Source organism: Carettochelys insculpta, chromosome 2, assembly GCF_033958435.1.
Source record: "Carettochelys insculpta isolate YL-2023 chromosome 2, ASM3395843v1, whole genome shotgun sequence".
Classification (NCBI taxonomy): domain Eukaryota; kingdom Metazoa; phylum Chordata; order Testudines; family Carettochelyidae; genus Carettochelys; species Carettochelys insculpta.
In genome coordinates, this window is record NC_134138.1 from 131,561,340 (window position 1) to 131,633,236 (window position 71,897).

Below are 71,897 nucleotides of genomic sequence, written 5' to 3' on the forward strand. Positions count from 1 at the left end.
CTGGTCTGTGACAGGCTGCAGGATCAGTCACATAACCTGACAGGCTCCAGAGGGCAGCAGGCTGGCACATAAGCCAGAAGGAGCAGCTTAACATTCATGCCCATAGCCATGCCTGCTCCTTTGTTACCTTGTTCCTGCTGCTCCTGCCTCGCATCCAGCCTTGCCGCTGCCCTGCATTGAGCTCCTCCTTGGCTGCTGCCCTGTGCGCGCCAACTCCTGACTTCTAGCTTGACTCTCAGCAATGGCTCCTGACTCCAGCTTACCTCCTGGCTCCGACACCCCGTCCTGCCTTCCAGTTTTACCCTTGGCTTTGGCTCCCAATGACTGGCTGTGGGTCTGAAATCAGCCACTGGGCTAGCCCAGCTTCATCTGAGTCAGCTGACCAGTTCTCCTGCCGAGGCAGTCTTTTTCCTTTGTATATTTGTACAACTGATTAGTCCATATGACATGGCAACTGTTTTAGGACTGAGGAAATGGAATAGATTAGTGAAGATGAGGGATGGGTAGCAGGAGGTGATAGACTGTCATGGAGGATGGAGGAAGCTGGTACAAATTTGTGAAAAATCCCTAATATGAGACCTGTTTTCTCAGGCTTCCTTGTATCTCTTTCTCCTCTCCATTTAAAACTTCTGCCCTTTCCACTATTCCTCAACATATGGTTTATCTTTCTACGGGTGCCATCACCATTTATACTCTGGCCCTGATGGAAGAGGGAACAGAAGTGAAGGGGAATCCTGAAGTGAGCCTGAAAGAAGGATACCCACAGGCAGAAAGCTGAGGAGTTGAGGATCTAAACAGGCCCAGACTGAAGGGCATGGTAGTCTTCCAGAGTGAGCACTCTGCAGAAGAATGGAGAGCTGAAGTGTAGGGATAGGGTGCTGGACATAGGCTGGATTAAAAGTTCAAGCCCTTTGTTGCTTTCCTTGAAATTTATGTTTTGCTTTTGGATTGGGTTAGCAGACTCCATGGAGAAGCCTGATAGGACAGTAGTGTGTAAGAAGAATCTGGCAGGGCTGGAAGCTGGCAGATGGATGACCAGTATTGTACATGACATTGTCCATGTAGCACACTGTAACCTAAAGCAGGGTGGGCAATAATTTTTGGATGAAGGTGGCACTCCAAGAATTCAGTAAGTGGTCGAGGGCTGCACTCTTCTGTAATATTAATGGTGGAGGTGCGGGGGGTGGGATTGAGGTTGGGGGTGACAAGGAGCTTGAGGTAAGGGATTGGGGAGCAGGAGGGAGTGTGAGGTCTGGAAGGGAGTTCAGATGAAGGAGGGGATTGTGACCTAAGCATTCACTTGCCCACTTAAGAACGCTTAGCAGCAGGTGTACGACTGGGCCCCCAGGAGGGCATCTGTATTCTGACAGCACTTAAATGCGTTCTTAGCCCAGGCTTGGCTCCTATTGCAGTCAGTGGTACATCAGTGAACGGCCAAACACTGACTGGAATGGGGATCTATATGCTGTCTATCCCCATGTGACCACTCGCAATATGTTAGACTCTAGTTTCTTCTGTCTTCTGTGAATGCATATTGGTACATCTTCAACTTCTGCTTGGCTTATTTCCCTGCCACTATCGAAAATGACAAAATATGTAACCTCTCACCACCACGTGCTCCTAACAAAAAGAAATCATGTTTGTTCCTGCTCTGGATCAGCTATGGGAAACCACCAGCCTCTGGCAATACAAGCACTGCTCTTCAGGTTCCTTCAGGCATTTGTTCTCTCTGCACAAATAGTGATAGACTCAAATTAACCTCGCGTGCCCAGAGTGATCCCTGATGTATCTGGTCCCTCATTCACTGAAATACCTGGCCTTGCCATTGGCAGTCAAACAGCCCACGCCAGCCTGTAAGATTCATTCAGGATCATCACTTTACTTAGCAGCACAGCACTTAGATGTGTTGATAGTGAAAACAAGAATACATTTATTATCAAAGACGACAGAGTCAAATAATAGCAAGCAAAAATATTGGAATCATATGGTTACATATGAAGCAAAATAATGCTCTTTCTACAGACTAGTTAAATTTAGCTAACAGGTTGACCTCCTGGTAAAGAAACTTATTTCACCCAAAGTTCTTTCCATCGTTTTCAGACAAGCGTGGCTGAGATATACTTTCAAGAAGCAACCCTGCTATCCATTTGCTTCCTAGGTGAGGGATGTGTGGGTGTCTTCTTTGCCCCTCCCACCCCCCACAATATAGTGGAATAAATCTTTGAAGAGCACCTCAGCATAAGGTTCTCCCTCCCTACTTTTTTCTTCCTATGAGTTTCTTTCTGGACATCTAACAATCTTCATTTGCATTCACTTCAGACTGTTGAAAGGCGACCTATTGTGAATGGCAACGCTCAGTTTGCATGTAATGAAATAGATGGCTTAACATCTCTTGTCTGACGAAAAGTCCCCATTTCTTTTCTTTGTTGGTGACATGCCATTCTTTTGATGAGCAAGACTCAGTAAGAAGTTCTGGGTCACAGCAGCATTATTGTTACTTTTACATGCAGGTGTCAGGAAGTACAAAGTTCCCACAGCGACCCTAGCTAGGAGTTGGTATCAGCGTAAAGTGTTAACTTTATATCCGAGTATTAATGGATCAGAGTCTCTTTCCTCCCTTCTCCACATCCTGCTGAGAGGCGCCTTCTTCATGGTATTCCTACTTGTTTCAGCAGGATTACTTATTAAGTCAGCACCACTTTCTGTGTGTACAGGGGGCAGAAGGGAAATAACAACAACTGAGAACACTGAGCCTGATTCTTTGCTGTTGCACTGTTGCAACTTTGAGCCAACTTCTCCAGAGCAAGACTTTGTTCCGTGTTTGTGACAATACCGTTCAGTATGGAATGATTAAAAAAAAGTCCATAGCTCTTCATTTCACTGCTTATGATCAAAGCTTTGATTCAAGGTGATTTCTAGTGAGCTGAACCTTAACAATGGTGCCTTTCCTCAGATGCTCAGAGAATGGGACACTCTTTAAGCAGGAACCAGAAGCTAGCTTGTGTGGGAGAGAAACAGCAGACATTGTAAGAGTTGGTCATCAAAAGAATGTCATGTGAGTCCTGAGTATGGTATGCATTTTCATCCAGAACTACCGAGTCACTAGCATAAGACAGTAGAAGGAAAAGAGAGAGAGAGAAAAAAAAGAAAATATACATTTCCATTGTGTTTTCCATATCATGCTTCTATGGTCCAGGATTTCATGTTAATTAGAGATTTTCAGGAGAAGAGACTCTACCATAGAAGAGAATGCACTTGGTTTTTTGATGTCTGATAAAGAAGAGGAATGGGTGATCAGCCACAAACTGAGATCCCAATGAAGTCACATCAACGGTGATTCCAGTTGCAGCTGTTGCCTCAGTGCCCTCTTCATTGACCTCTATATAAGCTTTATGGACAGCTTCACTGACAAACAAGTCACCTTGTTCTGCTATTCCAGACAAATCTGAATATGAGCTAAATAAATCAGTCATTCCCAAATCCTTTAAATATTGGGTGAGTTGAGCAGTGGTCTCAATTTTGAACCGAGGAAGAAACACGTCCAATTTATCTGTTTCCATATAGTCAGGACTGATCCAAGTTGTTAGTTTATCATTGGTAAGTTCCTTTTCCAACTGCAAAGATACATAGGCATCAGAATCGTGTAGTTATGCATCAAAATCAACAAGACACTGAACTGCGTGAGAAGATAGGAAAAGTGACATTCACTCACATGGTGGTGACCATGACAGTCATGATTCTTACAAACCCATCGGAGTCAGTAGCATGAAATTCACTAAGAAAACATTTACAAAGGGATAAAACTCCACAGTTGGTCCCAGAGCGGCAAAACTGCTTTGTGGACATCTGGGCACAGGCTGGAACCTCAGCCTTAGGACCCTTCACCCTCACAGGCTCCTGGAGTTCAGGCTCCCCTGTAAGCCACAGTGCCTGCACAGCAGCTTTTAGCCCCTCAGCCTGGAGGGCTTTGATCTCCTTTTAGCTGCACCCTAATGATCTCCAAATAAAGGTTTGTCCAATGTGTGAAAAGAAGAGTTTATAGTCCATGTCAATGTAATCCCTACGAGGCTGGGTCTCCAGTGGGAGTCAAGGGTGAAATTTTATCTTCAGTGCCCAGGCCTCTACAATTAAAGTAAAGAACTTGATCCTGCACCAGTGAAGTCCATGGCACTTTTGCAACTGAATCGTATTAGAGAAGGGTCAGGGAGCTGGATCAGATGTTGTCTTGCAACAATATGTGGCAGACAGCCTCTGTGGATCTGCACATTTATTACATATAGTGATTGTGTTTATTATTTACTTTTTTTAGACTAGTCTGTGTCGGCTTTGACTGTTTAGAAAGGGCAGTGATATAAAAGTGTACCTATTATGCATTGATTACGCTACCACTGGCCCATATATTTAAAATAAAAAGATGGATACTAGTTTGTTTTCTGAAAATTCTGTAGACACAGGAACAACACAGCAGCCTGCCCTCAGGTTTACTATTTAATATATTGTATACTCTGCAACTAGGAGGAAGAAAGGTAATTTTGTTCTATGCTATCTTGCCAGATGATCAGAGATACACAAGACATTGCCATGTTCATATACTGGTTATAAGGTTCGCATGTCATCATAGGTAACTTTACCTGTGTTAGACCCGTATATTCTCTTGGTAGCACTATATACATACTCAGCTCGCAATTCTTGTATGGGAGTTCAAGCACCTGACAATCGTGCTCCTTTATTGAAGCTATGTTATACTTGCCCTTACGGTGCATCATTTGCACAGGCTTGCTTGTAGTCTGAAAGCAATGACAAAGAATAACAAGTAAGGCACCTACAACCTATACTATTTTATTGTATTCTGTCTTCACTTGGACCTAAATGCAGCAGTGGTTGTTCAGGGACAGATCAACTCCTTCCAAAGAAAAGTTTTTTTTTTCTCCAGATGCATATCAAGATAAAGGGGCCTGTGTGAACTACTGGGAGGAGATGCCACTAGGAAACCCCATAAAGCCCATCCCCAAGATTCAAAATTCCACCAGGACAGTTCTTTGGTGCCCCTCAAAAGCTGAGATACCATGGATCTTATACACCAGCATGTATATATTATATTCATTGAACACACAACACGTGGTAGAATATCACAGGGGCAGGATACAGAATGTAACCTTAAATAAAAAATCCCAGTATCAATATTTAACCCTAATGAGAAATAGGAGGAGGGAAATCAATCTAGTGACAGAATGCAAAAGCAGAACACAGGTGATATGGATCTGTTGGGGTCAGTCATGGTACACATGGCAGCAGAATAGCTCATTGTAGGTATGGATACAAAGCAAACAAGCTAAGGAGCTATGTAGAAAATGATCAGAGGACAGACCTGGGATTGATCCCAGTTAGATACAGAGTGGAGAAAGGTACAAGAAGCATCTTTATGCTAGGCCTTGGTTCAGGGCCCTGTCAGTATTTGATCACATGAGTGCAAAAATATACAAGTGAATCTAACTGCACTCGCAACCTCAGAGGAAAAGAGGAGAAAGTAGGGCTATGTCATGACCATTTCCACTCCTGCTGGCAGAGCTGACAGGCCGTGGAGGGGCAGATGCTGAAGCTTCTTATACACTGGTTTCCCCTGTGTGTGGCATTGCACCTGTGTCGGGCATGGTGCACTTTTCTAGCAGAAGCTTTGGGAAACAGCTCCCTCTCCACCCCAGAGCTGGTACCTAGGCCAGAATGGAGCTCTAGATTTAAAGACCAATATACCCCAGTAGTTCCTTGCAGTCTGCCAGGCATGTAAAGTAATAGGAGCAATGATGTGATATGTGTAGTTCTGTAATCTACCTCGTTAATCCAAAAAGGGCTTTCCGTGGTGCGCTCTTTCTCAAATTCCACTGCCCATTTTCCCTTGAAGTAGACAGCGTTCACAAGGACTAACACAGTATCAACAGAAAGTGTGTCTGGAGCAAAGAGGTTCTTGATTTTACCTTAAACAAATGGAGAGAAATTAGTTTGTTTTGACAGATTGTAATTCTTGTGCTGTATGTCCCTATGTGTAAGACTGTAACCCTGGTACTGGGCACACATGAAAAATGTAAGACTGAAAGCCCTGAAAGGCTGATAGCCTCTAGTTCTATGTAACTCAAGTAGTCAAATCCTGGACAGCTGCCACTGTAGTTCCATACTGGGCACACGCAAGCAGAAACATTTTTCTCCTCCAGGTTTTTAAGCACTTTGTCCATTTTTAAACTCCTCACTGGTTTTGATTAAATGCCAAGAAATACCAACCAGCAGCAAACTTGTCCTTACCATTTGTAAAGCTTTCAACCCACAAATTTATCTGCTCCCTGGTTTCCTCTCTTGCATTCTTAAAATCAGCTGATTTCAACTCAGCCTGGTATAACTTTTGTAGGCAGTACAGATATTGCTGTAAGAGATAATGACAGAACAATGCATTAGAAAACAGGTCTCTTTTTTAGCCTGTGTGCTGCTTAAAATAAAATATGCCTATTTCCAAATTCTGCAACACTGCACAGCTGTTTTTGTACACGCTACAAATAGGGTGGACGAGCAGAATGAACTGTACCAGTTGGGTAAAGCATAAGGAGAAAAGGCTTCCTAGGTTTGGAAATTAAGCACAAAGCAGACTGTGGTGAGGTGAACTCAGTCTGTGCTGCATGTGGAAGGTTTAGCACCTCCCTGTTGGCGAGGAAGCCATGCTAACACAAATCTGCTGAACACTCCAGATTCAACACTAGTAGAAAAGGGAGCACCCCAGCTTGGTCAGAGATGACTGCTAAGGAGGAAGGATGTTACTTGCCCTCTCCAGTCCAGAAGCAGATGGAACCCCGACTGTAGAAGCCAAAGTCACAGAGGTTCAGACCAGTGCCCAACTACATGTGGACATCCAAGAAGGATCAGAGCGACCAAGACCTGAGTGTGCTGAAACCCAGGAGAGCTCATGATCAGTTCTGGATTTCCCATTATGCCTGGTAGGCACATGCCTAGGCACACTGTAACTCTCTAAAACAGTGCAACATAAATGTCAGCCGTGGGAAAAGGGAGCGCTGAAGGTACTGAGCCTAGGAATAAATAAGGTGTAAATCTGGCCATGCCAACAATACCTTGACTACAGTTCCAGAAGATATGGCTGAGGCAGGGAGGCACTAGCAATAGTCCAGGGGGAAGCTGGTGTGTTTCTGTTGGAGTCCTGCTGACTCTCCATCAACACCAGCTGCCAAGCTGCACCAGCTTGTGAATCAGGGTAACTATATTGACTCTGGCCACTTAGAGGACTCATTGTCGTAGATCTCACCACCTCAAGGCAAAGGAGAGCTTGACAGGGAAAACTCACACCACAGGGGATAAGGAGACCCAGTCCATTGCACAGTCAAACACTGAAGCTTCTTCAGGTTCCACCAGCTGATAAACGTCACTGACACAGATTCATTGTGTGAACTCAGTAGCGTCATTTAATCTTTGTGCCTCAGTTCCCCGTCTGCAGACTAAGGATAGTGATACTGCTTTTCTCCTACCTCTGTGTCGCCTCTGTTTATATTGCAAGTTTGGGGGCAGAGTCTATTTTTTACTATATTTCTACAGCATTCTAGCTCAGCAGGGGCCTGTCCAGGGTTGGGCTCCTAGGTTTCACTATGGTACAAATAATTAATACTCACCAGATTTAAATAGTTTTGCTTTGACAAAGCTGGTATATGCATTCACATATGATCTTGTTATGTAAGACGGAGTTACTGACTTTTATTTAGATGCAATAGACATTTACAGAACATCAGGTTCTGGTTACACAAAGGAGGATGAACCTAGGTCACACTTGAATAAACAGAATATCTGATTTTCACAGGTCCTCTCATAATCATTAAATGCCCTAAAGGAGTGGGAGACCAATCTTATATAGGGCTTTTACTACTCTCGTTCTGTAGCAAGATATGAAAAAATCTGCCTCTTCTTGCAATTGCTAGTCCTCTCACTTTTACTTTCTGTTCTGGGTGGACTACTGTACAGAACAAGAACAGAACCCATTATAGGTCTTTCTGACAGTTCTACAGGTAGAAGCCTGAATTTATCCTAGAGGTAGAACCTCTTATGTCTGACTCTGACCACTTCTATCCCTGTCTAACATAGTGTATCAGTGACTGCATTTTTTTTGTGTAATTCATGAATGTCTATGGACCATGGCCCCTTAATGTATCTTCTTTTCTCACCAGCCAAGACAGACAAAGGTGTGTGCAATCTGCAAGAAATTTAAAACTAGATGTAAATTTTGAAAGCTGATTTGTGAACATTTTGGGTCCTGTGAAATTTCACGCAAAGCACTGTGTGAGGCTTTGTTAATAAAGTGAAATGAATTGGTTAAAATGTAGCATGAAACATTGTAAAGGAATAATTAATCCCAGGACATAGTAATTCTATTGAAGATGCATGAGACAGTAAATCTATATCACTTTCCTAACACTGTGTTGCTTCTAACGTGCTAACAATAATAGAATATATTAAATCTAAATTTTTTGAGTCAGATAAGCAGCTATAATTCTGAATATGTACCTACCGAGTAACCTGGTGCCGTGATTAAAGAGTTACACTCATCCCTCACTATACGAGCACAACTGGTTCCCAACTTTCTGCTCATAGGCGAAAACTCCTACTAAAGTCCCATTAAAATACATGTAAAAGCCTCTGATTGGTTCCTAGTGCTCCTAACTTGGTGAAGGAGTGGCAGCGTGTGGCGCTGCTTTTGAAAGGTAAGTGAACCTTCAGTTGAGGGTGGGAGGGCTGCGGAAGGTTAAAGGCTGGGAGCAATTTGGGGCCATGAGCGGGAGGGAGAGTAAAAATCTGGTGGCGGGTCTGTGGGGCTGGCGGGCAGGGGGATTAAGGCTGCTGCAGGTTGGGTGTGCGGGCTGGCAGGGGTGTTAAGGCTGTGGCGGTTTGGGTGTGCGGGGCCGGTGGGGGATTCAGACTGCGGTGGGTTAGGTATGCAGGGCTTGTGGGGTTTCAGGCTGAGGCTGTTTGGGGTCTGCGGGGCCGGTGGGAGGGTTAGGTTGTGGCGGTTTGGGTGTGTGGGGTTGGCGGGGGCGGGATTCAGGCTATGGTGGGTTGGGGCTGTAGGACCGGCAGGGGATTCAGACTACAGCAGGTTGGGGCTGCAGGGCCAGCAGGGTTTCAGGCTGAGGACATGGCCAGCAGCGGTCAAGCTGCAGCAGGTTGGAGCCGGGGGGAGGGGGTCAAGGCTCATATTAGCAGGGAGAGTTCACTCATGTAGTGAACAAAGGTAGGTATATGTGTCCCTCATTTAAGGGTATACTTGTAAATAAAGTACTCATCTAAAGAGGGATGAGTGTACTTTTTTTATCACAGCCACCCCTTGAATTTTATTTTGCTGTCGATATGCTGAAGCAATGTAATAGTTAAAAGCTAAAGAAAATCAGGTAACAATGTACTGTATGGAACAACATTTGAGGGACAGGCTTATGAAGCGGGTCTTTGCCGTCAAAAGCTTATGCTCCAAAATATCTGTTAGTCTATAAGGGGACACAGGACTTCTTATTGTTTTTGAAGATACAGACTAATTTGGCTACCTCTCTGATACTGTCTCTCTTATTGTTTTTGCAGTACAGACTAATTTGGCTACCTCTCTGATACTGTCTCTCTATGAATTTTGTACAGTCTCTAGACGACTGAGACCCTGGCCTGCAGTCACTGTCAAAATTCCAATAGTATGAGTAAACACTGAGAAATTATACTTCACTGCTCCACAACACATCTAATTGCAGTGCTCCTGTGACCAGATTTCAATGCTTGTGTGACCAAAGGGAAATTTGGAGACCCTGTAACTAAATTAACTAAATTAAATTAAATTTAGAATTAACTAAATATTCAACTCCAGAATAAGATGAATTTATTTTAAGATGATTGGCTGTTCTGGCCTATAATTCAGTACCTCCGTGGGATCAACTCCACCCATTGTGTGAGTGGACACAAGTACCAGCCGAGTCAGCAGGACTGGGATCTCAACTGAACTGACCATGTTCACCTCCCTCTCTGTCTTACGTCATAATCCATTAACGGAAACACCAGTGCACCTCACCTCAAGAAACTGGAAAGTCTTTTCTCCATATAGTCTGTTGGCAACAGCCAGCTCATAAGAAGCAGTGGGACTGTTGATTTCCAAGATGATGTCATGGAACTGGGAATGAATCCCTCCAGGAATATCACACTGCTCATCAGGCACCTTCAAATAAAACAAAACTGTTGTAGTTTCTGACTGAAGAAGGCTGAGTGTGACTGACTTTTTTCATAATTGTTCCCTGTTGAACCACTCAGATTCGATCATTTAATTAGCATTTCTTTCTCTGACTTCTTTTTTCTGATTGTCTAGAGATCTATGAAGCAAAAAGCCTTGTCATAAGGGCAACATAACTCCAGGCTTTTGGGTGATGTTCCACTTGTTATTTATATAGTATATGGAAATTTGTCAAACAGTGAAAAATGCTCACCGTAGTAAAATTACAAATGCTTTCTGTATGTCTGATTTATAGACGGAAATGTGCTCATGATAATCATGCAAGCTCACTGACATAGCAAGATGGAAACTGAACTAATCACATGTGACTGTAGTGGCAATTATTGCAGCCACAAATCAAAGATATGATTGTGCTATATTTTCAATATCTCCCAAGTTTACTCTTTGCTAATGTGCGTATGCTTTTAGCCTTCACCCTCTCCCTTCTAGCACCCACCATCACAGCATTTCCCCCTCTGCACGCACACATATTTCACATCCACCAATTTTGAATTTGGATTCAAATCCCCCAAAGTATCTCCAACTTCAACAGTTGTTCTGTCATACCACCAGCTGGTGAGGAGGAGATGGTCTGCTTCTTGTTGCTTCCAAAGAGCTTCCTGTTCCCGGGTTTTCATTTTCTGCAAATTCAGAGAGGTGAAGCACCTGAAATAGAAATGTGACATTGCAACCATCATTACACTATAAAGATTTATTTATGACAATGAGGGAAACTGAACTTGTCACAGAAACTTCAGTTCTCTGACTTATTGATTGTCATTTCTGCTGGGAATGAACTGCTGGCTTTTAAAAGGCAGCTGTTCTCAACTTTTATCATGGGTGCCCCAGTCCATCCATTCAAATCAGCAAACCATTTGATGAGTACGACTTAAAATCACTCAGACAGAGAGCTCTAAATCGATAATTGTGGAAATTGCTTCCTATTTCTGCTTGTATTATTCAGTTTGTTGAACCTCTTTCTTTTTTACAATGTGCAGCAATACAGCAATAAACACAGGTGTGCAGCAATCTGCAATGGTGAATCCTATCACATGACTGGGACTTGGATAAAAGCTTTGTATTTTTTTTTCAAAATCTTAACATGAGGGACAATGCAAAGACTCATGGAAATTCCTTCGGAGTTCTCTAGATTTAATTGAACAAATTCAGTGTTTTTATTTCAAATATAGAGTTAGCTCCTATATGTATTTAAGTGGACATGAGTTTTACCATTGACTTCACTGCTGGCAAGAGTGGAACCTGTATTTTTGTTTTGTTTCGTTTTGCTTCAATTCCATTCCTCTTATGTGCCAATCTCTTTACATCTGCTAATTGTACTGAGCCGCGTGTCTCACCTTCAGAACAAAATATCCATCCAAGAGTTCCTGTAATGACAGCTGACTTATTCAATTTATGTCCCATGGTTCTTGATTAGTACTATTTCCCCTGCAAGCCAAGCTGGAGCAATAGAAGTTGCCTTCCAACAAAAACACAAGACACATACCGGCTGATGGGATCTGAAATAGGTTAATACTTTTGCCAGGCTAGATGCTCAATTTACTTTTTCAAAACTGTGATTCCAAATTGTGCCACTCTGGCTTTATGGAAGATGACTTCTTCTGCTGTGTCTGTGCTATTGGCCGAGAGACTCAAGCTTTCATATGGGCTAAAAAAAGACCAGCCTCGGCGGAAGGAAAATGAAGCTGCAATATAGGTCCACAGTCTCACAACATTAACACACCCAAGTGCCATTGTGCACTGTTCATGTACCTGGTGACATTCATGTATGGAATTATAGAACACTAGTACTGAAAGGGATCTTGAGAGGTCACCATGTCTAGTCACCTGCACTCATGGCGGGACCAAGCACCATCTAGATCATCCATGACAGATACTTGTCTAACTTGCTCTTAAAAATCTCCAGTGATGGAGATTACACAGCCTCCCTAGGCAATGTACTCCAGTGCTTACCCACCCTGCCATCATGGATGTTTTGCCTAGGCTATGTCCAAACTGTAGGCTTTTGTCAGGAGACTGGAGATCTCTCAGCAGAAGTCTGCCATGTCGGAGCATTCTGCTGACATCCCTGTCTTCCTCATGGAACTAGGGAGAAGGGATGCCTCGGCAGAGGGGGTTTTCTCGACATTTGGCCCTGTGTGGACAAGCCAAATGTTGGGAAAGCCTTTCTCAACAGAACTCTTGTCAAGAGATATGCAAATGCAGTGTTCAATTTGCGTATCTTTTGCGGACAGTTCTCAGTAATATAGACATAGCTCTAATGTCCAACCTAAACCTCCCATGCTATAATTGAAGCCCATTGCTTCTTGTCCTATCCTCAGAGGGTAAGGAGAAAAATTTTCTCCTTCCTACTTGTAACAATCATTTAGGTACCTGAAAGCTGTTCTCATGTCTGATCTCAGTGTTCTCTTTCTGAGACTAAATACATTCTGTTTTTTCAGTCTTCCCTCACTACAGGTCGTGTTTTCTAGACCTCCAGTGTGTCCACATCTTTCCTGAAATGTTGTTCCCAGAACTGGATACAGTACTCTCTAGTTATGGTTTGCAAGATCAGGATCAGATGGGAAAATCTTCTTGCTCCTGGTCTGGAGATGTTATTTCGGGTTTACAATAAAGTTCCCAGTCTACATCTTCTGCAAGGCACCTTTTCAAATCCAGAAAGTTCACTTCTGTTCATTATAAAAGTGCCTTTGAGACCTTAACTAGGGCATTTGATATTTGTTCAACTATATTACCCCTGAAGAAAGAAAACACTTAGGGTTAAAAGAAAAGCCTTGAGGAGATTAGAAGACATTGCATGTGGGAATGGTCTGCCATTGTTGAACAAAATGAAGGAATAAAACATATAACTAATTGATGCCTACCTTTTTTATTTGGGTGGCAGTATTACCTCCGGCACCAAGTAGGACCATGCCCAGGGCAGTTGTGATACTCGGAGGAGAAAAGACAATATTTTGAGATGAAAAATCTTTGTCCACTACTTTGAAGAAGTCGAGGCAAAATTGGGTAGTTGCTTCACTGACAGAACTCATTGTGAAAAATGAAAAGCTGCCTAGGAAAAAATAAACCAAATCAATAGATTTCAACAGTCTCAGATCTCAACTTCTTACTGCATCAGAAATTCTCAATAGCTTTCTGACTAGGTATACACAAATAACTAGCCTCCCTGTGGGTCATCACCTGCTTAATATAGGTGGGGATAATTCTTGCTCATAAGATATGAGATAAATGGGATACAAATTTTTGGGAAAATAATTCCCATCAAGAAAGCAGACAAATCCCCAGCTCTCCACTCAGGAAAATAAGACAATCCTTCCCTTCCACATCTGTGTTTAATGTACAACACTGAAAGCAGTCAAATCTTCTACCAGCGCAGCTTCTTGGAGTACGGAAGCACGTGGATGCCTCTCCCCATCTGATTTCAGGGAAGTTACTCATGTTTTACAGCAGTGTGAGGTCAAAATTTGGTCTCCTGAGAGGATTATTGGGTGTTCTGATTTTTGTTTGTATGTGATCATTGAGCCGTCTTTTGTACCCAAATACATCAGGAATAATTTTGGAGGAGTTAATTAAGATACACACAGGTATAAATGAGAGGCTAATTTGATCCCTGGTGTCTATGTAGCAGCAAAGGCAATGGGTAGAAAATGACTGGATTAACATGTGATAAGGTATCACTGAATCAGTTTATTGTATTATAAAAGAAATAACACTTCGTAAGACATGCAGACATCTATTTTGCAATACATTTTGCAATTGGGATTGAATCAAGGGAAGAGTATATTCTAATCTAAACCATCTCTGAAAAGGAACACCCTTGATTTCTTCACAGATAGGTATTCTAATACTTCCCTAATTCAATACAAAACCCAGGACATAGTTTATCTGCTAAAAATGTAGTCTAGATTGACCTGAAACTACTTATGAATTTGACACAATTTTACCAAAGAGTTTGGGCGAACAAACATTTTCAGGTTAGATTTGTTACGGGGGCTGATAGTTTGCTCCTTGCCCTCCTCTATCTTTAGAGCAGTAATTCAGTGGTAGTGCTCTCCCTTACACCTTGTAACCAAATGGTATGGTATTTACCCGGCTGTGGGGAGCCCAGGTTCAATCCCCTCTTCTTTGTGCTTTGCAACAGTGAGTTGCATTTGAGTCTCTTACCACATAACGAATAGGCTATCAGGTAGTGAGCATCTCCTACTTGAAGCTGTCCCACATTTTGTGAATTAAATAGTAATTGGAACAGGGACTTGAATGTGTGTCTTCTGCATCTCTGGTGAGATTATTTGCTGTGCAAATAGATGATCTAGTGGCTCTCCCCTTCCACAGAGCATCTAGACTCTCAAGGCTTTCTGTTGACAGTAAGTCGACAGAACGCAGCACTGTTGTCAACAGCTATACCCTGCTCCCCACAGGGAATAATGCCTCTTTTGACAGAGACCTGTTGACAGAAAGCTGGTCTGGACATTCTGGGGGACCAGCTGTCAACAGTCAGGACTTCCGGGACACTGGGCAGCCCTGTCTGCTGTGCTTCTAGTTGGCCAGTAGGCTGATACAGCAGCCGAGCACTCCGTCCGCTCTCTGTCGACAGAGTGGATTGCTGTTTGACTGCGATCTGTAGCCAGAAGTTTTGTTGGAAGATATATTCTGACCAAAACTCTTGTTGACAAATCCCTGTAATCTAGACATAGTCTCCATGTCCCTTACATTCCTTCATTCCTAGGATTTTCTTACTTAAATATTTCATTTCTGTCTCAGACTCTTTCCAAAAATATGCACAGATTTACTGACCTCTGAGGTTGGGAAGAAAAGTTTGTGCATTATTGTTAGTGGAAAATGCTTAGTTATGGAAAAGTAAGAAAATTGCTGCAGATTTCTTTTCCTATTCATCGAAAGCTGGCTTGTCACACATTTCTCGGGAGCTGATGATTATATGTTGTAATGTGATATGCTCTGGGAAGCAGTGACACCTACAATATTTTACATAAACTCTGCAAGACAAATTTTGCTCCAGTGTTGATATAAATGCATCATAATTTATCATAAAAAAACAACTGTGCGGATCAGCCCTTCTGAAAATCAGGCTGTTCATTTAGGTACCTAAAGCTGGGTTGAAATGATTACGTTTAGTCACATGTGAAAATTTTGCCAAGGCTGTCCTTCCCACAGTCAGACAGGAACATAATGGCAGAGGCAGGAGCCCTGAGCTCCAGCATTGCATTTTAACCACACAATCCTCTATGGATGTAAAATTCTGGACAGCTGGACTAATCAATGCAATCCTAAAATGGCCTGGATATAGCCAAAGGAGTTTAAAAATTTCCCTTCACAAATCATAACAGTAAATAATAAACTTAAAGAGAAGAAATGCTTACCTGGTTGTAGAAAGGAAGGCTGAAGCTTGCTAGCTGTCTAATGTCACGTCTTCCAAGATGCTGGGATATAAAGTGTTTGCAATTCCCACTGGCATTATCATATGTTGAAATAATTGGATACATGATTGCTTAAAGGTAACTTGCATAACTAAATAAAATGTGAGCTGTAGAAAATGTGCCTTTCCCACCTTGCCCTGGGGCCTACAGCGGCTGTTGGCACTGCTGAGAGAGCTTTATGAATAGGCTATACAGTGCTATCTCAGGAGTCTCTGACTTTTAGCTTGTACAGGAGAAGCTCATGCACTTAACTCCATAGGTCCTGGGTTCAATCCCACTTGCTGACAAGTCAGTTGGTGTTATGCTATAAAACGAGACAATGGCAATGACAGTCACCACAGGCCCTGGTGCAAGATAGGAGGGGACCTGGCTCTTTGCCACAGAAGAGGAGGGCCAAAATGAAGGGGTGGAGCCAAAAGCAGTCAGGGCTTGGCACTGCCTGGACTGAGGCATTGTCCCCTTCCCTTACTCAAGGAGCAGGACTGCTTCATTGTTTTAAAGGGGCTTCTGGCCACCACTGCTGCTCTTTTGATGGTGGTGGCCAGACCATCAAGCCCCTATGAAAGGCTGGTCCTGGGGCCGCGGGCAATTTTCCCCTTTGCCCCCGACACCTCCCTGTCAGTGTTTACACCTGGGCCCTGATGAAGGAGTGAGTCTGAAGGGAGGACTCCCTGAGTAGAAAAGGGTTGCAGGAAGAAAGATTATAGGTTTCTTCCCTTTTCACTGGGTAGTAGAGAACAGTGGACATTCAAGAGGGTGTTTACACCTGGGCCCTGATGAAGGAGTGGGTCTGAGAGAAGCTACTACACAGGCAGAAAGCCTTGTAAGTGACTGGCGTTGAGGATACAAATAGAGCAAGACTTAAGGAGAGGTATAACTGGAGGAGGGGTATGGCCATAGGATAGCTTAAACATTCATGCCTTGAAAAAGGACTGCTGCTGCTTTTCTTGAAGTGTAGGTCTTGCTTTTGAGCTGGGTTAACAGACACCATGGAGAAGCCTGATGGATGAGTGGAATGAAAGAGGAATCTGGGACTTGGAAGAGGTGGAACTCAGCAGACTGATGACCAGTGTTGTGCAGGTCACTGTCCATGTGGCCAAGTAAAACCCTGGGAAGAGAGAGACTGTCTCTAAAGCAACCGGGAAAGAAGGCCCAGTCATAAGAATTAAGACCTCCCCAGATCCAGAATAGTGATCGGCAAAAGGTGCTAAATGATGTGCTGCTATACCGCTCCCAGTCACTAAGGGTGTGGCTGTGGTGAATGCAACTTTTACATGATGCTACAACTACAGCAATCTTTCCAGCCATGTGCGCACAGACTGACTTCCTAGTGCCAGCACCAAACTCTTTCCTCGAAATTCCATGCAAATTGCCACAAGTTCTAATTTATGAACAGAGGATTGCATCTTTGCTTCTCACTTTGTACATGAGGAGCCTTCAGCAGGATGCAGATTGCAGCTTCTTTCATTTGATCATTTCTCAGGCAACATAAATTACGCTAAAAATTGGTCTAGCTAGAGTATAGTGTTTTGTTAGAGAAAAGACGTTTTAAGACTCCCCATTTAGGGCAAGGAAACAGGAGTACAAAAATGCAAAATGAAACTGAGTGGCATTGCCAAAGTAGTATTAGTACTCAGCTGTCCGCTTAAGGATGATTAGAACTTGTATGCTATGGCCCTGAGGAGTGCATTCATACTCAGGACAGCACGTAAATAAATGGTAAACAGAGGCTTGACTCCCATTGCAACCAGTGAGACACCACTACATGGCCAAGCGTTGGCTGGACCAGGGGTCTATATGTCATCTATTACCATGTGACCATTTGCTCCTTCTGTCTTATGGAAATGCTCACAAATGTCTTCAAATTCTTTTTGTCTTATTTCTTGCCACTACAGAAAATGACAAAATATGAAGTGACTTATTGAATGTTTGACTTGATAGTTGCATAGATGCACTGCAGTTGCATGAATCAAAAGGTCAAAAGCAATATCCATCTATAATACTTAAGTAACTGTGATGCTCCCCAGAGCTACACAGGGTTGTAAGTCACCTCACCACACCTCTCCTTAGTGTGAACCAGTCTGCTGTGGGTCAGCTCTCTGAAACCACCAGCACAAATGCAGCTCCCCCAGGCCCTTTGTTCTCTCAGCAGAGATCTTGACATACACATCAGCTTGCCATTGCCAAACAAAGAGCACACACCAGCGCATAAGGTTCAGCTCAGGATCACCACTTCATTTAATACCACAGAACTTGGGTATGTTGATAGTGAAAAGAATATGTTTATCATCAAAGACAAGAGAGCAATCACATGAGTATTGGAATCAAATGGTTACATATGAAGTAAAATAATTCTCTTCCTGCAGACTAGCTAAATTTAAGCTCCTTTATCAAGAAGTTACCCAAAGTTCTCACCAGTATCTTCAGCCCAGCTGGGCTGAATTCCCACTTTCATAAAGGAAATCCACTGTCCATTTGCATCCTGGGTGAAGGATCCCTTAGCTCCACCAAATATAGTAGATCAAACCTTTGAAGGGCACCTCATCATAAGGGTCTCCCTACCTGCTCTTTTCTTCTAAGTAGGTCCTTTTTGAAGGTGTCACAATCCCTCATTTGGATTTATTTTGCAATACAAACTGACAAATCGAATAGGATCGAAGGAAGAGGGTGAGAGGTCGGGGGTGTTAATTGTCCTGTCTGAGATCATTAGGAGCATCAAAAGAAGGGAAGAAGTCCTTGTAATGCATGAGGTAGTTGATGACCCTGTTCATACCATGTGTTAGTGTGTCAAATTTGAATGTTCTCTAACTCACAAATCTCTCGCTCTAATCTGTTGTTAAATTCTCTGTGTTCCAGGACACAAATTCTCAGGTCTTTAACAGAATGGCCTACTTCAATCCTTGAGGGGGCCATTTAGGGATCCTGGAGTGGGCCATTTTTTTTCTTTTGGTCCTCTGTACTTATAAATGTCAGTCTATATTGGAAATGAAATTGATCTGATGAAGTGGGTCTGTCCCACGAAAGCTCATCACCAGATAAGTCACTTTGTTAGTCTTTAAAGTGCTACATTTCTGCTGCTTTGTCTTGTTGGAGTACAGACTAACAAGCCTACCTCTCTGTTACTATGTCAATAAATAGGTGCTTAAACATCTCTTATCTGACAAAAAATCTACTTTTCACTTCTGCACTTGACCAGACGCAAGTCGTTAGATAGCATATATACTGGGGGGCTCGATAATTTATCTCCTCTGTGCAATGACAATGATAAACACTGCATATGGCTGGCAACGCCTTATTAGCACCTGCCAAAGTGGCTCATTAGCATGTCCCGTCCAAAAGAGAGGGGGAGTATGGCCACTGCCGTAGAATCACAACAGTACTGATAACCAATGCAATGCCGACTCCTGTTTCAGAATTCATATGTGACATTCTCTTGATTAACCACAATCAGGAAAATCCTGTGAGCCTGTTGCACCCCTTCCCAGCTGGCCTCAAGTGTTTCTTGGGTTGCAGCAACAAATTTGTTAATTTTCATTGCAGTGGTCAGGAAGTGCAAAATTCCTGCCCCACACTCTGTAGGAGTTTATATCAGTGTATGGTGTTAACTTTATGTTCAGGTTCTAACAGGTCAGGCTCTGTCTTGCAACTCTCCTTCTCTCTTTGCTCAACAACATGATGAGTAGTGCCTTCCTCCAGAGTAATCTTGTTCGCTTCAGCAATCAATTCACTTGTGATTTAAGCACAACTCTCTGAGCCCAGGTGGCAGAGGGGCAATAACAGTAAATGTGAGAATACTGAGCCTGTCTCTTCACTGTTACACTGCGGCAACTCTGGGCCAGCTTCTCCACTGCAAGAGTTTAGTCAATGCTTGTGTTGATACTCATGCAGTTCAAGATGATGATAAAATCCATAGCTCTTTACTTCATGGCCAGTAATCAAAGTGTTGAGTCAAGGAGGCTCCTAGTGAACTGGGACTTAGCAAAGGTACCTTCCTCGGGCTGAGAGAGTGGGACATTTGTACCTAGTAATCATAAACCAGCTTGCAGGGAATGAAAATAGCAGAAAAGGTACAATTATAGTGCTAGTGTCACAGCCCTGCCACGAATACAGAGTGCCTTTTTACCCATAACTATGGAGCAACAAGCAGGATATAGTGAAAAGAAGAGAAAATATGAAGAGCATAAATCCTTCTGTTGTATTGTCTGTACTGTAGTTCCATGGACTGAGATATCATATTAGTTAAAAGGTTTTCTTTAAGGGGAAAAGACCCTCCCATAGAAGAGAATGCATTTTGCTGATTGGTGTCTGATAAAGAAGATAAAAGGGTGATCAACTACGAATGGTATAGGCAGTATGGCTGACTTCGGTTCTACCACATCTCCAACTGAAGCTTCTGCTTCAGTGCCCTTTTCATTGACCTCTACATATGTCTCATGTACAACCTGACTCACATACAAGCCATCTTGTTTTGAAATTCCAGATAAATCTGATGTAGTGTCACACGTGTCAGTTATTCCCAAGGCCTCTAAATATTGGTTGAGTTGAACATTTGTCTCTATTTTGAACTGAGGCAGAGACACACTCAGTGGCTACGTCTACACTAGCCCCAAACTTCGAAATGGCCATGCAAATGGCCATTTTGAAGTTTACTAATGAAGCACTGAAATGCATATTCAGCGCTTCATTAGCATGCGGGCGGCAGCGGCACTTCGAAATTGATGCGCCTCACTGCCGCGCGGCTCCTTTTCAAAAGGACCCCGCCTACTTCGAAGTCCCCTTATCCCCATGAGCCGATGGGAATAAAGGGACTTCAAAGTAGCCGGGGTCCTTTCGAAAAGGAGCCCTGTCTGGACGAGCTGCGCAGTGGCGAAGCGCGTCAATTTCGAAGTGCCGCGGCTGCCCGCATGCTAATGAAGCACTGAATATGCATTTCAGCGCTTCATTAGTAAGCTTTGAAATGGCCATTTGGGGCTAGTGTAGACACGGCCAGTTTGGGGCTAGTGTAGACTGTTAGCTGGTGGCCAGGTAATGTGCGGTGAGGTACTCCCCTGGGTCCTAAACAACCCAGTTTTTTACTGTTAGAGCAGGGAGCTCCTAGCACTCTCACCTACGGCCAGGCCGTGGTAACCAAACGGTTAAAGTTCTTTTGTTGTGTCGGCTGTGTTGTAGTGACAAAAGGATAACAGCAGTCAGGCTTGGATCTTAACTAGTTACAAGTTTATTAAGCTACAGTTATAAGCGTGTGGTTACAAAAGGCTATTGTCTACGTCTTATATGCTAGCAAAGTACAGGTGTTAACAAGTTATGTTACAATCCAATACAAAGATATCTGTTACCATCTAACACAATGATATCTTGATACAACGACATCTAGTTACAGAGCTCTGATTCTTTAGCTGTGCACAAAAAACATGGAGACCTAGCATGGGTATATCTTACGCTCTCTGCGTCTCTCGATGCCAGCGTAGCCAAGCTGGATCGGTCACTCAATTCCGCGGAAAGACGAATACGAGGTTGGGCGTCCCCAGTTGTGGACCTTGGGAAGCAATCACCTGACCCGACCAGCAGGTAGTTGGTGGAATGCACTCAAAGTTAGAGTTCTGCTCGGCCCACCTTTTATACCCCTTTTTGGGTTATGAATTCTCTTTCTTATCTATGGTGCCAGATCGTACTAGTCTGTCTTTGTGACGCCAGTTTGTTACAAGGGCAATTCTTACTTAATTTGAACTTGTAAGACAGGAGATAAGCAATTTAGGAGTACAGGACGTTCTTTTTGTGTGGGCGGGGACTTCCCCTTCTGGGATGGTATGTGTGTGTGCATCAAATTCATCAATGCCAGCTGGGGTGATTTCTTGAGGGTCCCCCCCACCTCCTTGTTGACAGTTTGGCCTGTTAGCCTTCTATCTGTACTTTCTGCTTCTCAGGGTCACGATGAGCTAGCACATCTGGGCCTCAATGAGAGCATCAAAGACTGTGCTGTCAGCAGCCGTTTCCGTGCCCTGTGTGCTTCTCAGTGGGGCGGGGGGGGGGGCAGCGAGCAAGCTGGCTTGTAAGGGGGAGACTTTGGCTGGCTACAGTAGACACGGCCAGTGAGTGAATATGGTCCATATAAGAGGGACTGATCCAAGTTCTTAAGTTCTCATAGGTGAGTTCCTCTTCCAGCTGCAAGTACAGAGATACATAGGAATCAGAATCTTGTGGTTATTCATGAAAATCAACAAGACACTGAATTGTGTAAGAAATGTGAAAAGCGACTTTCAGTCACATGGTGCTAGCCACGACAGGGATGATTCTTACAATGCCATTTGGGTCAGTAGAATGTAGTTCACTGAGAGCACATCTAAAAACGGATTAAAAACTTCACAGCTGGTCCCATCAGCTGACTCAGGATTGTGGGACTCACGCTCCAGGACTGAAAAATTTCTGTGGTGATACTTCAGCTCAAACTGAAGCTCAGGCTCTAGGACTCTCCAACCTGAGCCTCAGGGTCTGCGCAGCCATTTTTCGCCCCTCGGCCTTCAGGGCTTTTATCTACCTGTAACTGTACCCTAGCAATTCCAAATAAGGGCTTGTGCAGTGTGTGAAAGGAAAAAAAACAAGATTCTGTAATCATAGGAAATATAATGACCACAAGGCTGGGTCAGCAATGGGAGTCAATGGTGAAACTTCAGTTCTCAGACCTCTATCATTAAACTGAAGGGATCTATCCTGCATCAGTGAAGTCAGTGGGTGTTTTGTAACTGAATTGTATTGGGGAAGGGTCAGGAAGAACATAAGAATGGCCATACTGGGTCAGACCAAAGGTCCATCTAGCCCAGTATCCTGTCTGCCGACAGTAGCCAATGCCAGATGCCCCAGAGGAGGTGAACCGAAGACAATGATCAAGCGATTTGTCTCCTGCCACCCATCTCCCACCTTCGACAAAAGGCTAGGGGCACCATACCTTACCCCTTGCTAACAGCCATCTATGGACTTCACCTCCAAATATTTATCGAGCTCTTTTTTAAACTCTGTTAGAGTCCTGGCCTTCACAGCATCCTCTGGTAAGGAGTTCCACAGGTTGTCTGTGTGAAGAAAAACTTTCTTTTATTAGTTTTGAACCTGCTACCCATTAATTTCATTTGGTGTCTTCTAGTTCCTATATTATGGGAACAAGCAAATAACTTTTCTGTATTCACTTTCTCCACACCATTCTGGATCAGATAATAAGTCTGGCAGCAATATGTGGCAGACAGTCTCTGTGGATTTGCCAATGTGTTACCTATACTACTTGCATTTATTATGTATTCATTTTAGACTATTTTCTGCAGGTGTTAACTCTTGAGAAAGGATGATAATACAAACATGTAGCAATTAGGTATTAATTACATTGTCACAGTGCCCTATTTTTAGAATAAAAAGGGTGGATAATTGTTTCTCCTGAAAATTCAGTAGACACAGGAACAACATAAGCAACCTGCATTCAGATTTATTATTCAACATGCTGCATAATCTGCAACAAAAAGTGGTGGAAGGTTAACATCCTATGCTGTCTGCCCAGGTGATCTGAAATACACAAGACATGGCTATGTTCATATTCTAGTTATAGAATTGTCACCATAGGTGACTTTACCTGCGTTAGATCTGTATAGTAATTCGGCAGCAGTATATACATACTCAGCTCATTACCCTTGTATGGGAGTTCAAGCACTCGACAATCATGCTCCTGTACTGTAGCTATTTTATAGTTGCCCATGCGGTGCATCATTTGCACAGGTTTGCTTGTAGTCTGAAAGCAAAAGCACATAAAGACAACAAAAAATACATAGAACAAATCCGCCCATGTTGAAATGTAGTTCAAGTAAAGGTGTAATACAAACAAAAACAATGCTGCAGTAGTTCACCAGGACCAGAAAAGGGCATGAAGTTCTCTTGAACACTTTTTAACATCTCAGGACACTTTCTCTCTATATCTCAGTCTCAAGGACAAAGGGTGGATCAGGTCTGAGGGAAGGGAGCACAGGGAAACCCCAGAAACCCATCCTCCTAATCCAGGCACTACTGCTTCTCCCCTCTCTCTCAAAAGCTGACATGCCATTGGTTATCTCCCTGTAGCCACACTCAGGTATACTAAACTCACCATGAACAGGCAGTTCAGAAGATGAGTTAATGCTATGTCCTTGCACTAACACTCTTAGGGTTTGCCACTGATACTGTGGGCCTCACAGTTTGGTTGTCCAGCATGAGAGCCATGCCAAAGATAGTAAAACTACAAGCATTTTCACCTTTTGTTTGATTTAAATTTCAATCTCGATCCCCAAATTTTAAAAGCCTAAAAGCGCAAGGAAGATATTTCCAGACATTTTGTACAAATTCCACTAGAAACAATCTTCCTTTTGCTAAGCAAATCTTCTCCTGCAGTGTTGCTAACCAAATTTTGCTACACTGTGCTAACATATGGCCAAGGGCAGGTGAAACTAAATTGAAGCATGCGCAAAGCTGGATACATTCGTTGTTAGATAAGATTGGGCATAAAGGGGAATATCATGGGGATAATGTACAGAATGGCATGTAAAAAACCTGCATTCAATATCCTACCTTAATGAGAAATAGGAGGAGGGAAATCAATCGGGCGACAGAATGCGGAAGTAGAACACAAGCTAAATGGATCTCTTGGGGTCAGTTGTTATAAACACGACAGCAGAACAATTCGTCGTAGGACTGAATACAAAGCAAACAAGCTAAGGGCCGACACAGAAAATGATTAGAGGCCAGACCTGGGACTGATTCAAGTTATTTATGCTGTGGGCGAAGCCACAAGAAGCATCTTTATTCCAGGACACTGTTCAGTGACCAGTCAGTTGTCTCTCGCATGAGTGCAAAACTTCAGAAGTGTAGTGATCCTAATTGCATCTGCAACCCCAAAGGGGATGGGGAGAAAGTAGAGCTAAGTCCTGACCATTTTCACTCCTGCTGACAGAGCTGACAGGCCACAGAGGGGTCAGATTCTGAAGCTTCTTATACACTGGCTTCCCCGGTGTCCCACGTTGTTTTGTGACACATTGTACCTGTGTCAGACACAATGAACCCTGCTAGCAGAAGCTTTGGGAAACAGTTCCCTCTCCACCCCAAGAGCTGGTCCCTAGGCCAGAATGAAGTGCTATATTTAAGGAGCCATGTACCCAAGTAGTTCCTCATAGTCTGCCAGGCATCTGAAGTAATAATAGGAGCAATGATGTGATATGCATAGTTCTGTAAACTACCTCGTTAATCCAAAATGGACTTTCTGTGGTGTGCTCTTCCTTAAATGCCCTTTTCCATTGTCCTTTGAAGTAGACAGCGTTCACAAGGACTAACACAGTATCATCAGAAAGTGTGTATGAGGCAAAGAGGTCCTTGATTTTTGCCTTAAAGAAATGGAACCAAGGTATTGTTTTGGCAAATTGGTAGCTCTTGTGAAGTTTCTCTTTTGTAATAACATAGATGTACAGGGCATGTATACCTGGGTGTGAGATTCTATCAAAAAAAAAAGGTTGTGATACCGGGATGTAAGATTATACACATCATACGGGATACACATAAAAGATATAAGACTGACAGGCCTGAGAGGCTGATCTTCTTTATTCATAGAACAAGTACAACACAATGACTACGTCTACACTAGCACACTACGTCGAAGTAGCCTATTTCGACGTAAGAACATCGAAATAGGCTACTTTGATGCGTATCGTCTACATGTCCTCCAGGGCTGGTGCCATCGACGTTCAACTTCGAAGTAGCGATGGAGAACATCGAAAGGAGCCGCCCCGGAAGAAAATGTGGAGCATCCACACACACAAGTGCTCCCCGTCGAAATAAGGGGCCAGCAAAACCCCAATCCACTCCCTTAAAGGGCCCCTCCCAGACACACTCGGGCTGCACAGCACGAGATTCACAGAGCCGACAACCAGTTGCAGACTCTGTGCACACAGCACGGACCCCTATCTGCAGCAGCAGAAGCAGCCAGAAGCCCTGGGCTAAGGGCTGCTGCATGTGGTGACCATAGAGCCCCACAGGGGCTGGAGACAGCGTCTCTCAACCCCTCAGCTGATGGCCGCCATGGAGGACCCTGCAATTTCGAAGTAGCAGGACACGGATCATCTACACATGCCCTACTTCGACGTTGAACATTGAAGCAGGGCGCTATTCACATCTTCGGATGGGAATAGCGATTTCGACGTCTCGTTGCCTAACGTCGATTTCAATGTCAAAATAGCACCCGGCGCGTGTAGACACAATGCGTGCTATTTCGATGTTGTGCCGACTATTTCGAAGTAGGCAGCTAGTATAGACGCACCCAATCAGTGTTACTGTAGCTTCTCTATACTGACCCAATATAACGTGCATCAAGTGAACAATGCAGAACAGATGTCTTCTCCCAAAATGGAAATTTTATGTGTAAGTTCTACTGGCCAGACTTGTCTCCAGGTACAGTTTTAAGTGGAGCACTGTCATTTATCTTATCTGTATAGACACTCATAAATGAAGGTACTTTCAGAAGATCCCCCTACTTCCCCAATATCGCTTGATAATTCTTTAAATATCATGAGGTCAAACACGAATGGGGATGGGTCTCATCCAGCACCCACTGCAGTTATCAGAAGAATTCCTATTGATTTAATGACTGTTGCACTACGGTCAGAGTTTTCTGGCTACTCTGTTCTCTTCAAATATTTTTGCTCTGTGGAAATTAATTATCTATTTCTAGGGCATTCATGTCATCTGTGAAACACTGCTGATGTAGCTCTATATTGGGTCTGTTCCAATTATGAGGAAATATTTTTCTCCAGGGTAGACTGCAAGTGCTTCATTATTTTTGTTTAAATATCAAGAATAGCAGCCAATGGCTGACTTGTTCTTACCTTTTGTAAAGGTTGCAACCCATGAATTTATCTGCTTTCTGGTTCCTCTGCAGCATGCAGAAAATCAGCTGATTTCAATTTAGCATGGTATAAGTTTTTCAAGCGAGATAGGTATTCCTGTACAAAAAGAGGTGTCAGAATAGCATATCAGAAAACAAGTGTCTTTTTAGAGTGTGTACTAAATAAAACAAAATGTGCCTTTTCTTTAGTTCCTGTAAAATGGTCAAGGTGTGTTTCTACATCCTAGACACCAGGACTACCAGAATGAACTGGACATTTTGTTATATTTTGTCCATTGTCTAGCTCAGTAAGAATCTGGCCTGTAGGCACTACCAAAATACAAAGAGTATACACACGTAGAAAGTATGCTTTCAGTGCTGTTTGACACACCTTTAAAGGGCTACATTACTGCTTTTTTGTTCTAATTACACTTAGGTTGCAATGCTGTGTGAACAGAAGAGGAATTAACATGGCCTTTAATTAAGACTTTCATTGAAGTTATTTTAAACAGTCCATTCTGGAGCCAGATTAACTCATTTTAAGATGATTGGCTGTTCTGCCCTACAGTTTGGCACCTCCACAGGATCAGCTCCCTCCCTTGTGTAAGTAAACACAAGTCCCATCCAAGTCATCAGGAAATGGGACCTCTGCCAAACTGACTGCCTGCTGTTCCTCTCTACGGATCCTGCAGTCTCAAAAGACACTTAATAGGAACTTCAGTGCACCTCACCCGAAGAAAATGGAGAGTCTTTTCTCCATACAGTCTGTCGGCAATAGCCAGCTCATAAGAAGAAGTGGGTTTGTTCATTGCTGAGAGGATGTCATGAAACTGGGAATGAATCCCTCCAGGTGTATCACACGGACCATGAGGAACCTTCAAATAACACAAAGTTCATTTCTCAACAAAGATGACTGAGCATGACAGAAGCCGTGTCTACACGTGCACGCTACTTCGAAGTAGCGGCACTAACTTCGAAATAGTGCCCATCACGGCTACACGCGTCGGGCGCTATTTCGAAGTTAACTTTGACGTTAGGCGGCGAGACGTCGAAGTTGCTATCCTCATCAGGAGATGGGGATAGCACCCTACTTCGACGTTCAACGTCGAAGTAGGGACCGTGTAGTCATTGCACGTCCCGCAACTTCGAAATAGCGGGGTCCGCCATGGCGGCCATCAGCTGAGGGGTTGAGAGACGCTCTCTCTCCAGCCCCTGCGGGGCTCTATGGTCACCATGGGCAGCAGCCCTTAGCCCAGGGCTTCTGGCTGCTGCTGCTGCAGCTGGGGATCCATGCTGCAGGCACAGGGTCTGCAACCAGTTGTCGGCTCTGTGTATCTTGTGTTGTTTAGTGCAACTGTGTCTGGGAGGGGCCCTTTAAGGGAGCGGCTTGCTGTTGAGTCCGCCCTGTGACCCTGTCTGCAGCTGTTCCTGGCACCCTTATTTCGATGTGTGCTACTTTGGCGTGTAGACGTTCCCTCGCAGCGCCTATTTCGATGTGGTGCTGCGCAACGTCGAAGTTGAACATCGACGTTGCCAGCCCTGGAGGACGTGTAGACGTTATTCATCGAAATAGCCTATTTCGATGTTGCTACATCGAAATAAGCTATTTCGATATAGGCTTCACGTGTAGATGTAGCCAGAGACACTGGTTGTAGAGAAATAGATACATTTGAGATAGTTTGTCTATCTCTGTGTGAGTCTGTCTGTCTCTGCGGCTGCCTGTTTGTTCAAGAACTCCTCCTAAACAGTAAGAGATAGGATCTTCAGATTTGTTGTGCAACCTCCTCTTTTCATAACTTAGATCAAGATGAGGGTTCAGTTGTGCCAGAAAAATAGGGTGTGCCCAGAACGTGTTTGCTTCTTATAAAGCCATACAGAAAAGAGACAGAATCACCAGGCAAGTGAAAGGGGCTGGCTAGGGGCATGTCCCACCCCCATCATGGACTGCTCCAGTTCCGAGCCTCCACACCCCCAGGTAGGGCAGGCAGTTTGCATTTCTCCCACCCCCACCCCCACCCCAGTTCGTACTGAGACACATAAACCATACAAAAAAGAGAATCACCAAGCGAGTGAAAGGAACTGGTTGGGGTGCACCTGCCATCCCTGAGACTGCTCCAGTCTCAAGCCTCCCTCTAGGGAGGGTCGAGGGCTAATACTCTCTCCCCCTCTTCTCCAGTTCATACAGGGACATTTCTGACTTATCCCCTTCAGTAGGGAAGAGGGCAAATTGCAGTTTGCTCCATTCCTCACTGTGGCTGCGGAGCACAGAGGACAAATGAACCTGGACCTTCCCCGGGTCAGGGGACACATACCCACCCCGGGCGGTGCCCACTGGAGCTACAGCAGCCGTGGACAGGTGCATCTCTCTGGTCCCCAAACTGCTGAAGTGAGAGAGGGCTGGGGTAGTCCTCTCTCCCCAGGACAACAAGCATATGAAACCCCTCATCTCCATCCCCATGCAGAGCAGTGATTTAAATGAAGAAAAACAAAAATGGAGTTAAGGACTCACTCTTGGTCCTGACTTTCTGGAGATCTGGGGAGCAAGAGCCCTGATAACAGGACTAAGTAGCTCATGGATCTTTTGGCATGTTCCCCTCATTCCTTACAGAGCACAAGCTGTACCAGTATTTTGAACAATGACGAGTTTTCAAGGGAACCCAGATGCAAATGCTGGCGGTACGCAGAGGTGAAAGTAAGCCACTAGTGCCAATACACCATGCCAGCAAGCAAGTAGCCACCGAAGTATGGTACGCCGTCCCAGCTGTTACGAGCCAGCATCAGAGAGACAGCGCACCTACAGCCCCATCCCTTCCACAGAGCCGCCTCTCCTTCAGGCCCCCTGTGCAGCAGCAGCCCACAGGGGAACATGGATAACCGGGGGCTGGAAGCAGTATGGCATCGGGAGGGGCTGCCAGTGCTCTGCTCCTCTCCCTGCTGCCCATCCCATCGGAGAATGGAGCGTAACCCCTCACCCCCAGCTCTGCCCCCCAGCAGGGCTGGTGCTGTACAGGCAGAACCAGAGGAGAGGCAGCTCCACGGAGGGGCATGGGCCAGTGCTGGGGCTTCTGTTCCTTTTCTGCGGGCGGCAGCGGAGCAGGAAAAGCGGCAGAGCTGCCCATAGTTTCTCTGGCTGTTGTACTGCCCCCAGCCCTCCACCCCCAGGCAATGTGAGCTGAGCGGGGAGCTTCAGGCTGGGAGTGGGGTGGAGTCGAGTGGGGAGGGGCATGCTGGGAGGGCACATTCCACACTTAGCTGGCATGGGAGCCCGTCCCCTGGGAAAATTATTTTGCTTTTACTCCTATCTGTATTCCTGATTTACGCAAGCAAAGGCACTCAAAGTGGGCTTCATTGAAACAGCAAGATACAAACTGAAGAACTCACTTGTGAATGCAGTGGTAAGTATTGCATCCACAAATAAAGCACAAACTTCTGCATTTTCAGTGAAGGGCCCTAACCCGAGCTCTTTGCTGTTTTGTATACCTTTATCTTTTTCCAAATATGTGTTGTCACCCACCGTCACAGTCTGTTCCCATCCCATCATATTATATTTCTAAATGGTCAGTTCTGAATTTGAATTCAAATTCTCCATAATGTCTTGAATTCCAACACTTGCTCATAGATACTAGCAAAGATTGACTGTGACGGCTCTCTGGATTTTCATCACTGCTTGTTGCTTCCAAAGAGCTTCCTGTTTCTGGATTTTCATTTTCTAGAAAGTCAGGGAAGTGAAGTACCTGAAGTGGAAATATAACACTGCAACACTCATTACACTCTATTGGTTTACGTATGATAATGTATAAAACTGAATTTGTCACAGAAAATTCCATTGTCTGTCTTATTGTCCTTTCTACCGGTGATGGTTTCAAAAGGCAGATGTTCTCAGTGTTTATCACTGTATGCCCCAGTCCCTCTACTGACACCAAAATCATCAACCCTTTTGGTGAAAATCACTTAAAATCTCTAGAAGGCAGACTTGTGTTTCTATGATTGTGGAACTGCCTTCCTGTTTCTGCCCATAAGATCCAGTTTGTTAAATTTCAGTAGGATTCTGCAGGGGTTAAGCAATCTACAATATTGGAGCCCATCACAGAACTGGGAATTGATTAAAGGATTATTTTTCTCAAAACCTAACTTAAAGAAACAATGACCAAAAGACCAATGGAAATGCTTTCATAGTTTGCTAGATTTAATTCGAACAAATGCAGTGCTTGATTGCAATCATACAGTTAGTTCCTGACCACATTTAAGTGGACATGAGTTTTGGCATTGATTTCAGTGCCTGCATCATTGGAACGTGTTTGTTTGGTTTTGTTTCTCAAATAGCATTCCTCTTGTTTGCAAATCCCTTTACATCTTCTGGATGTAGCGGGTCGTATGTGTAGCCTTCAAAGCAAAATATCCATTTGGAAGTTCTGATTATGACAGTTGATTATCCAAAGACTAGTGACACATGATCCTTCTTTAATAATAACTCCTGTGCAATCCAAGCTTCAAAAATTCACAGTTTTCCAATGAAAAAAATTGTACTGATAAAAGCTAAGGTCCAAAATAGATTAATATGTTTGCCAGACTAAACCTTCAATTTATAACTGTGACCCGAATTTGTTACACTTCAGAGTTAGTAGGTCTTATGGTCTGCACATTTATAGGAAGCCACTAAAAAGGACCTTGCATAAAAGATACACACATTTCAGAAACAGCCATTTCCTCTTTATCTTTCTCTTTTGGTAAAATTCAAAACACGTAAGTGTCACCAAACCAAATCAAAGCCTATAAATTCTGAGGCCCCAGATGGTGCACAGTAACATTCCAACAGAAAGGCACCTATAAAATGAATGCTGGGTGGGAAGAAGGAAATTGCAAACTCTGCAGAAATATTTCTCTGGGTTTTATTGGTGACAACTTCTTCTGCTAGTGCTGTGCTGTTGGGGAAGAGGCTCAAAACGTTCCTGAGTCAAACTAGATCAGCCTAAGCAGAAAGTAAGTGAAGATGAAACATAGGCCACATTCTCACAAATATGAACACACCTGAGTGCCATTATGAGCTATTCACTTATCAAATAGTTTGCAGATTCAGGAGCAGAGGGGGAAACTCTCTTACTCTTGGACTAGAAATTTTGTTTCCAGTTTCCAGTTTCCAGTAGCATTCCCAGCATGCAGCTTCTGTCAGACACCTTTTCAACTCCCTAATGTTAATTTCATTCAATATAAGATGTCTTTGAGACCTTAACTAGGGCAATTGCTACTTGTGAAGCAATATTACCCATTCTGAGTTACAAGAAAAAGCCTCGAGGAGCTCAAGTGACACTGCCCACAGTAGTGGTCTCCATCAAACAAAGAGGAAGGTATAAAACAAATGACTTATTTATGGATACTTACCTGTTTTATCTGGGTGGTAGTATTTCCTCTGGCCCCAAGAAGGACCATGCTCAACGCAGCTGAGATATTCAAAGGAGAAAAGATGATATTTTCATGTGGAAAATCCTTGTTCAGTACGTTCAAAAGGTCAAAACAAAATTTGGTAGTTGCTTTACTGAGTTTGGGCATTGTGAAAATGAAAAACTGCCTAGGGAAAAAAGAAATCAAGTCAAAAGAGTTCATCCATCTTTTCTCAGCCTCTGGCTGCATCACAAGATTTCAGTGTCTTACTTACATATCTAGCCTCAAGGTAGAAAACCATCTAAATTATATAGGAGAGGAGAATCCGTGAGTTTCTTACCCATAGGTTTTGGGAAGACCAGCATACAGACTATTTGAAAAAGAATTCCAAAAGAATTGAGTGATTGAGAAGGCAGACCCACCTCCAATTTTCCATTCAGGAAATTTTCCTCCACTTTTTGTGCCTAGCGTACAACACCTCAAGAAATGAACTCTTCTACCAATACAGTTTCTTGGAGCAATGAAGCATGCTGATGCATCTCCTCATCTGACTTCTCTGGAGTTACTCCTGATTTATAGCAGTATGAGTTCAAAATCAGGCCTCCTGAGGGAGATTATTGGAAGGTCTGTTTTCTGTTTGTATGCAATCAGGGCTACATTAGGCTCTCTTTTGCACCACAATATATCAAAAGTAACTTCAGAAAAGTTAATCCAGATACACAAGTGTAAATGAGATCCTAATTTGACCCCTGATGTCTAGGTAATAACAGACAAGGGGTAAAAAATTATTTAACATGTGTATGAGGGTATGGAGAAAGGAGGGTTCAGCATCCCAAGGAGTTAAAGAAAGACTTTGGGTCCAGCTAGCCGTGCTCTACTTTAACTATAGCCAGTGCCAAGCCTGGAGGGAAGAGAAAAGAAGGAGCCTGACACAGTTTGGGGCTTGAACTAGAGCCTGTCTGCTAAGCAGCCATGGGAGCAAGTAAGCCCTCACCGTACCCCTCTGGGAAAAGGGGGAAACCTATTGGGAAGTCCCCAACTAAAGGGAATCTGCACTCTTAGGGCCATGCTCTAAAATTAAGGATTTGAACAGGGAGTGGCTCAGAGTTCCCAGGCCAGGAGCACAGGAGACAAGGGGACAGTGTGCCCCCACTTTTTCCTCCTGCTTACTCAGTGACCCAACCACTAAACTACTCAGTCACTGGGGACCTGGCCATAATGGAATAAAATATCATTGAATCAGCTTAGTCTGATATAAAAGGAATATATACAATGTCAGATGTATGACCATCTATTTACTTCAATATATTTTGCAATTGGGATTGACACATGGGAAGATTGTACTTTAAAATGTTCCTCTATTCAGTCTGAAAAGGGATACCCTTGAATTTGTACTCAAAGACTTTCACAAATCTCTAAAAAGACCCAGGTGAAGTTTTTCTGACAAATAGTTTACTTGCTTTAAAATGTAGATTATCAAGTTGTCAGGAGTAAATTTCCCACTCCAACTGTTCCACACTGTATAAGATAAATAGCCACTGAAGCAGGGACGTAATGTAGGCCCCACATATCTGAGGTGAGATTCTTTACTGTGGCTGTGTCTACACTACAAAAATAACTTCGAAGTTGCTTACTTCAGGTACAATTTCAAAGTAAGCTACTTCAAAGTAGAATGTCTACACACACACCACTTCCAAGTTAAACTTTGAAGTAGGGCACTATTCCATTCCCAGGAATCGAGTAAGGACTTTGAAGTCAGGCTCCCTACTTCAAAGTTAGTGTCGAAGTAAGGGAAAATGTGTGTAGGCACTCTGCTGGCTACTTCAATGTAGTGCCTAACTTCAAAGTTAGATGCACCCTCTGTGAGTGGATGATTTAGTGGCTTTCTCCTTTCAAAGTCTAATCTCCCATTTCTCTGAAGTTGTGTTATTCAACATTAACTTTCATTTTATAAGCAAGACAGGAGAACATTGTTCCACTCTAATTAGCACTCATAAGGCCCTAACGGCAAATATTGTGTCCAGCTGGAAGCACCAAACTTTGGGAAAGATATGGAGAAAGTCCAGAAAAGAGGATAAAAAAGATTTAAAGACTAGAAAACCTAGCATATGAACAAAGACTGAAAAAGTGGAGTTTGTTAAGTCAGGAGAAGAGAAGACCTGAAATGGGACATGATCACAGTTTTCAAGTATGTAAAATCTGCTATAACTAGAAGAGAGATAAATTGTTCTCCTTAGCTACAGAATCAATGGATTTAAATCACAAGCAAGGAGATTAAAGCTGTGTCTACACAACACAATTTTCTCTGCCTTTCACCAATAAAAGAGTGGAGGTGAATAAGTTACAAAGCTACTTTTGTCTGCTAACCTTTGCTGCTTTGCCAACAAAATAAATTCACCTCAGCAAGGGACATGGAGCTTTTTTGTGGCCAAGTTAAAGTGACAAAGTGTAAGTGTAGATGTTGCCACCATAACTGGTCTCCCCCCATTATCCCACATGCCCACCATGACTGCTAGGCTCACTGTTTTGACCTCTGTTGCTCTGCATATAAGAACGCACCCTTCCTCTGTGAGAGCTCTGGGAAGCTTTGGCATTTCTCAGTCTCATTGTGAAGAGCTCACAGAGTTGCTCTGGATGAGTCTCCCCCTCACTGAGGAGGCTGTGGGAGAACTGGGCAGGAATCACAACCCCCTGACGGGGGATCCTGACTTCTCTGGCATGAGGAAGACAACAGTAGCAGGCAGGAACAGTGAGCCGCTGCTGTGGCAGGCAGGGGCTGAGATGGAGCCAGTTTGAAGCTTCAGAATTGGTTGCTTAAGCCTTTGTCCCTACTTAAAGAGACAGCATGATGACACACTTCCACAAACACACACGTCCCCAACACACAACCTCTCACCTATTTCCCCAACACACTCTTTCAGTCCTTACCTCCCAAACGCACTCTTTTCTCCTCCCCACCCCACACAGATTTCAGCTGAAAAATGGTTGGCAATCTAGTAGGATGCTCATGGAACCATAGGATTGAGAAAATTACGTCATGTGATGCTCAGCTGGCCTCATGAGGATTGCGAACGCGTCCCAAAGCACTGTGCAGCCTGTTGCAGTGTCGGATAGTATCCACAGCACACTGCTGTGTGTGTTGATGCAAGAGCTGCTAACATGAATGCACTCCAACACAAAGAGCATGGCATGGACATGCAACAGCTGTTCAATGAAAGGGGATTGATTCAAACAGCAGAACTTCTGTCAGCATAATGCAGACTTGACCTCACATTTAACATTAAGAAAAAACTTCCAAACGGCAAAGGTATGAGAGAGACCAGGTGGGTGAGGAAGGGTGGGTGGGTTGGTGAGGGAGAAAGGCTTTTTGAGCCATACAAAGCTCATCTACAGGTCTGGGAAATGCTCTGCCAGCCTCACAGCACAATGCAAGGTGGAACAGGTCATGAACTGACAGCCCATCCCTGGAAGTTTCTAAGAACAGGGTAGACAAACAGCTGTCATGGATGATCTTGATAATACTTCGTCCTTCCTCCGTGTAGGAGACTGGACTAGACTGTATATTTGGATCCCTTCTGGTCCCTCATTTCTAAGTTTTTGTTATTTTTCTTATGTAAATATTTCATTGCCGTCTCAGACTTTTTTCAAAGATAGGCACAGATTTACTGACGAATGGAGTAGAAAAGGAGGGGATTGTGCATTACTGTGAATGAAAAATGCTTTGTCATAGGAAAAAGTAAGAAAATAGCTGAGAATTGCTTCTCCTAGTTTACCAGGTGCGTCCAGCCGCACTTTTCACAAGAGATGCAAATTATATATTGCAATGTGATACATTTTGGAAAGTGGTGATGTACAACTTTTTTGTAAACTCCATAAGACAAATTTTGCTCTTACTTTGATAAAAATGCATTATAACTTACCTTAAACCAACAAGATCTATGGGAATCAGCCCTCCTGAAAAGCCAGCTGTTTATTTAGGTACCTAAATCTGGATTAAAATGATTACCATTCTGTCAAAGTGGCTTACCCACAGTCACACTGGAGTTCAGGAACAGATTCTGAGTTTCAGCCTTCCACCTTTAGCGCACGATCCTCTGTGGGTGTAAAATTCTGGACAGCTGTATTAATTTGTGCAATCCTAAAATGGACTGGGTATAGCAAAAGGACTTTAAAAAATTAGCAAATCATAACAGTATCTAAAACTGCAAACTTCGATATAAGAAATGCTTACCTGGTTGCAGAGAGGAAGTTTGACAGTTGCTAGATGTTCGGTGTGGTATGTTGCAGTGTGTTGGAATATAAACCATTCACAACGCCTACTGACATTATTGTATGTCCAGAATTACTAGATATACAATTGCTTAAAGGTAACTTGCATAACTAACTGAAATGCAATATAGAGAATAATTTTGTTGGTCGTATATTGTAATTACCATTCTTGTGTGTGAACTCCTAGACAAATAAGACACTGAGTCAGATGCTACCTCTGCTATATATTTTCACTGATCCCCCAAAACAAAGCTGCTCTCAGTCAGGTCTCTTGGGCCCCCTTGGGATGCTCCTCCACAAATGGCTCCTCCACTGCCATAGAGCTACTGTAGCCCTGACTGATGAACAGTGTCTGGCTTGGGCAAAGGGAACATGCACGACTATTTACTTGGGAAAGCCCGTTGAGTTCTCATCAATTAAGTCGCATGTATGCTTAATGTTTTGTAAGTTTGGGCACAAGCAGTGGGTAACAGAGGCAAGGGAGGGCAATGCCTTCCCAAAAAGATGGGTGGCCCCTGCCATTGCACTCACTGTGACTGGGAAGGCTGGGGCTGCAGCACAGGTGCCCGGCTGTATGCGGGATGGAGCTGTGGCTGTGGCTGTGATTGCTCGCTGGACTGGGGCTGCCCAGCTGTTCCCAGGCCATGGGCACAGGGCAGGGGCCCGGGGAAGCTCAACACTGGAGGATGGAGGCTGGGTGGAGGGGCGTGATAGCCTAGGCAGAGCAGGACCATGGCCAGGGACCTCATTGAGGGCTGGGCTATGGTGGGCATGGAGAGGGCAGGGCCTGAGGCTTGCCTCCCCAAGCCCAGCCTTTACCCACTTCCCATGGGATTAAGACTCTTTTTACTCTCACCAATCACGTGAATAATCTGAGAGCAGAGAGAGGCTAATCTAGTGGTGTTTTCTTTCATGGTTGAAAGACCTGCCAAGGCACAGCATTGGATAACAGACGTACCAGTTTTAAGGCTTCGGGGGACAAGCCTCAGGCTTGCTCACCAGCCCTGTATCTTCCCCCAGGACTACCTCTCCACGCTGGCTGGGATGGGATAAGTGTACATTTGTCTATGGCAGTACTGGCCCTGAGCAAGGTATCTGATCTACAACTTTTCATGACCCACAGGAGGGTCAGAATCTACAGGGAAACACTGATCTAGTTGCCCTCCTGCATAACACAGGCCAAAGAACCTCCCCCACTAAAGAAACTGAAATTTTTGCAAACTATTTTATATATATAAAATCCCAGCGTCACCGTACAGTATTTGCTTTTAAAACTGTTTCTTACCAAATGGAGGTCCCTACAACGTAGATAATAATGATTCTTGTGCAACAAGTATAATTTGCTGCCTCTCTGGGGCTCAGGAAAGTCAGGAGAGTAATTGTGTCAAGAAACTCCAGGGTAGGGTTTGCTTCAGGGAATCAAGAAACTGCCAGAGTGGACTGGCCTCCCAGGGAGCCAGGCGGAAGCAGGTAAGAGGGAGAGGAAGTTACCTTCTGGGATCTGACATTGGTATAAAACTGATGGGCCGTACAGAGGCTTTTCTAAGATGCTCGTTAATTTGTTGGAAGTTTTCTTATACGGGTGGGGAACTCCAGGCCCACAGTCTGGATCCAGACCCAGCAGCTTGGGGCTCCCCTCAGGGCATCTGGCCCATGCCTGGGTGGAGGGCTTGGAGCTGTTAGCCTCGCAGGCCAGATCAGGCAAGCTGCTGTCTGGATCCAGACCACAAGCCTCCAGTTCTCCACCTGTGTAAGGAAATCTCTGCTGGGGCTTAGGAGCCAGGGGCAGGAAGTGGCTCCAGTCTCCACTGCAACTTGCTGCTGTTCCCCCAGCCCGGGAAGGGGAGGAGGAGCAGCAGTGGCCTTGGGAGCCTGCCTGGAGGCTTCCCAGAACTGCTTTGATTGTCCAGAATTCCAACCAATCAGAGCAGCTGAGGCCAGTGCTTGAGTTTGTGGGGAGGGAGCGCAGAGTCACGTGTGTCTGGCAGGGGAGGGCAAGTAAGCTGTGCCCCTGTCATCCAGACCCCATACCGTCACACAGCTCCGGCCCCCCCTGCTACCCATCCTCACCCCCACTACCACCCCTTCCTGTGCCCCTCCTCCCACCCCAACTCCCTACCCCCACCCTGCTCCTGCCCTGCCCTTTTGGACCCCTCACCTGCACCCTGCCTTCTCCCTTCCAGATCCCACAGCCCAAACCCTTCTGCCCCCCAACCTACACCCAAACCCCCAGCCTACACCCCTCCTGCCCAGATCCTTCACCCTCAGTCCACTCCTGCACCCTGCTCCAACCCAGCTCACCCATTCCCAGCCCACTCTTCATCCTCTCCGCACCCCAATTCCCAGCCTGCTCCTGTGCCTTCCCCCTCACCCCCCAGGCCCCATAGACCTGGCCTCCATACAGCTGGGAACAGCCCCAGTGTTCTTTTGTCTTCTCATTTGTGTGGCCCCCAGCTGATTTGCCTACAGCCCTCGACCCAAAAATTGTTCCCCACCCCTGCCTTGCACCTCTTCTGATGAGAAAGAAGGAACTGGAGACTTTATTAAATATTCTTCAGAACTTTTCCCATGTCTCTTCCCTGAAGGAAACAGAAGCTAAAGATTTTGCTTAACTCCTGAGACAGTTGTTGCAATCATGGTACTTCTCTCCGAAAGCGGAGGAACCAGATACTTTGGTTTCCCAGGAGAGTCAGGGGCTCAGCCTTCGTTTGCTCAATCTGCTGGCAAGGTAGGTGTTATTGATCTTTGTCCTGTTCTTTCACCACACGAACTCCAGGGAGGACAAGGGTGTGTGGTGCTTGGGAGCGTGTGTCTGAATCTGACGTTCCTTAGTGACAAGCTATAGTTTATGAGAACAAGGGCGGTGTGCGGAGTGCAGCTGATTTTGAGCCAGTTTTTTGAGTCAGTTTTCAAGTCGGCTTCCCACTCCGTGTAGCTCCAAATCCCGGGGGGAAGCTGCATGAGCTGCCTCTGCCCCCCACAGCAAAAATCTCTCAGCTCCCATTGGCCGGTTTTGAGCCAATCAGAACTCAGAGACTTTGATGGGGGACAGGAGCTACCTGCAAAGCCTCCTCCTCACCACCACCACCCCACTCATAGGGTTTGGAGCAGAGAACCATATGAAACAGATTTGATCAATCTGGGGCTGCAGCAGGCAGGGAAGACTGCCTCAGAGGGCTGCTGGCTGGGAGCCAGCTAGGTAAGCACCTCCTAGCTACAGCCTGCCTCTGGCACCCAAGCCCTTCCCTCCCCTGCCTAATTCCCTGCCCCAGATCACCATCCAAACCCTTTGCGCTTGCACACACACCTGTTCACAACCCCTTCCAAGGCCCTGTACCCCTCCTATATCCCCCACCAAGACCAGAATCCTCTCCTGCACCTCCATTCCCTCCCAAACTCTGCACCTCAGTCCCCTGCCTCAGGGCACAACCCCCTCCTTCACCCAAATGCCCTCTCAGACCCTCCACACTCTCCCACTTATCCTACTCCCCTGCAATCCCTTCTGTGCCCACCTCTGACCCAGACCCCACACCTCCTCCATAGAAACATGCAGCCCTTGACCACTTACCAAAATCTTGGAGTGGCCCCCCATCAAAAATTATTCTCTTCCCCAGTCTAGTGTATAATCCACCTGCAAAAGGTTTGGTTTAAGCTACTTGCCTAGCATCATATTGGATCACTATAGCAGAGGAAAGGATCCAATTACTCAAGGCAGCATTCAACTGCTTTAACTATGAGATCCTCCTTTGCTTGCTGCCACTCCATTTTGCCCATTACACACAGTCCTACTGAATGAATGACAAAGGGATCCCACGGAAAACAGCCTCCTTCATTCTACAACCTGGGTTCAGCCCTGGCACTACAAACCATGTGCCGTGCACGATGCAGTGGTCTTCTGGAACAAATATGTGTTAGTCTCAGGTAATGAAAGACTGTTTCATACCCACAAATGGGCCGAATTAAAGTTTCAGAGGCAACTTTACGCTGAGCATTTACTAGCAGGAATGAAAAACATCCAGCTTAGTTTGCTTCATTAATTGGTCCTACCAGTGACCATCGAATTCCTTCCTCTCCCTTGTATCTCTCTCTCTCTCTCTCTCTCTCTCCCTGCTATATCATCCCTGGATTCTGTATTTCCACTCCAAATTTCATATGATGGAGTTGATTTTTACACATGAAAACTCATGGCCTAATAAATTTGTCAGTTTGTAACTTCACAAATACCTAGCAGTCCTGTGGCGCTAACAATGATTAGCCTGTTGTAGAAACTAACATGGCTACACCTGTGAGACTTTTTAGCTTCTGAATGTTTGACTTCGCAACTTTAATGTCCCATTTTTAGCATAACAAATGATTTCACCAATTCTGCTTTCGACTGTAACTCTATGCATCCAAATTTTCTAGATAGATCTGTACTAGAAGCATCTGTCTGGAGAAGTTAGTGTCTGAAGAGAGGTTCTGACAAAATGTCTGACAATGGATCCTGTCTACACATAAAAGGGGATCTTTGCAGTGGATCTTTTGATCTGCTCTGTCAACAAAAGGGGGCCCTAGATCATCTACACAGTTTTTTTGTCCATAGTTTCTGTCTACAAAACACATGTTGGCTGTGTTTACACGGAGCCCTAGTGCTGGCAGCTTGAGGCAAATAAGCAGTCTTGAACATGCAAAATGGTGAGTTATTTGTATAATTACATGGCTAATGTGCAAATTCATTGGGCTAATTTGCATATTCCCAGAAGACATCAAGCAGTTTAGATGTGGCTCTGGCAGCAAAAACCCCCTTTGTTGGCAGCCCCTTGTGCATGATTTTTTTTTTCCAGGCATAAAGGGCTGCTGACAAAGGGGGGTTTTGCTGGCAGAACCACATCTACACTGCTTGAGTTCTGCTGATAATATGCAAATCAGCCCTATGAATATCCATATTAGCAATGCAAATATGCAAATGAGTCAGCATTTTGCATTTTCGAGACTGGTTATTTGCATCAAACTGCCAGCGCTAGAGTTCAACATAGACACAGACTTTTAGATGCCTCATGAGTCTTGTCCCCAAAACTCTCTAGTGTAGACGTAGCCATAGAGACTAAAACTGTAAACATGACAGCAAACTCCAAGTAACTTTTATAAAGACTAACGAGCACGTGTCATGTCAGAACTGTCGGAACTGCAGTCTATAAGCCACCTCCCACCCATAGGCTTGTTAAATAGGGCCCATGATATGGAGAGAGTGCAAGAGACTTTCATCCAATGCATATTTGCTACCCAGCTGGAAGCTTTACAGGTGCTGGGAGGAGTATGAAATGCCTCTCACTGTTAGTACAAATAAATGAATTAGGTCAGTCTAATGTTAATCTGCCCCCTCCCCCCTTTTGTTGTTGTTGGTTTTTTGTTTTGTTTTTTGCAGTGCCTCTGTAAGGAAGGTGGAGGCAGGAGCTGAAGAAATTTAAGGAAAATGCTCTTTGCAGGTCATTCAGAAGGAAGCTGGAAGAGCTCCAGTACGTGTCTATGTAAATAGTCACTTTGTTTGTAAGACCTGCTGGGTGGTCAATTGAGGCAGTGGTGTCTTGCCTATCGTAAACAAGTTGTTTGGTGTAGAGTCACAAATTATATTATTGCCAAATGTAGGAACTGTGGAATATCACCAATGCTTGAAATTGCTGTGGGGATACAGAGCTGTCATCATTCCTGTGTAAGATGTGAATCACACAGGGATCCCCTCAGGGAGCACAGTGGAAGGTAAGGGGGAGGGGGTACTGGTTGAACCACCTGGCTGTGAATCTTTTGGCCATATAGTCAAAATAATGGTTTAACTCTCTCTTCTCTCCCCCCCCCCCGCACTGCCACCCCCCCAAGTGTTCAAAGATAGAACTAAAGCCCAGGCCAAGGCCAGGGTCTGTGGTCATTGTGTGAAAATCCACCCTTGTGGACACTGAGCTTCTTTGTGGCTAGGCCCAGAGCTGAAGCCACTGAGAGCTGAAATCACAGGGTTTTGCCTAGAGAGAAACCCACAAAGCAGCAGGAGAGCAGCTGACAAGGTGACCAACAGAAGCAGCAGGTGAGTGGCTGGCAGGAGCAGCAGGCAGCTAGCAAAGCAGCCAGTGGGAGCCGCAGGCAGATGGCTGGCAGGTGATCCTGCCCCGTGTGACAAAAAGTCTCCACGCTGATGAACCTGTGAATTCTGGGCTGGTATGGACCAGACCATGCTGTGTGTAGGGTGTGGAGGCAGAGGTACATGCTATAAGTGAGGCGGGGGGCGCGGTACAAAGCTCAAAGCAAGGGACTCAGCTCAGCAGACTCCGGGGACAGTGTTTTGCTTAATGGGGTTTTCTTTCCCTTTGTTTAGGGATGCTGCATGTGTCACTGAGTAAATTTATGTTAGACTACTGTTATTAAATAGATTGTTTCTATCTCAGGCTCTGTGCTTGTGCAAGGCAAGGAACTGCCTTTACACGTGCCCCACAGGTAGGGTGAGATTGTCCCAGGTTACTGGGTGGGGGCTCAAGCTGGTTTGGTTCCATTATTGATGGACTCCCATAGGCTCTTCTTGCAGGTACCTGCCATTAATAGAAGGGTTACACCTCCACTACATTCATTTGTATCCAACATTTTCTGAATTCCCTGCAGTTTGTGGGGTCCCTGACATTCACTTCCACAGAAATATGAAAAGAGAACACAAGTCCTCTCTTCTTGTTATCTGAAAATGGTGAGGAAAGGAATAACGTCTCCAAAGTAAAATCAAAATAACTCAGCTTAGCTAATAGGAAACATTTATTTGCAGAGGAATTAGGCATCGAGCTAGACTGTAGCACAGGGAGTGGCTGAGGAGCTCTCCCTGAAGATATGCAAAAGAAGATTGGCTAAAACAAGGAGTGTAATGTCTTGCTTTAAAGTCTGAGGATTATTCAGATGCTTTCACCTGTAACAACTGCATTGCAAAGGCTAAGGACTTGGTGACTGGAAGGCGGGAGGAAGATCCATTGCCTGAACCATTTAAAGTTGGGCTGACTAAACTGCTAAAAATATTCTGTTAAAACTCCTGCTGCACCATTTTAACAGACTTGAGTCTATTAGGTGATAATTGCAGAGTGAAATTTCGATGTAAATGTAGTGAAGCTTTTTTATAGGCTTGATCTAATTCTCATGGAAAGGGTCCCATTGATGGAATGAATACTGAGTCAAGACCAAAAAGTAAGATGAAATTCCATTAAAATATACCAATTTCACTCCTTTCTGGGCCAAATCCTGGTGGCCTTTTATAAAGATTTTTCTCTATTGGAGCTCCTTTGAAGTAGCCTAATGACTAGAGCATTTGGTCTAGGATTTGAATGGGTCCCAAACTACATAACTTTCTGACCAATGATATTTTAACTGATGTGTAACTTTCATTGTTAGTGACTTTCTCCCAGTTCATACCTTCCTATTTTGCTACTGTCTCTGTGAATGGAAGAGATAATACAAAATCAAAACCATGACTAGTGATTTTCATTTTTTTTAAAGTTGCTTGGCGATAGTGTCCATGAATGCAATAATGGTAACAAGAATTGTAAGGTGGCTCTTGCGTAGCATGATATTTAGAGAAACTCTTTGGTGAGGCTAAATACCAAGGTCGCTTATGACTTAAAGGCTACGTCTACACGTGAAGCCAACATTGAAATAGCTTATTTCGATGTAGCAACATCGAAATAGGCTATTTCGATGAGTAACGTCTACATGTCCTCCAGGGCTGGCAACGTCGATGTTCAACTTCGACGTTGCGCGGCACCACATCGAAATAGGCGCTGCGAGGGTACGTCTACACGCCACAGTAGCACACATCGAAATAAGGGTGCCAGGCACAGCTGCAGACAGGGTCACAGGGCGGACTCAACAGCAAGCCGCTCCCTTAAAGGGCCCCTCCCAGACACAGTTGCACTAAACAACACAAGATACACAGAGCTGACAACTGGTTGCAGACCCTGTGCCTGCAGCATGGATCCCCAGCTGCCGCAGAAGCAGCCAGAAGCCCTGGGCTAAGGGCTGCTGCACACGGTGACCATAGAGCCCCGCAGGGGCTGGAGAGAGAGCATCTCTCAACCTCCCAGCTGATGGCCGCCATGGAGGACCCGGCAATTTCGACGTTGCGGGACGCGGATCGTCTACACGGTCCCTACTTCGACGTTGAACGTCGAAGTAGGGCGCTATTCCGATCCCCTCATGAGGTTAGCGACTTCGACGTCTCGCCGCCTAACGTCGAAGTTAACTTCGAAATAGCGCCCGACGCGTGTAGCCGCGACGGGCGCTATTTCGAAGTTGGTGCCGCTACTTCGAAGTAGCGTGCACGTGTAGACACAGCTAAAATGACATAAGTGCTTCTTCCATATAGCACACTAAGGGCTTGTGGATCATGACATAGTAGATGATTCCTCCATTGTCCCTGACCTTTCTAAACATCTGAGTTTTACAACTCTTTCAATAAACATGCCCCTAGAAGGATGGTTTGGGGATTACAATACAGGACTGAAATACATGGGGGTTTTTTGGGTTAAATTTCCTGCTTGACGACTGACTTCCTTGATGCTCTTGGGCCAATCATGTTAATCTCTCTTGCCGTGCCCCCTCTGTACATCAAATCTGATATTACATTCTCCCACCGTATGTTTATATTGCAGTTCCTGCTCTGAAGAGCTTATGTTACCTAGTGTTTGTGTACAGAGGGTGCCCAGGGACAGGGCACTATTAGTAGCACTATAGTCATGGAGACTGCTACAGCACTCAGACGAATGAAGGTTTAACGGAAGCCAATTCATTGATTTCTGTTGGGGATTACTGATATTGGACTAATGGGACAATAAGCTTATTAACTGGAAGGCTGTAAGTAGGAGGAACAGGACGGGAAACTTGACCCTTTCTACCTTGTTGATCACTTCTAAATCTATGATTCTAAGTTCCGAGGTAAGTTTTGGCTATGGAGTCACAGGCTCATGGGAGCCTTGGTCTTACAGTCCCACAAATCTGAGTCTTGCTGTAAACCTGCAGAAGGCTGTTATCCTTTGTAAGAAAATCATACATACATACATACATGGTGAAAGGGTAGCAACCTAGTGTGTGCTTGTGACTATGAGACTACCTGAACTGGCCACGCAGTATTGTACACTGGGTAGCCAACGAGCTCCCCTATACGAGGAGCCATATGTGATATGGGGCCTGTGTATTTCTATAATTTCAACCAGTATTAGAGCTGTGGGACGGTGTTCACATCTTGCGTAAATAGGACACCCAGCTGGCTCTGTATCACTCTCCCGTGTAAACCTGTACAAACTGAAATGTTTTGGGTTGATGTGTTAAAAAAGGGAGAGAGGGAATTGTTGTGTAATTGAGTTTTAATAGGGTGCAAAATAGCTCAAAACAAAGCAAGCATCCATCATGACAAGGAGTATGGGTGATGCATTTATCAGCACATAGATGGTTATTTACTGTAGGGAAGTATTTGAACATAGTGTTGGAACAGAAAAGAGAATTTACAGGGCTGGTCTGTCATTTGTGACAAGTTCAGACTTGGCATACAGCTGTGCAAAGTGGAATAAGCAGAAATCTGACCCTTCTACTCTTTGTACTGGGCTGACCAGGGCCTCTAACAGCCCCTATGAAAAGTTAAAGAGTCCTAATCACTGTTATGAATTAGAATGGCTGCAGTAACAACTGTGACATAGGGAACAGGATCAGTGGAGTTCTAGTTATCCTTCCTTCTGTCAAAAGATGTTTCTAGTGTGGACATAGCCTATGTGGACAAGGGAGGGAGCAGGTGTCACATGGTCTGTTATCTCCCAATGGGAGTCCTTGGATGTACTTTCAGAGCAACTACCTGCAATGGTGTATTCTTGTTTCATACCCAAAATCTGACCCATGGCATTAAAGACCTAGTTCAAAGATGCTGCATGAGCTACAACTGGGTGCTCTGTGGATTGGTTAAAAATATAGTAACAGAGGCAGATGCCATTATAACTACATTGATCAGAGATGTAAAGGTGCTAAGCCAGCTTTTTCTTGAGCTAGAGCTCCATCTGAATGGCTGGCTTCTATTAGCAGAAGGGATTCTGGTTTGTAGGAGTGTCCTGTGCCCCTGGAAAGGACCCAAAGTCTCTCCTCTCTATGGAGAGGACCTAAAGGGCCATCACCAAAATTCCTATCTTCTCTTTCAAAGGATTATGAAAGCACTAAGAAAATAAACCTGCTTTACTATTTAATGGTTGTGTTATGTTCTTTCATCTAAGCCTCGAGAAGGTAGAGACTTGCCTTCATTTCAAGGAGAGCAGAGTTTTCCAAAGAAGAGTATGGTGTTTGTGTGACTGTGCTGGATAAAGAAAAGGAAAGGGTGATCAGCCATGAATGGAGATGCATAGGCTTTGTCAACAGCAATGCCTCCTGTAGCAGCTGCTGCCGAAGTGCCTTCCTCATTAACTTCCACATAAGCCTTGTGGACAACCAGTGACAGAAATAGCCTCTGTGGGGAAGCCATTCCAAAGAGATCAGCTGTTGATTTCTCAAAGACATCAGTCATCCCCAACTCTTGTAAAGGAAAGTTGAGCTCAAAGGAATCTTCAAGTTTGAATCGGGGCAAGTACACCTCCACTTCTTTCTCTCTTATGCTTTCGAAGAGAGTCCACTGTGCTAAGTTCTCATAAGTCATTGCCCTTTCGACCTATGGGGTCAAAAAGAGAGATCAAGGTAAATGATAAAAAGAACTAAGAAGTTCTGAAAAGTTTAGCTCTATATCCAATTTAATTCAAATAAAATATTTTAACATTATTAAGTAACCAAAGTTCAGACTACTTCCCAGATATTCGGTGCTACAATGTCTTTACCTGTTCCAGACCAGTGATGTCATCTGGTAGCAGTATGATCATATTCAGTGATTTTCCAGTATATGGGATTGCAAGAATCTGAGCATTCATCTCCTGTATGTGGGCAGTTTTAAATGTGCCTTTCTGATACATCATTTGTACAGATTTTTTCTCATTCTGTTTAAAAGAAAATGGTGCATAAAACTAACTCATGAGGCTCTCCAGCATTTAAACAAATGACATAGTATCAATACGAAGCATTCACCAGAAGAATAATGGAAGATAGGCTAAATATTTTACAAATAATTTGTATTAGTAAATGAGAAACTATAAATCAAGGCATGTCGGAGCATTGCTCAAACTGGTATTTATAATGATATAGTTATTTGATAAGCAGAAGGGACTGAAAACTGAAGAACACAAGGGAATAATCAACACCATGGACTGTCATACTAATGATCTGGGGCCTCACATAGCTCTTAACTCCTGCTGCAAATTAGGATGGCCTCTACTGATGTTAGTAATGATCTAGCGTGATGGTCAGCTCAAAAAGTCAAGTAGCTGAGTTCCAGGGCAAAGGCTAAATTCTGCTTTTGTCGTATGGATGTAATTTCAGAGTTATTCCATTGACTATAGTGGAATTATTCCACATTTAAAGTGGTGTAATGAAGAGAAGAAGTTGGCTGTAACATAGATGATAGCCAAGTGGTTTGGCACTGTTACTTTAGAATAAAATGTTCAAAAGCTGCTAGGTGACTTAGTTTGCAAAGGGCAGGTCTACACTTAAGGAGAAAGTCAACTTAAGATACAACACTCCAGCTATTTGAAGAGTGTAGCTGGAGTTGATGTACCTTAAGCCAAATTTCTTAAGCATCACCCCCACAGTGGGAGGTCAATGAGAGAAACTCTCCCATTGACTTCCCCTACTACTTGCAACCCTTTGGAGCACTGGGATCAACAGGAGAGCAAAGAGCAGTCAATATAGTGCGTCCCTACTAGACCTGCTAAATGAACCCCTAGGAGATCAATCTCCAGAGTGTTGATCTCTGATTATGTGTAGACAAACCCTCAGTCTCATTTTCAAGTATTATCAAGGCACTTAGGTGTCAAAGTATCACTGTAAGTCTGTGGGACTACTGAATTGATCTCAAGGGCCAAAAGAGATGAATGTTTATCAGCTCTTTCACTGTCCAACAATATGTCAAATTGTTTACTTTTTGTTGTTGTTCTTGTTGTTTTGTGATGCCTTTCGTTCATTTTCGAACTGAAAGTTCATTGATTAAACACAAGAAAGAGTGAGACATTGAGAAAAGCACGTGTAGTAAAACTGGAATTGTGTGATTATGCAAAACAAACAATTAAAACCTATTAAAGTTTGTTTCCTTTTCCAGGAGGCAAAATATCAGTCTCCCATCTTTCAGCAAACTTTCACAGATGAAAAGGAAAAGGTAAGTTTTACTCTCTGTCCTGATATGTGAATGTTATTCAGTTCCCTTGTTTTTAGCAAACACACAAGGAGGAGCAGAAACAGGATAGAAATGGCAGGTGTTACATAGGCTCTTGCTCCACCCCACTCCACCCTCAGATCCATTCCATTTCTTCCCTTCCCTCAAGGCCCAAGCCTCGCTCTGCCTCTTCCCACCCTAGAACTGGCCCCAGTGCCTCCTGCCGACTGCCAGACAGCTGATTTACAGGTGTCTGGTGCATGCTGAGCATCCACTATTTTTTCTCACAGGTGCTCCAGCCTACAAGGAGGAAATGCAACTTTTGCTGAAGATTTTGGAGCACTGGCTGGCTGTACAGTTACAGATGCTTTGGCTGGCAAGTTGACCATGACACTGTTGCTTGTACTGTGATTCATACTCCCATCAGGGACATCATTTGATTGGGCCTTTTTATCTGTAGTACAGCAGAGCAAGAGAGCAACAGGAGAGGGAACAGGGGAGATACGATTATTATGGTGATTGGCTGAGCTGTCAATCAACAGCTTCCATCTTTTATGATGTGGTTGGTGAGCAACTAAGCCAATTGGATGATAGATATCACACCAAAATTTGCCATGTACAGCTGCTGTGCACTTTTTTCTTGTACTATCTGGATGCATTAACTCTTGAAGGCTACATCCACACAAGAAGCCTCTGTTGACAGAAGTGACAGTTGAAAGGGATTTCTCGGCAAAACTTCTGTCAACATCTACACATAAAAGTGGATTGAAAGATCTGCAAACAGGGCAGCTGGGGGACAAAAGGGACCCCAGAGCCTCTACACGGTTGTTTTCTTGACAGAACACTGTCGAGAGAGGAATTATACCTCAACAGGGAGAGGTATAGCACTGCTGATGGATGTGTTGGGTTTTGTCAACAAACTGTCGACAAAGCACATTTTGCATGTAGATGCTCCACAGGTTTTCCAACAGAAGCCAAGCTTCAGATTCTGGAGTGGAAGTAAGGAATCAAGAAAATATAAAGCAGGGAGTGGGAGGCAGGAGAAAGGATGATAGGTGACTCCTGCCTCTGCCCTCCCTATTTTCTTTCCTATCTCTTTTTTAACTTTCTTTCCCTCCCTCCTTCTTCATCTCTCTTCCCTCCCACTCCCTGCTTTATATTGTGCTGATTCATTACTTCCACACCAGAATCTGAAATAGTGGGTCTTCCCCAGGAAAGCTCATTACCGAATCAATAAAATTGTTAGTCTTTAAGGTGCTACCTGACTACTGGCTTTGTTTTGTGAAGCTACAGATTCAGACTATCTGTGTAAAGGTTCAGCATATCCCAATTCTTTTGAATTGGCACGTGAGTCCTCTACTACCTCAGCTGAACAGGGAAAGCCAGCTATGACTTTCCCTGAAATCCTATGACAAAAAAGCGGAAAGTTTAGACATTTTTAAAAAGGGTCTTTTTTTTTTTTTTGGACACACTAAAAAAAGCAAACACAAACCAGCTTTTTCGCTTTGTGGTTTACCTGTGTGAAGCATCCGGTTGTTTTGCTGGGGTTTAATTTTTAAATTCTTCAAACCTATGCTTTCTTTAAAGTATACTGAACACTTCATCAAATCTAAAACAATTGAACTTCAGACTTTCTTGTTTCTCTTCCAGACTTGTGTGACATCACTAGTACATTAAGTAAATTCATGTCTAAATTCTGACCTTAGTTCTCTAGGTTTCTAGCATTTATCTGCTGTTGCCAGCACCAAAAAAGAGAAGCTGCAAGGCTGGATTTAAGATTCTGAAGTATAAGCTCAGATCTTGTGCACGTGATCAAGGTTACTCCCATGAGTCAGCAGTCCCATGCTAAAATTACTTATATGTATAAGACTTTTCAAGATCATGGCCTAAGGGAAATGCTGTTGTAATTGAAAATAAAGAAGTCTGTATTCTGGTGTTTAGACTATTTTCCAAGTCAGCACTGTAATGTATTAAGCATCTGACCTAGCTACAGTTTTGCTCCTGTTTTCTTCACTCACTTTGAGATCACTGGATTCCACTGCAAAACACACTGACATCTTTCATATAATCACAGAGAGGTAGCTGTGTTAGTCTGTATCTTCTTGAAACAGTCTTATAGCACTTTAAAGGCTAACAAAATAATAATAAGGCGTTTGTGGGACAGACCCACTTCTTCAGATCTGGAACTTCTGATAATGGATCTGATGAAGTGGATCTGTCCCACGTAAGCTCATCACCTAATAAATTATTTTGTTCGTCTTTACAGTGCTACTTGACTGTTTTTTTTTTAAATCTTTCATATGGTAGAAGAGTCTTACAATGTGCTGCACTGTGAAATTGTTGGTGTCTAAGACAAAACCAAGCTAAAAAGATAGAATTCCACTAAAGTACCTGGTTTATCCAAAATTCTCTTGCCATTGTATGCTTTTCTTCAAACTTGTATGCCCAAGTTGCTCTGAAGTAGACTGCATTCACTAGCACCAGTACAGCAGTTGCGTCAATAGCACCAGGAGCAAATAATTCCCTGATTTTACCTTAATAACAGTCAGAGAAAAGCAAGGAAACAGAAATGATTAGTAGAGACAGAAAGATCTAGCAAAAATTTTCATATATATAAATATTTGTTTGGTAGTTTAGTTTGTAAGGTGAAAATCTAGTGCTTGGTTCTGCAAATTATTGCTTTCTGTGGCTACGTCTACACGTGCACCCAACTTCGAAATAGCTTATTTCGATGTTGCGACATCGAAATAGGCTATTTCGATGAATAACGTCTACACGTCCTCCAGGGCTGGCAACGTCGATGTTCAACTTCGACGTTGCTCAGCCCAACATCGAAATAGGCACAACGAGGGAACGTCTACACAGCAAAGTAGCACACATCGAAATAAGGGAGCCAGGCACAGCTGCAGACAGGGTCACGGGGCGGACTCAACAGCAAGCCGCTCCCTTAAAGGGCCCCTCCCAGACACACTTTCATTAAACAGTGAAAGATACACAGAGCCAACAACTAGTTGCAGACCCTGTATATGCAGCACGGACCCCCAGCTGCAGCAGCAGCAGCCAGAAGCCCTGGGCTAAGGGCTGCTGCCCACGGTGACCACAGAGCCCCGCAAGGGCTGGAGAGAGAGTATCTCTCAACCCCCCAGCTGATGGCCGCCATGGAGGACCCCGCTATTTCGATGTTGCGGGACGCGGATCGTCTACACGTCCCTACTTCGATGTTGAACGTCGAAGTAGGGCGCTATTCCCATCCGCTCATGGGGTTAGCGACTTCGACGTCTCGCCGCCTAACGTCGATTTCAACTTCGAAATAGCGCCCAACACGTGTAGACGTGACGGGCGCTATTTCGAAGTTACTGCCGCTACTTCGAAGTAGCGTGCACGTGTAGACGCAGCCTGTATGACCACAGAACAGCAATGAAATAGACAGTTGCACTGTAAGATTCACTACTACACTTCTATGAATACGATTCAGCCTTGATTTAGAAGGATTAAGTAAGTAGGTCACTAAACCCATCACATTCTGGACCATTAACAAGGGTATAGACATTTACCCCATAGACATTCCACCTATATTTCATCATTGTATTTTTCTAGTAGAATGGGTCAAGGGATTGGTAATAATTGATGTAGGTTTTTCCTTCCATTCTGATGACTGAAGTAGGACTTGAATGGCCTACGACCTTTGGACTGGTTCTCAGCATTTCCAGTTTTGTGAGGCTGCTTTTGAAAGCTGGACCTCAGTCTCTGCTATAAGGAGCCTGACTGAGGAAACCAGCTCCTTCCATAGGGGTCACTAGGCACTGATGACCTGAGGACTTGTCATTCATGGTGGACTTTGTTACAAAGATGGAGACCGACCTATGCTCTGTACAGCTCAAAACCAGCCCCTTGAGCTGTTCTGTCTCCATTCAGCTTGAACGTTTCAAAGCTTATCTTTGGCGAGGGAATGTGCCACAGATTTTGTCCAAGACAGTGTGTCAGAGATCACCACTCATGTCTGGCCTCTTAATAAAGATGGCAAAGGGAAAGGAAAATATAAGTTACTTGTAATGTGTCTTTCCCTAGCATTCAGAACATTGTCCATCCCCCTGAGTATTGCTCTACAGGCTCTGTTTCCCCCCACAATTAGACTCTTGATCTGTCTTCTGCTGTTTCCTGGCTTCGCTCCACTGCAGAAGTGACCCATATTCTTGCCATTGACCAGGACAGAAAGGTGGTATAGAAATGAGACTGAAAAACCAAATTGATATTTTTAATGCAAAAGTATTTTAGCTGAGGACTTACACACACAAGAGAGATGCAAACTCTTTTGTTTTCAAATCCTGCTTTTTGTTTTCTTGGAACAATTGGCACTGTGCTTTCTTACCTTGTGTCTGTCTTTCAACCAACAAATTTATTGTCTGGCTGGCTGCTTCAGTAGCATTTCCAAAATTAACAGTTTGCAACGTTGCTCCATATAATTCCTTAGCACATTCTAAATATTGCTGTAAAGTCAAATAAAGGTCTTTAATTAATGTTATCCTCCATAAATCAAGTCATCCAGAAGAAACTGAGTAACCCAAGGCAACTAAAAAAAAGTCATGTTTTTATTGAATTTGTTCAGGGCTAAATTTCATGGGAAAACTAAAGTTTGGCACTGTCATCAACTACTAGAAATGTATTCATTGAGTATTTAGACAGAGATAATTGCCTAATAGTATAATCATGAACCACACCTTTCTTACACTGGCAATTTTTCACTGAGACTGACAATAAAAATTTGGATTAGATAAGACATAGAAAGTTACTGTTATATTGTGTCTGGTGCATTCAGCCAATTGACATGTAGTTAAACCAAAAAAAAAAAAATCTTCCTGACCCTGAAGGAAGATTTCCCAACGCACACAGAGGAGTTAGGCAGCCAACTGCCACCAATCTTTATTTTATTTAATGAACAAAAAGTTTTGGATTTTTTTTTATTGCATTCTGGTTTCTGAGCCTTTCGAGGATATTTGGGTCTTATTTTCAACCTTTCCTCTGTAACCCTGAGGACTAGAAACTTGCTTAAAACAACAAAACCACAAAGCTGAGATTCGCATCTAATCACATAAGTCCAGATTCTAGGGCTTTATGGAAAACCCCCAATATTGTGAAACTTATGATAAAAATCACAAGAATTATCAACCCTGTGGTCTAAAGCCAAGCTTTGGCTCAACATCTCACATGGGCCAAACACATGTAACTTACCTGGTGAAAGTTATATCCTTCTCGTGCAAACAGACTGTTGGCCAGACTCAGTACATAGCTCTTGCTGAGATTTTTCAGCTGGGAAAGGAGCATCTGGAACTCTGTGGATTCCGCCCACCAAGTCACACTTTGAAGGAGAATGCTTCACAGGAGGTGGAAATAAAGACACTTTGTTTGCTCTTTGTTAATTTGTATAAAAGTCAAATAACGGGGCTGGTAGTTACATTACACTGATTGAATATCTGTCTGCAAGAACTAGCATGGAAAATAGCAGAGTAACTCCAATAGCACAGCCTACCTGAAGCTGGTGGGCACGTGCTCAGCAGTGCCTTCAGTGCCCCTACCTATATTACTGTGGCTACGCAGCTGTTAATGCTCACACTAGCGCCACTGAGAACTAGCATGAGTGTGTGCACACAGAACTGCCACCAGAATTACTGAGCAGATGGGGTGGGGCTAGAGGCTTGTCCCCCACAGCCAGTCCTTCAGCACTGTTCAGCACGAGCCACTGGGGGCTCCAGCAGTAATTTAAAGGGTCTGTGGGTATGACCACATCTGTGGTACCCGAGAGCCAGGGTCCTTTTAAATCACTGAGTCCTGGGGCAGTGGCCCCGTTTGCCCTCCCAGCCTCAGCATAACCTAAGCATAACCAAGCGGGGACAGGGCACCCCTGGCTCTTAGCACAGTGAGGAATGGAGGGTGTATGTGTGTCTCCATTGATTTCTCCAGGACTGGGCTTCTAATCAATCAGTCATGACCTCTAGGGTACATATTTCCCAGTATACTAGATCACGACTCCTCTAATGACTGGGCTTATCCATTTTAGTGCCTGCCGCATCCCTTAAACTCTGAAAGTGCTACGTTGTCTTGTTTGGAAGAGGTACCTTTGAGAAGCAAGGCAGTTGATGTTTCCCTTCACTGAGGTACTCTGGCTCAGCTTCTGCCATCACGTTTTCAGAGGCAGACCCAGGCCTGAGGTTTTCACTTTCTGCTGCGCTAGTCAAATGAAGAACCTGTGGTTGAAAATGTAACATTACTGCCCTGGAGGCAGCATTCATGCATTCCACAGAAAGGCAGTTCAGGTGTTTGCTCTCCTAGATACAAATTACAGCTGAGCATGAAAGAGTTTTCCTGTCCTGACAAAATAGTTGTAACTTTGAGATAACTTCCAGTCCCAATTTGGGACACTATGTCTAAATCTAAATTTATTGACTGTGCAAGAAAACAAAAGCTTTTTGGGTCAATCAAAATATTTTTTGTTCTGATGATTTTGAAACATTTCTATGTGTACTTTACATTTTAACTTAGTCTAAGTAGATGGTTTCTAAACGAGTCATTTAGAACAGGAAAGCAACATTTTCATCATGAAATGTTCCTGGTCGGAATCTCAGTGTAAGACTGATGCTTGCATTCAGAAAGAAGAGCAGATATTAGCCCCATTCTGGGGAAGATTGGATCTCCATTCCTGTTTTAACATAAGCATATTCAGTATTTCTGTCAAGGTCATTGGGCGGGTGAAATGGGAGCCAGCTGTGCCTTGAGGCAACCTCATGTAGCAGTCAGTTTCTGAACATGGTAACCCTTCAATAAGACAAGCTCATGGAAACCTAGACTGTCTTGTCTGCTTCTATGCCTCTGAAGATGGGAATCCCATAACCTCCTTTTGAAATCTATTCCAGAGCTTAACTACCCTAACAGATTGTTAGAAAGTTTTTCCAAATGTGTAACCTATATCTGCCTTGCTTCAGATTAAGCTCACTATTTTTGTCCTGCCTTCAGAGAATAGGGAAAACAACTGATCACCATTCTTTTATAACTGCCCTTAATATATTTGAAGACTATTATCAGGTTCCCCTTCAGTCTTCATTTCTCAAGGCTAAATATGCCCCATGCTTCAAACTTTTCTTCATATATCAGGTTTTCTAAGCCTTTTTACTATTTTGTTGCTATCCTCTGGACGTATTCTAATCTGTCCACATCTTTATCATCGACAGCACATTCTCTTGACTTTGGTGGGATTTGAGGATGCTCAGCAATGTCTGTATCTAAATATGCATTTAAGAACCTACTTTTGGATTCTATATTGGAAAGTTGTGCTAAACTTTTAGGCCGTGTCTACACGAGCCCCAAACTTCAAAATGGCCACACAAATGGCCATTTCAAAGTTTACTAATGAAGCACTGAAATGCATATTCAGCACTTCATTAGCATGCGGGTGGCCACGGCACTTTGAAATTGACACGCCTCGCTGCCGTGCGGCTCGTCCCAACAGGGCTCCTTTTCGAAAGGACCCCGCCTACTTCAAAGTCCCCTTATTCCCATCTGCTCATGGGAATAAGGGGACTTCGAAGTAGGTGGGCTCCTTTAATAAACTTCAAAATGGCCATTTGCGTGGCTATTTCGAAGTTTGGGGCTAGTGTAGACGTAGCCAATCAGATCTGAACTGATGTAAACTCTTTGGCATGGTTCTCAGCTAATTTACAACAGCTGAGGAGGCAACCTACTGTTCTTAACTGGCAGTCTAATTTTTATGTAGTCCAATGTTTAATAGTTTTATTCTGAACTTTTATTCAAATGTAAGATTCAAACTAAGAAACGGGTCACATGCTAGAAGCCTTATTCTGACTTCCCAGCAGTTTTAAAGCAATACAAATCCAATGACTAGAGTGCAACTGCTCCAGATTAACAGTAGTGTAGGAGCAGAATCAGGTCATCTCCCATGTTTTGTTTGATACTCTCTAGGATAATTGTCATTTCAAGGGAAAAGGGGGATTGATAGGCAAATAGGGCATAAAATTTAGGTTTTACTTCTTTAAAGGTCAGCCCAGCACAACATTTTATTGACGACCCATATTTGTAAATGCATGCTACAGCCACTTATTGGTAAGTAGTTTAAACAAAAGGACATCTTTTAAAGCAGTATTTCTTAAGCTTTTTGAGACCACAGAACACCAAACAATAATATTTTTATATGTGGAACACCTATGAAAATTTGCTTAAAAAAATTGTTGTTAGACCCAAAAAAAAAAATTCAGCAACATATAAAGCAAAACAGAAATAAAGTAATTTAATCAGATATCATAGCAATGAAGAAGTCTCATTGTCTCTCGTTTTAATAACAGAAAATATATGCATGTACTGCATGTCGTTGCTAGCTGCTACACCACCGTGGCACACATTGCAAGTTGTTCACGGAACACCAATGTTCTGCAGAACATAGTTTAAGAAATACTGCTTTAAAGGACTGGTTGAACCTGATCCTAAAACCTAAAGAGAATAATTAGGCTCTCAGTTAAACAAAATTTTTATGGGAAGTGTCTGTTTTTTTCAGAAAGGTAATTGCTGCAGATATCAGCAAACTGTAAAATTTTTCAGTCTTTCGAAAGCTTTGACCGCATGCTTTTATTTTGTTAACCATTTTTGGCCAAAACCTTTTGATACTTGGATGAAAAGGAAAACTTTTTTGAGGAAGGAATAAAATACTGATTTCTGGCCGGCTCTTCACATTATGCTAATGAGCAGAAAGTCTGAAGGATATTCTGAGAGGATAAGTCCTGCACAGTCTTCCAACTTGGAAAAATAAAGAGGCACTGGCAAGCTAAACTCAACCTTTTCTGATTTTCTGATGAGCTGTGTTTATACTCAAGCAGCAGATTTTCAGAAAAACATGCCCTTCTGCATCTCCCTTTGACTTCAAAAGGAGCTGTGGGATTAATATTACAACCATATTTATCTCTATAGGGCCGTGTCTACACGTGCCCCAAACTTCGAAATGGCCATGCAAATGGCCATTTCGAAGTTTACTAATGAAGCGCTGAAATGCAAATTCAGCGCTTCATTAGCATGCGGGCGGCAGCGGTGCTTCGAAATTGATGGGCCTTGCCGCCGCGCGGCGCGTCCAGACGGGGCTCCTTTTCGAAAGGACACCACCTACTTCGAAGTCCCTTTATTCCCATGAGCTCATGGGAATAAGGGGACTTCGAAGTAGGCGGGACCCTTTCGAAAAGGAGCCCCATCTGGACGCGCCGTGCGGCGGCAAGGCGCGTCAATTTCGAAGCACCGCTGCCACCCGCATGCTAATGAAGCGCTGAATATGCATTTCAGCGCTTCATTAGTAAACTTTGAAATGGCCATTTGCATGGCCATTTCGAAGTTTGGGGCACGTGTAGACGTAGCCTAGATGTTAGTTTTTGCGGCTGTGAGGTCACAATTGGCGTAGCAGCTTTTTTTGATTACTGTAGAAGCCAGACAACAGATTTTATTGCACCAAGTTTAATGAAAGGTGTTTTCCTGTTGACCATGGCTAGTTGCTAATTTTTTGACTCTGTGTCATTTTGCTCGGAGCGTGGAGAGCAATTGTTTACCATATTCTGTCTCTAGACTACACTGCCAACTCAAACAATCTTTCATTTGGGCTTCCCAAGTCTGTGGCTCAATAGCGCAGTGTTAGCCGATGGCCAAGGATGTTTGGTGAGGTGCCAGCTATGCCCGTTTATACCATCTGTGACTTTAACCGCTAGGACTCACTGTCCCTTCGCGGCGGGCAGCCCGGGCCGGGCTGACGGATGCCCCAAGGTTTGCCCCGTGGAGGCGGCACAACTCAACGCTAGGCTCTTAGTACTCTCACCTAATGGCCAGGCTTTATAGCCAAAACGGCTGAGGTTCTTTGATTGTGTTGGCTGCTTTACAGTAACCCCTGGGGAAACAAGTCAGGCTTATGCACAAACGGTTACCAAAAATTTATTAAACTAGATTCTAATCATGTGGTTACAAAATTGCTAGTGCCTACTTATTTAAATGTACAGATGTTACACACACAAACAAGTTACAAAACTGAAGCCACGATCCCAAAGAAAGAAAAACAAAGTATAGAGCTCTATTTCAAAATATGTGTACACTAAAGATAGGAGATCAGGTGTGGGCGCTTCTTACCCTCCTTGCATCTCTTGATTCCAGCGGTGCCAAGCCAGGATCGGTCACTCAATTCTGCAGAAAGACGAATAAGGGACAAGGCTTAGGGACCCTTTTAGCTGCAGAAGCCTTGGGAGGCTGTCACTTATCTGACCAGCAGATAGATAGTGAAAAGCACTCAAAAATCATGGTGCTGTAGGTCCCATACTTATACCTCTGTACTCCTTTATTCTCTTTCTCCTTTCTTATGCCAGATTGGGGCTGGTCTGTCTGGGTGACGCCAGCTCTCGCAAGAGTAGTTTACACTTGCAAGGGAGAGAAACAATAAGTTTCGATTACTGGACATTACTTTTATTAGGGTAAATATTTTCCCACCTAGGATGTTGGTGTGTGTGCATCACGTTATTTAGTAGGGGCTAAGAGCCATGTCTGTCACAGCTTCTCTGTCTGCTGTGAGCCTAATCGTTGTATATGTTCCCAGAGGCACATTGCAGCAGCACACCTGTGCTTTCTCGCAGCTTCAAAGGCTGTGCTCGAATTTACGTTAAGTGCCCTGTTGTTTTGGCTCCCTTGTTTTCCCAGCAATGCTGGTCTGAGAGGGGGCTGGCTGTCTGGCTACACACAGCATTTTAAATCTCTCTTGCCAGTGTCTTGAAACTCAAGTTTTGGGCAACCTCCATCTTTGCCCCTCCGTTAACTCACCATATAACATGTCTTTAGGAAGATGTCTTGCATCGTATGCACAGGACTTTACCAGTGAAGACAGCTGTGCTTGATAATAACTGTCAGGCTGGAGATACGTGCCCTCATTAGCACTTCTTTGTTGGTGATTTTATGTTGCCAGCTGATGCCTAGACTGGATCTTAGGCATCATAGATAGAGGCTATTGAGTCGCTTTTCTTTCCTGCTCTACGAAGACCAAGTCTTGCTGTTGCAAAGGAGGATACCAACTATGCAGGCTTACTAAATCAAAATCATAGTCTTCATCATAGGCTTGTTCTTCCGTGCTTATACGTGAGGTGACCAAAGCTGGTAGCTGTCTTCCCAAGACAAATATCTGATTCTTTATTCAGTGACAAGTTTTTCCTGAGTAACAAAATGAGTCCACGATTTGGAGATTAGTATCAATGAATGTAGTGGAAGGCTGACATTCTGTGCTTTCTCCCATGATTACACACTAATGCTGAGAAAGTCTGTTATGAATGTGTGGGCAACTAACAAGCTCTTGTAGGTGAACTTCAGTGTGAGACAAGAGCAGCAACATCAACTTAAAAGCGTTATCTCAAAGCAACCTTAGTCTTTGTTCCTAGTCTAGCAAGGTTGAACAGCTTACCATCATCATCATCATCTTGCTAAACATCATCTTCTTCATTTTAAAATGCATAGCTCAAAAGTGCCAAGAAGAATATTCGAGACAGTGTAGGTGCCAAGGCAAATCCTTGTTTTATCCATTCTTCATCTCGAATTTTTCAGAGGACTTTCCTTCAAATTGCCCTGGGCTTGTCATATCGTTGTGAAAAGACCATATTACCTGCTCGAAATCTTCTTTGCTTGAATGAATGGTTGCAATTCCTGTTCATAATGGTCAAACCAGTCTTATTTCCTGTGCGTTTTTATGACCAAACATATTAAGTCCAATTTCATAAATCTCTTTGTGCAGAGATTTCCACATTTTCTGTGCATCACCATCAGTAGTTTAAGGTAAGTACAGAGAGAGGGATTTGTTAAACTCTGCACACAGTTCAGAATCACAAATTTTCAGAACATTTATTTGAGTACAGCCTTCAATCTTAGCTTTATATACTAACTAGAAGGTTTACCTGGTGTTGCTCAGGTCCTTAATTCAATTAACTTTGGGGGAGATTTTTTTGGAAAATAAAATGAAAACGTACAAGCTTCATTTGAATCATTGCTCTGGGGTGTGTCTGGGGATGAGGGGTTCCATGTACAGGCTGTCCTGGGGGGAGAGGCGTACCTCAGACCTCTCTCACTACAGCAGCTTGGGGCCAGGTGAGAAGCACCGCTCCATGGCTGGTGCAGCTCCAGCAAGCACAGGTGGGAGAGGGGGGGCATGTCCCCTGGCTGGGGCAGGTCCAGGTTCGTCTGCTCACCCTGCATCCTCCAGCCAGTGTGAGAATGCAGCAAACGGCACACTTTCCCCTCACTACATGATGAAGGGGGAAAGCCAGCAATTCCCTTGTTTGAATTGGGAGAATAGCTTCAGCCCTTCCCTACCCTCCCTAAAGGGCACCTGGAGGACAGGAGGCTCGGGGCTGGGGGCGTCTTAGCTCAGGGGATGGGATGGTGGAAGGAACCCTCAGCCAACTCCTTTCATCTCCTTCGTGATTGTCTCTTTTTTGTGTGGTTTTATGAGAAGCAATCCCATTCCAGGCTCATCCCATTTTTCTGGCAGAATCAAACACTTACCTTGCTTTAAACTATGATTAGAGGAAGCTGTATACAAAATTTGGTGGTTCTAGCTCTTACCATTTAGGAGAAGCTCTTGAACAAACAGACAGACACACAAATAGACACACTCTTTCAAATACATAGTAGATTTAGGGTGTATTTTTACTCTGCTAATACTCAGCGAGTGGTCTGTATCACTATGATAGGAACATAAGTTATTAACACGCAGAAGATTCAGTGTCAGCACCATGTGGAATTGGTGACCGTCGCCAGCTCTTGGATGTGCATTGTCCTGGGATTTGCCACAAAAATAGGTCTTTGTAACACAAAGGTGATGTGCAGCTCAAAATTCTAGAAGCCACTGACCATTTTCATTCATTTTCTTCTCCCGTGGTGTCATACACAAGAAGGCCAGGCTTCAGGCATAGCACCGATTCCAGCATTAAAATCACAGAGCAGAAACAACTCACCTTGGGATCAAATCCAGCATTTCACAAAGATTGTTGTAGAAATAATCCTTGCAATCAGGATCATCGTTTAAAGTTGGTGCGTAAATACAAGCTATGCTAACTGATGTGCACACAGTATGGTAACCCTCCCAGACGTAACTACTGTGATCTGTATCATTCTCCAAAGGGTGTTCTTCACCACAAGACCTACTCCACATCCTCTTTTTTTCATCAGGTCATTTTCCTTTCCAAAAGAAGGTAATATTTTTTTTCCCAGATGGCACTTCGTCCAGCCAGTCCAGTCTCCTGTAACCCTGCAATATTAACAGTAGTAGTTTTGGTTCCTGATCAATTAGCGCCATCTCTCTAATGTAATCTGTCTTTTCTCTGTCACATGTCACACCCAGGCACAAAGTCCTGACATTCCAACTCCCATGTCTAAATATACGGGTTGCTAGTTTTGCCTGGGTACTGGCTTTGCAGTCCATTTTTTTAATTTTACCTTAGTCTCATGTGTGTAGTGAGGCAGATAACTGTGAACGGTCTGAATCCTGTTGGCTGGGAGCTTTGCCTCTTTAGGCAAATGATATCTGACCAGTGAGGTGTGATGACTTCTTCCATCAATGGAACTTACCTCTAGAGGCCTATTCTATGCCAGTTGAACTGGCTTATAACTAGTAGTAGAAGTAGTAGTAGTAGTAGGCATCCTTCAGTCTGCACAGACTATGGATCGCGCCCTTCAAAGTTCCAATTGAGGACTTCATTTACAGCGTCTGTTGTGACTATAAAGACCCACATGAGAGTGACAGTCCTTGCTGCATCTCTTGCAGATGTAGTGGGTGTCTGTCAAGTCCTTGTTGTGCTTTTTGTGCGCTCACTTCTCCTCTGCTAGCTGTCTGATCTTCAACTCGCCCTTCTGAAGGCCCTTGTGTAACCCCTGCCTCCATCTGCTGCAGTCGTCTGCTAGATCTTCCCAGTTGTCCAGCTCTATGTCTACCTCTCTGAGGTATCTCTTGCAGACATCTTTGTAATGCAACTGGGGGCGTCCGGGAGGTCTTTTGCCAGAGGCTAGCTCACCATACAGGATGTCTTTTGGAATCCTTCCATCATTCATCCTGTGGACGTGGCCAAGCCAGCGGAGTCGACGCTGCCTGAGGAGGGTGTGCATGGTTGGGATTAGAGCTTGCTCGAGGATGGCAGTGTTAGTCACTCTGTCCTTCCATGATATTCCAAGGATGCACCTGAGGCAGCGCAAGTGGAAGACGTTCAGCCTCTTTTCCTGGCAGGCATACAGGGTCCAAGTCTTGCTGCCATAAAGGAGGGTGCTGAGGATGCAGGCTCTGTAGACTTGCATTTTGGTGTGAGTGTACAGCTTGTTGTTGTTCCACACTCTCTTGCTGAGTCTGGACAGAGTTGTGGCCGCTTTTCCGATCCTCCTATTTAGCTCAGTGTCCAATGACAGGGTGTCAGTGATGGTGGACCCTAGGTAAACGAACTCGTGGACAACCTCTAACGTATAGTTGTCAATGCTGATTGATGGGGATTCAGCAACATCCTGACCGAGTACGTTCATCTTCTTTAGGCTGATGGTAAGCCCAAAGTCCTTGCACGCTTTGGAGAACCGATCCAGCAGTTTTTGAAGCTGGTCTTCTGTGTGACACACTACAGCAGCATCGTCTGCGAACAGCATCTCTCTGATGAGGACTTCTCGCACCTTAGACTTAGCTTTCAGCCTTGCAAGGTTAAACAGTTTCCCATCAGATCTTGTGTGCAGCAAGATGCCCTCTGTTGAAGATCCAAAGGCATGCTTCAGGAGGAGTGCGAAGAAGATCCCAAACAATATCAGTAAAGCCAAGAGGGGGACACTGGTGTCTGGGCAGCCCGGAGTCTCCATAGCAAATGCTCAGGCTCGCACCCGGAGAGGTACTCCGGCATCACTGAACAGCGTTGCATCAACACGGGAGGCAACAGTTACCAGTTATAAGCTCTTGCTCGACTGGCGTAGAGAACGAGCGCCAGGGGTTGCCTTCGACGGTGGGAGGGATCCTCGCATCTCACTGGACAGTCACCGCCCGCCTCAAGCTGGGCAGCCCCAGCCAATAGGGTACTGTCCCGCCACTGTTCACCTGCCTCGCTGGGTGCGTGAGGCTTAAGGTTCCTGAACCTGACAAGTGACTGAAATTTGGGCACCAGGCAAACTAATAAGAAAATCAACAAGAAATGAGAAACATCAACAATTCAAGCTTGCTTGCTGGAATGTGCGGACCATGCTGACCGGCTTGACTGAAGATCTTCAGGCCATCAGTGACACCCGAAAGACCTCTGTCATCAGCGACGAACTGAAGAGGCTCAGAGTTGATATCGCTGCACTGCAAGAGACGCGACTCGCAGATTCGGGCTCTCTAAAGGAAAAGGACTACACCTTTTTCTGGCACGGTAAAGCCCAAGAAGAACCCAGAGAGCATGGTGTTGGCTTTGCTGTCAGAAACACCCTTCTACAAATGGTGGATTTAGTGATGGGTGGATCAGAAAGACTTCTTCGGATCACGCTTCAAACTTGTGCCGGTCCTGTCCACCTGATCAGCGCTTATGCCCCAACCCTGTATGCCACACCAGAAGTAAAAGACAAGTTCTACGACGTGCTTAGTGCTGCTGTAGCGCAAATACCTGCTCGTGAGCAACTGTACATCTTGGGTGACTTCAATGCAAGAGTTGGAGCTGATTGGGCCTCATGGCCTTCCTGCTTAGGACACTTCAGTGTGGGAAAAATGAATGACAATGGACAGCGTCTCCTTGAACTGTGCACGTACCACAATCTGTGCATCACAAACACATTCTTCCAAACAAAGCCACAGCACAGAGTGTCGTGGAGACACCCACGCTCGAAGCACTGGCATCAACTAGACGTGGTCATCACTAGGCATAATAACCTCAAAAACGTCCTTCTGACACACAGCTATCATAGTGCTGACTGTGATACAGATCACTCGCTAGTTTGCTCCAAGCTCAAGCTGAGACCCAAGAAGCTGTACCACTCTAAACCTGCTGGAAGGCCCCGCATTGACGCCAGAAAGACGGCAAACTCGGAGAAAGCTGAAAAGTTCAGAGAGACCCTCCAGGAAAATCTGTGCAGCGGCCCCGGGGGCGCCAATGTGACATCCAAATGGCAACATCTGAGGGATACAGTTTACAACACGGCCTTGTCGGTGTTTGGAAGAAGAGCTAGAAACACGAACAACTGGTTCGAAGCTAACTCTGATGAGATGATTCCAGTCATTGAAAAGAAGCGTGCTGCACTCCTGGAGTACAAACGCTCACTAAGCCAGAGTAACCAGCAAGCACTTAGAGAGGCCAGAAGAACAGTACAGCAGGAAGCCAGGCGCTGTGCCAACAACCACTGGCTCCAGCTATGCAGCAGCATTCAGACCTGTGCCGACTTTGGTAATCTCAGAGGAATGTACGAGGGTATGAAGAAGGTATTAGGACCCACCAGCTGCGTCTACACGTGCACGCTACTTCGAAGTAGCGGCAGTAACTTCGAAATAGCGCCCGTCACGTCTACACGTGTTGGGCGCTATTTCGAAGTTGAAATCGACGTTAGGCGGCGAGACGTCGAAGTCGCTAACCCCATGAGGGGATGGGAATAGTGCCCTACTTCGACGTTCAACATCGAAGTAGGGACGTGTAGACGATCCGCGTCCCGCAACATCGAAATAGCGGGGTCCTCCATGGCGGCCATCAGCTGGGGGGTTGAGAGATACTCTCTCTCCAGCCCTTGCGGGGCTCTGTGGTCACCGTGGGCAGCAGCCCTTAGCCCAGGGCTTCTGGCTGCTGCTTCTGCAGCTGGGGGTCCGTGCTGCATATACAGGGTCTGCAACTAGTTGTTGGCTCTGTGTATCTTGCACTGTTTAATGAAAGTGTGTCTGGGAGGGGCCCTTTAAGGGAGCGACTTGCTGTTGAGTCCGCCCCGTGACCCTGTCTGCAGCTGTGCCTGGCTCCCTTATTTCGATGTGTGCTACTTTGGCGTGTAGACGTTCCCTCGCTGTGCCTATTTCGATGTTGGGCTGAGCAACGTCGAAGTTGAACATCGACGTTGCCAGCCCTGGAGGACGTGTAGACGTTATTCATCGAAATAGCCTATTTCGATGTCGCAACATCGAAATAAGCTATTTCGAAGTTGGGTGCACGTGTAGACGTAGCCACCCAGAACAAGATGGCACCTCTGAAATCCAAATCTGGTGAAGTCATCGCTGACAAAGCCAAACAGATGGAGCGCTGGGTTGAGCACTACTCCGAGCTGTATTCACGCGATAATGTTGTGGTTGACGCAGCCCTCGATGCCGTCGAGCTCCTACCAGTAATGGACGAACTGGACCAAGAGCCGACGGTGGATGAACTGAAGACAGCCATCGACAGCATTGCAGCTGGAAAGGCCCCTGGTCAGGATGGTATACCACCAGAGGTAATCAAATGTGCCGCGGACACACTCCTGGAACCCCTGCATGAGCTACTGTGCCTGTGCTGGAAAGAGGGTGAGGTTCCACAGGATATGCGTGATGCTAACATTGTAACATTGGCTTATAACTGGTAAACTACAACTTCCTGTTGGTATGGTCCCAGACAAGCCATGCTTTTCATATTTTCTCTGCCTAGGCATGTGGAGAGAATAATCCATTTATGTCACACATGCAGAGGTCATCCATCTTGCTGCTTACTCCAGCATGAAAACATGGGAAGTTGTGGAACTCTGCACTTCAGAAAATTAGACCCCAAAAACATCAACACTGAGCAGCTGAGCTAACCCCTTGCTAAAATGAGTTGGGCAGTTCACACCTCTCAGACCAAATGCTCCAGCCTTTCTGCAGATGTCTCTGTACTGGTTAAATTTCCACAGTGTCAAGGATTTCTTAACAATTAGAAACATTATTTTTAAGCTGTAGCACAAGATGGTGGCAGAACACCATACCACTTCAGTCAGACATTATAGGTGGGTGATCAAAATCATGAAGTAATCATTTTGAAAACTAAATTTACTACATTCAGCACCATCCCTAGCAAATGCACTTTGTATACAATTCTCTCATCGTTTGTCATGACTTTTAATGTTTGCCGTAACAAAAAGGAGGATGTAAAATATATAAGCATGTCAATGTGTTACGTTGATACTTGCCTTTTGCATCTGAGCAGCTGTGTTGCCTCTGGCACCCAAAAAGACTATGGTCAGGCCAGTAAGGATATTCACAGGAGAGAAGAAGATGCTTTGGTTAGTAGCATTTTTGTTCAGTTCATTGTAAAGCTCGAGGCCCATTTCAGTAATTGCGTGAGCAATAGAACCCATGGTGACGTCACAGCAGTCTGGGAAAAAAACAAAAAAACAGAAAGAAGACAACCAAATCTGAGTAATATTCTTTGCTCAACTGTGTGAGACCACAGCCTGAGTTCAGCTGAAATTACTGTATTTCTTTGCTAGGCAACAAAAGTTGAGGTGCTCTTGAGCCACAGAGGTGACTTCAAATCATCGATCATTTTGTCTAGCCATGAGCTATCTTCTTTCCACTCTTCTCCACTTTCCATGGTACGGCTCCTGACTACACCCAGCTTAGCAGCTAAAATGCAGTTGCTGGGTTAGGCTAATTTAGGGTGCCCATCTATCCCGTTTTAATGGGACAGTCCCTTATTTAAGCCCTCTTGCAGGCGTCCTGACTTTTCAAAACAAAAACAAACGCAAAAACAAAACTAAACTAAAAACAGGCAAAACGTCCCATATTTTCCAGTCCACTGCTCCCCCTGCTGGTCAGTCTGGATTGAGTGCCGCCACAGCAGCCCCCTGTTTGTGGCCGGCAGGCGGTGGCCAGCAGATGCTGCTATCAGCAGAGTGCAGAAGCCGAAAGTCATGAAGCAGCCTGTGCAACAGAGTTGTGGTGCATGGAGTGAGTGTCACACTTCCCTGTATGAAACCTAAAGTAGGGTTCCTTAATGGCGAGGAAGGGAGAGCCCACCAGCCCTATCAGGCCATGGGGCTGAAGCCCTGATATCCAGCACCAGCTGAAATCTCCATCTCCGATGGCCCATCCCAGGCTGAATTCCCAGCACTCCCTAGTCTGATCCACAGGGCCCGCGGAATCTCCAGCACACACAGCCTGCCAAGGCCCCCTCCCTTCCCCAAGTCATGAATGGTGGGGGGTCAAGCTGGGTGTGGCGGGGTTGAGTCCTGCATACCCAGTGCTCCCTGGGAGCGTGGGAGAAGCCACCAGTGCTCGTGGGCAGAGTTGGGGGCTCTCTAGCAAGAGCAGTGCAGTCCCGAGGACAGCTCCACAGCCCTTTCTCTTCCTGCACCCAGCCAGGTTAGAGGCGGGAGCCCAGACTACAGGGCTTTGGCCCAGGGCCTGTGATATCTGTCAGCCCTGCCACCTGCACACAGCCCCTATCTACCCCCTCTCTGCACCCTGTGCTACCCTCTGACTGCAAACAGCTTCTAGCTACCCCCTCCCTGCACCATGAGCTACCCATGCCTGGATGCAGCCCCTAACTACCCCCTCCCTGCACTCCGAGATTCTCCTGCCCCGACACAGCCCCTAGCTACCCCCTCCCTGCACTCCGAGCTTCCCCTGCCCCCACACAGCCCCTAGCTACCCCCTCCCTGCACCCTGAGCTACTCCCTCCCTGCACACTGAGTTGTTTTCAAACATTCTGAGCTGAGACCCACCCTGTCCTTTTTTGAGTTATATTTTTTAGTTGCACCTCCCCATCACCAGGGCAACCAAGACAGGCCAGGTGGACAGCTGAGGGGAATTGGGGGGATGGTAGCACTCCCTCCCCCTGACCTGCCTATGGAGCTAGCTTGAGCCTGCTGGGCCATGCACCCAAAGCAGAAGTCTTGCTACACCTGTCTGAGCTCCCCACACTCACCCCTCAGGAGTGTTTATCTTCAAATATTGTAATAAAGTAAACAGATATGAAATTTCAATCACTATTAGAGGGGTAAAAGCTGTGCTCAAAGGAAGAGAGCTGTAATATGCAGTAAAAATATTAAAATAAATTTTATAAGAACCAGAAAATGTGGGGAAAAGGGCTGGGTGCTAGGAGACATGCCATGCTTGACTGAGTATAGTTGCATATTTAATAAGTTTTAAAGTAAGTAGGAACTTATTGTGCACAGTGCCTCTGCGCAGGTTGCATTGTCTCAATCTACTCTCGCTAAGTCACTTTGAATGCTTCATTGTTTCTCTTAAAGTAACAAAAAAGGAAATTTGATTACCCAAAAATACGGATGGCCTTCCTTTTCTAAATGGCTCTGTTCACATGAAACGTTGTTGTGGGTGGAAGGGATAGAGATAGTATTCCCCTGTGGGTAATGCCTGATCAGCGCCCTCAAAATTTCAGCAGTCTGAATTTTTCAGATGTTTATATAATCTTGGAAATCCCTCTGTGCAAAATATCTGAAAGAGGTGTTCATTTTTATTAGGGTTGTATACATTCAAGGAGGAGAAGAGATTGAATATACCTCCGTACCTTGCTATGAGACTTGTTGGGTCTGTTCTCCACCATCACAGCCCAGAGTTGGTAAGTGCCTGGCTGCTCAACTACTGAAAACCAGGCCCAAGGTTCTTTAGCCAAGCCCCCCACATCTAAGGGCTTGGCTACACTTAGAACACTGCAGAGGCTCACCTGCACCACAGAAGCTGCACCATTCATTGTAGCAGTTCTGTGTCAGTGCTACCTTCACACAAGAGGCCTCTTCTTGTCAGCATAAATAACCCATCTCCTCAAAGAGGCAGTAGGTAAAATTCACACCCTGAGAGATGTGAACACACCGATCTAACCCAAGTGTAGACAGGACTTCTAGGAGACTGCCTATGATTACAGGAGCAGCCATCCCATCAGCACAGGGAGTGGCTACTCTGAAATGTTGCAGCAGCGGCAGCCCTCCAGCTGTGGGGTTTTAAGTTAAGGCATAATCCTAAACTCGGACAAAACTATAAAGAGTGGTGACTAATGGACTGCATTGTCTCCCAGACAAGTTCATGTGATTAAACAAAGTGACTGTTCAACTGACTCCCACTCTAGTCCCGGTGCTGACGCAACGCAGCAGATCCAAAGAATTTGCACCATCGCTTCCTCCATTGACTTCAGTCTGTACCTGACTTTGTGTTATCTTGAGCATGTTAGTTAAAATCTCTCAACCTTAATTTTCACAGCAGGAAAACTTGGAATGGGAATAATTACCTACATTGGGGCCAAGAGGGATGGGGGGACCAGCTCTGTGCCCCCTGAGGGAGAGGGGCCAAGGGCAGTCAGCTCTTAGTGCTGCAGCGACTGTGGTGCTGGCCGCTCCCCCCAACACGCACACACACACACGAGCTGCAGCCACCACCGCTGCTGAAATGTTGGGCACCAGGACAATTGCCCCCTTTACCTTGCCACTCCCATTGGCAGGCCTGATTACGTACTTCATAACCTAATATTGGAAGGTCATTAAAAGAAGAGGGAATAGGATCTTATAGCTCCTAATTCTCTGTTTAATCCATGAGCCTCTGTGGGCATTGGAAGGAACTCTTTGTCCTCCAGATCCTTTTAGTGTGAATTTGAGAACAAAATTCCTGCTTTCTTATTCGGGCACATTTCTATCAAATACTATTTCACGCAGCTTTGCGTCTTTCACATTGGTTCAAATTAGGATGACCATATCTCCCTGTTCCAAATACAGAACAGGGAGGCATGGGGAGAAGGGGCAGTTCCACCAAGCCTCCAGGAGCTGGGAAGGATGTGGCAGCCACCAGCCCACCCCATGGGCGCCCCAGGGAAGCAGCAGCCAGTGGCCCGTCGCAAGAGCCCTCGTAGTCTCTGTTGCTCTTCCACTTCCCTGAGGCCTGGGGAAGTGACTCCTGCCAGCACAGCTGCTGGTAGAAAAGGTCAGCTGGAAGGGCCCAAATACAGGACAATGTGTCGCTTTTAAAAATAAGTAGGGGCGTTCCAAATACAGGTCCATCCCGCCTAATACAAAACAGGTGGTCACCCTAGTTCAAACAATGGAAGTTTTGCAAACTAGAACGCAGGTTGACTGCATCTGAAGTGCCGTCATGATGAATGCTGTGCCTAGCACTGGTTACAACACAGTGGGCAGAGGTACTGCGCCCTGACATACATTTGTAAGCAGAGTGTAACGGAATGCTTCCATTACCTGTACAGCTTGTTAGAAGGTGAGAGAAACCCTTGGTGTGTGTATGTATGTAAATACAGTTTACTCCTGTGTGCTTAGATCTATTAGATATTCAACTGTTACAGTGGTGCTTTGCCTGTTGTAACCAATTTGGTTATTGTGAGAGCATAAACTATAAATAACGCTAAACGCAGGTTCTGTGAAGTGCAGTCATCAGTGCTGGCAATTATTGTGGGAATACAGAGAAGACAGACTGGGTTTTAAGGTGCTGCATAAGGAGAGAGACATTGCACGTTTAAACAACCTTCAAGGGAGCGGGGACCCCTGCCAGAACTCTATGAAACAAGAGATGGGAGGGCAGAAGGTTAAGCCAGCCGTCTAGAGACCTAACAGATGTGCGCTGTGAACTGGTTCAACCTGTTTCTCCCCACTGTTCATTGACAGAGTTAAAACCAGTTTCATGAAGAGTCTCTTTAATTATTTTAAATTTACTCCAGTGGATGCTGGAGACTTTCTTGTGGCCGAACTGTGCTTTGGGCCACGAGCTGAAATCACTGAACACTGCCAAATCCAGCACAAACTGGTGGAAGTAGTGAACACTTGCCCAGTGGGGAGAGGCAGGGGAGCTGGAAGAAGCAGCACTGCAGTGGTGGATAAATGAGCAGCCAGCAGGGTGGCAGTGTAGAGTAATGAGCTGGCTTACGGTGAATGACTACTGGAGTGAGTAAGATGTTGCTTTATCTCCCCTACTCAGGATGGGAGGAGACCTCTGCAAAGGCAACCCTGAACTCTGGGTCTGCTCGGACTAAGACCAGCAACTGTGAGGGGGGTGCATGGAAAGGTTGGATATGGGAAGGGGACATTTGGATTGCTGGACTTGAGTCCCTGAGAGGAAGAGGACACTGCCCAACCTACCTGAGGTCGGATTTTTACTTATGCTTGTGTTTATGAACTCCCATTGTGGTATTTTCCCAAATTAAAGCCAAGTTACTCCCCTCCCTTTTCATTAAACGTTTCTTTTCTGCACTCGGACTCTGTGCTTGTGAGTGGGGAGACCTTATTGCTGCTGTGACTGTGGTGCTGGCCTCTTCCCCTCAACACATACACACACAGCCATGTGGAATGGCATAGCCTCTCAGAGTCACCCAAGGGCGGTGCGTGAATTTTCCAGGTTACTGGGTTGGGGCTCAAGCCAGTTCTGTATAGGATGGA

At 44.7% G+C, this 71,897-nt stretch overlaps 3 protein-coding genes across 3 annotated transcripts; all 3 read right to left on the bottom strand.

Annotated features, from left to right (window-relative positions):
* Positions 1 to 3,209: 3,209 nt before the first annotated feature.
* On the bottom strand, positions 3,210 to 13,332 carry LOC142009550 (serpin B4-like). Its single transcript, XM_074987771.1, has 7 exons — positions 13,165 to 13,332; positions 10,853 to 10,948; positions 10,088 to 10,231; positions 6,295 to 6,412; positions 5,830 to 5,972; positions 4,632 to 4,787; positions 3,210 to 3,614 (listed from the first exon to the last, which is right to left on the bottom strand). The coding sequence occupies exons 1-7, from the start codon at positions 13,330 to 13,332 to the stop codon at positions 3,210 to 3,212; spliced, it is 1,230 nt and encodes a 409-aa protein (XP_074843872.1).
* A 6,656-nt stretch (positions 13,333 to 19,988) lies between these two features.
* LOC142008285 (leukocyte elastase inhibitor-like) lies at positions 19,989 to 32,161 on the bottom strand. Its single transcript, XM_074985467.1, is given in 9 exon segments — positions 19,989 to 20,324; positions 21,823 to 21,897; positions 23,348 to 23,503; positions 24,978 to 25,119; positions 26,615 to 26,660; positions 26,663 to 26,732; positions 27,346 to 27,489; positions 30,238 to 30,348; positions 31,994 to 32,161. Coding segments are annotated over 9 exon segments (1,248 nt in total).
* Positions 32,162 to 46,541: 14,380 nt separating this feature from the next.
* Positions 46,542 to 66,863, bottom strand: LOC142009552 (serpin B11-like). The gene is given in 8 exon segments (XM_074987772.1): positions 46,542 to 46,940; positions 47,104 to 47,259; positions 50,919 to 51,061; positions 52,897 to 53,014; positions 53,757 to 53,859; positions 53,861 to 53,898; positions 54,641 to 54,769; positions 66,696 to 66,863. Coding segments are annotated over 8 exon segments (1,254 nt in total).
* Positions 66,864 to 71,897: the final 5,034 nt, after the last annotated feature.

What these genes read in the sequence shown, in the direction of transcription:
- LOC142009550 (XM_074987771.1), bottom strand. Translation starts at nt 13,332, where the DNA reads ATGAGTTCTGTCAGTGAAGCAACTACCCAATTTTGCCTCGACTTCTTC. An exon ending in AGACTTTCCAGTTTCTTGAG is followed by an intron (nt 6,413 to 10,087) that starts GTGAGGTGCACT and finishes TATCTCTTACAG; the next exon opens with CAATATCTGTACTGCCTACA. An exon ending in AATATACGGGTCTAACACAG is followed by an intron (nt 3,615 to 4,631) that starts GTAAAGTTACCT and finishes GTATCTTTGCAG; the next exon opens with TTGGAAAAGGAACTTACCAA.